The sequence below is a fragment of the Ursus arctos genome, chromosome X (genome assembly GCF_023065955.2).
Source record: "Ursus arctos isolate Adak ecotype North America chromosome X, UrsArc2.0, whole genome shotgun sequence".
Lineage (NCBI taxonomy): Eukaryota > Metazoa > Chordata > Mammalia > Carnivora > Ursidae > Ursus > Ursus arctos.
The window spans coordinates 42,912,062-42,973,009 of NC_079873.1; the positions used below are offsets into that span (position 1 = coordinate 42,912,062).

At 38.7% G+C, this 60,948-nt stretch overlaps 1 protein-coding gene and 1 pseudogene across 1 annotated transcript; both read right to left on the reverse strand.

Moving 5' to 3' along the window:
- Positions 1–16,919: 16,919 nt before the first annotated feature.
- GSPT2 (G1 to S phase transition 2) lies at positions 16,920–19,481 on the reverse strand. Its single transcript, XM_026490440.4, has 2 exons — positions 19,350–19,481; positions 16,920–19,242 (listed from the first exon to the last, which is right to left on the reverse strand). Exon 2 carries the CDS (start codon positions 19,229–19,231, stop codon positions 17,348–17,350), a length of 1,884 nt encoding a protein of 627 aa, XP_026346225.2. The 5' UTR covers positions 19,232–19,242; positions 19,350–19,481; the 3' UTR covers positions 16,920–17,347.
- A 2,166-nt stretch (positions 19,482–21,647) lies between these two features.
- LOC113248826 (pleckstrin homology domain-containing family A member 1-like) lies at positions 21,648–59,885 on the reverse strand (annotated as a pseudogene).
- Positions 59,886–60,948: the final 1,063 nt, after the last annotated feature.

Consider the following 60,948-nt stretch of genomic DNA (forward strand, 5'->3'; position numbering starts at 1 on the left):
ATTTTGGCACTCCCTGTTTATTCTCTTTTACAGTTTCCATCTACCTACCTCCATAACTTACCTATTGTTGCATGTTGTCTACTTTTCCCACTAGAAATCTTAACACATTTATCATAGTTGTTTTATCTTCCCTGTCTGATTACTCCAGCTGCTGTATCATATCTGAATTGGATGTACATTGCTTCGACTGTTTGTTCTTTCTGGAACTCAGGTGATTCCGATGTTAGCCCTTTGGCTTTTGTCCCACCACTTCCAAACCGTCTGTCCATGTTTGTTTGCTCATTGTACCATTTTCCTGAATAGTATATTCTGTTCATCTGTCCTCAGGTTCACTGATTTTGTCTTCTGTCATCTACATTCTACAATGGATCCCATCCAAAAGAAAGTTTTTAATTTTCTTTATTACATTTTTAAATATTTACTTTCCATTTGGTACGTTTTATATCATTTCTGTAACTTGGCAGGGGTTTGCTCTCTTTTTTTAATTTCACAGAGATCCATAATTGCTCCTTCAAGAATTTTTATATTGGCTACTTCAAAATCTTTGTAAACTAGTCCCAACATCTGATTCATCTCTGTTGTTGTCAGGGCTTGCCTTTTCTCATTTAAGTTTTGACTTCCCTGGCTCTACAGATGAAGAATGATTTTTTATCCTGGCCCGCATAGTTTGGATATTCTATGAAAAGACTCTTGATCGTTTCATAGTGAGTTGCCCTGTTTTAAGGTTTGGCCTGTCTGTTCTTTGGGGGGCTGTAGTTCCATAGTCACTTGGTTTCATGAGCTTTTGCAAAGCACTCCTGAACCACATTGTTCTGAGTCCACCTGATTTTCTGATGGGTAATGGCCAGAGATGCCCGTGGTACCAGAAAATGGTTCCATGGGCCGTGGGGTGTCATTAGGTGGGGGTGTGGGATTCGGGACCTAAAGGATGTAGAGCATTTTCCCCTGGCCTGTTTTTCAGTCACCCAGTACCACTGGCCTTCCTACTCTCTATCTGCCAGTATACTCAGGGGAGGGAGGCATCTACCATGACACCTGCTGCTGCTGGTAGGAGGGCTAGGGGGTGCAGGCCGGGGTATTTCTCCGCCACTGGGTGGAGTGTGGCGGCATCCCAAAACTAGTTCACCTTCTGGTGCAAATACCGGGCCTGGGTGCTTTCTGCCAATGAGTGGAGGGGCTGCAGGTGCCTGGCCTGGATGTTGTTTTGCTGGGCAGAATGCCATGAGCCACCACATCCAGCCGGAACCCTTCTGTTGACTGGAGTAGAGGGAGCAGCTGGCCTTGGATCACCTTCTGCCATTGAATGGACACCTAGGAGACATGAAGCCTACTGGAGTCGCCTGTGCAGGTGCCGAGGCACAACTGTGGTAGTCTCGAGAAGTTTGCAGGGTGGGCCAGGCTTCTGAGAATCAGCTATAGGTGCTGCTTTGGGAAAGTGGATCCTGATGTTTCCTACATTTTGGGGGGCAGAGTGGATGGACCTGCCCCGCAGGCCAGGACTAGCTCTTGTACATGCTGCAGGAAGTTCCTCTTGGTGCTTCTGTTGTGGGTCCATCTCTCCTTTATGTCACAGTTGAGCTTCCATTTTTCTTGATGTGCACCCATTGAAAGCAGGCCCTGGGTTTTTGTGTGTCTGTGTACATTACTTCTTTCTCCTTTCTTCCTTTGTTTTTCTGTGAGTATTGGCGTTTCTTTGTGGCCCATTGCTGGAACTCGATTCAAGACTAGAGAGTGGTAGGGGCTCAGGGGAGGCTCACATGATTAAATGTCTGCATTTGGCTTGGGTCATGATTTCTGGGTCTTGGGATGGAGCCTTGCCTTGGGCTCCCGGCTCAGCAGGGAGTCTGCTTCTCCCTCTCCCATTCCCCCTCTTTGTGTTCCCTCTCTCGCTGTCTCTCTCTGTCAAATAAATAAATAAAATCTTTTAAGAAAGAAAGAAAGAAAATCTCAGAGGCAGTGTTGCATTATTCTCTCAGGAGGCACATACTGCAGGGCTGCCCCTCTTTTGATAATGCCAGCATGGGGCACTGGCATCCCTTGAGGCTTAAAATGGAGATATTTTAATTCTATCTACCCTTCTTTATATATGAGATGGAACTCCTCTCTGCTGAGCAACTTCCCTCATCCACTCTTTGGGAACCAATGTTACAGTTCATAAGCCAAACACGGGATAACTGTTTCATTATTTGCCTCCGCTCACCCAATTTCAAAATAATGAATATATTTCCTAGCATTTAATAATGGTGACTACGAGGTCTTTGTCTCTTTAGAGTCGCTATGGGGACTCAATATTTAATCACAGTTGATGTGTTTAGGTCCGTCTTAGTTACGATTCTTAATGACGCTCAGTTTGTCCCTAAGTGGCGCAGACTCGGTCTCAATCTGCCTGTGCAATCCTGAGCTCTCAGCAGGTACGTAGTAAATGTGTGCTGAAAGTATGTCAAATAACTGAGTGAGGTGTATGGATACCACACTTGATTGTTTTGTCATAACATCATATTACTGCGCCCGCCCCTCCAACAAATGATTGAAACCGACATTACCCCTTTGCCCTCTCTGGTATTATTCAAGTAGTACTGCAGTGGGATCGGAAAATTTAACACTCACTCCCCTTCGTTGGATCTTTCTACATTAATGGGGGCGCGGTGGGAGACAAGTGACCTCAACGCATGGGTTTGATTATCTTTTGGCTTCCGAAATTCATTTCCTCTCATGACCATTAATTTGCACTCGCACTGTTTTCTCTGTGCTCATCTGTGCCATCACCTGCTATTGTTCTACCTCCCAGAACCTTGCAGAGCCCAAATTTCCTCTTTCCCTAACACAGCTCCTCCTTATCACTGTGCCAGCACTCCTATGGAGTAGTTTGTCAGCAAATCAACAAGTGTCTTTATTCTGCTTCTTCTTCTTAGTGGTTTTTCCAGTATGGCTGTGCATGTTGAAGGTCGAGTGTTTGACCTTGGTCACATCAAAGACCCTTTGGTGACCAGCCTCCGTTTCCTCAAACTTCAGTTTTCTGATTTCTAACGTTGGGGAAGAGCTACCTCTCCTGTATCGATGTGAAATGAGTTCCACAAAAGATTGTTAGAACATTATAAATCATACAACGTCCGGATGTGTAAAATTTTTGTACCCACAATTACTGGAAGACAGGCTGCTGTGGAAGAAGAGTTGGATTAAATGTGGGGGAATTAGACAACACTTTGAGCTTATCCCAGTACTCTTAGAGATGGCAGTAATAATTACACACGGATCACTGGATAATATGCAGGAGTTGGTTGGCTACTGTGTTAACATATAGGGATCCTTTTTTCTCCTTTTAACCCCCAGATTTGACTACTTTCTGGAAGGGCTACTGCAGCACTTGGCTATTGGGCAATTCAGTTCTAGCTGAGGATGCGTCACTTATTTTTTTGGTAGCAGTTGTGGGTGCTGATAGAAAATGAACAAGGCTGTGTTAAATTATCCTAAATTTTGGCGTTTTTCATATTACTTGTAATTGTGTAGAAATTTGACAGCAAGAGTATTGTAGTGTCAGTTTGGTTCTGTAGTTCTATCCTTACTGTACATTGGAAACTTTGGATGAGTAATTTCTGAGAGCGTGTTGTGGAAGTTGTAGGTAATGGGGACTGCCTTAGAATGGAGATACATTTTTTTTTCTTTTTAACTTAAAATTTTGCCTTTTTCTACTCCCATACTTGGCTATCCGGCATTTCAGCTCTGACTGAAAGTGCTCTCCCATACCTTACTGTAATAGTGGTGGGCAGTGGCATCTGAAAAAAGATGAAGCTGCTGAAATCCTTTATAATTCTTGCTTTTTTGGCTCTTTGTGGCCTCTCTGTATCCTCGCAACTAGGACCCCAGGGTGTAGCTATAGATGTGGACTCAAACAGGGCCTGACACAGAGTGAAAGCTTTTACTCAGACATTAGGCCCCCTCAATGCTGTTGCTATGGGAGATGATGCATCCTGATTGTGTTGTTGCCATGGTAACCATGCACTTGACCCAGTCTTGTTCAGACCTGACACACCAAAGGCAGATTTTCCTCAGCTGCCAGCACCATCTCCTTTGTCAGTTCAGAGTGAGAAAAATAGAGTCAACAGAATTATTTTCCCAATGATGTTCACTATTGTATAAGTAATTTGGTGTCATAATTGGACAAGATTGCTTCTGTAACTTTTACTATTATAGGCCGGGATGGGCACATATAGATCATTTGTACAATCTGAAATACTAGATAAAGCACACCAATTGCTTTCCAAAGTGTTGAAGGAGCACCCAGCTCATATATTATTCATGATTTTAATGAATTGAAATAAAGTTAACTTGTACTTATTGAGCATTTTCTATCTACGAAGCTCTACTCCTTATCCTCTAAAGGTAGCTTGATTAGCACCAGCTTACTAGTCAATGTATAATAAACCCAAAATAATATATGCATGAGATAATGGTACATGAATCATAACAGATAGGAACAGAGAACACACAACCTGATAGGTGAGAAATGGTTTTTCAAAGTAGTTTTAATTTACGTTCCTGTTGCTATCAGTAGATTTGACATCTTTTCATATATATAAGGGCCATTTATATTTCTTTTTCTAAAGTATTTGTTCTGGTTTTTTGGTCATTTTTGTGATGGATTATTGTCTTTTTTCTTTGACTTTAAAAAGTACATTTATTTGGAATATTAGCTCTTTATCTTTTATATATTTGGGGTAAAATATTTTCTCCCAGTTGATTATTCAATTCCTATTTGCTTGTCTTTTTATTAGTCTCCCTCATTGTTATTTTTTTCCATTGTGTATTGTAGCTATTCTTGCATGTTTATTTTTTCTCCAGTGAAACTTTAGAAAAAACTCATCTTTCTCTAGGAAACAACAACAATTTGCTGGTATATTTATATTGAGAATGCATTAAATTTGGACACTAATTATATTTTAGTGATGTGGAACCTTCCCATTCAAAAACAAAATAGAATTTTTCTACTTCTTATGGCTTTCAGGAGTCTAAACTTTTCCTCATATAGCTTTTCCATATTTCTTGTCAAGTTTATTTCTAAGAATGTTATCTAATTTGTTGCTATTATAAATGAGATTTTTGTCTTCCATTATATCTTGTTTCTGGTTATTGTTTATATGTATAAAAAGTCATTGATTTTTTATATTAATTTATATCTTCCTAAATTTACCAAATCTCTTATCATTTGTGTAGTTTTATCACTACATTTTTGACTTGTCCCAATACCATATAATCTGGAGTTTCAATTCTTTTTGTAATTCATATACCTATAATTGGTTTTTTAATTTTTATTTTTTTAGTGTTTGATTTTTAATTGTGGCTAGTAGCTCCACTGCAACTTTGAATAGTGAAAGCTGAAATGTTTGAAAAAGTGTGGACAACTTTTCCTTGTTCTTGACCTTAGCAGGAAGTTCTCTTGTGTTTCCCGTTATGAATTTTATTATTTACTGAGTATTGATATAAAATAGACACTTCCTTACAAATATATATTCTCTCTAGATAGATGATAGATGATAGATAGATAGATAGATAGATAGATGATAGATAGATAGATAGATAGATGATAGATAGATAGAAAGTACCTGTAATTTTCTATTTTGTTGAGTTTTTTTTAATTTAATTTTGTTTTGTTTTGATTTTATTAAAATAAGTGTTGGATTGCATTGGATTCTTTTTCAGAATTTCTGGAGATTTTTATATGATTTTTCTTCTTAGGCTTATCATAAGATGAAGTATATTAACATATTTCCTAACTATTGAATAACCCCTGATTGACTACACTAAATCCCACTTGTTCATGGTATAATATTTTCTTTTTTTAAAAGATTTTATTTATTTATTTGGGAGAGAGAGAAAGCAGGCAAGCAGGGTAGGGACAAAAGGAGAGGGAGAAAAGCAGATTCCCTGCTGAGCACAGAGCCCACCCGGGATTGGATCAGATGACCCTGAGATCATGACCCTAAGATCACAGCCCTGAGATCACGAGCTGAGCCATAGTCAAGAGTCAGACGTCCAACTGACTGAGCCACCCAGGTGCCCTTTTCATATATTATTTTCTTAACGTGGTGTTATATTCTGCCTACTGATATTAAATCTAGGAGATTTGCATCAATATTCATAATTGAAATTGTTCTCTAACTTACTATATATACTATCTTTTTCAGGTTTTGGTATCCAGGCTATTCTCATTTCATAAAAATAACTTGAATTTCTCTTACTTTTTTATGTTTGGAATATATTGTGCAGCATTGTGATTAGTTGGTGATTAAGTTTTTAGTAAAATTCTGTGAAAAATTTAAGGCCTGATGCTTTTCTGTGAGGCAATTCTTTAATATGTATCCCTATTTCTTCTATGGAAATTGGTTTTTTTTAGATCTCCATCTCAATTGGAGTTATTTTTGACAAATTATTTTTTCCTAGGACATCATACTTATCATTTAGGTTTTCAATTTATTGTGCAAAGAATTATTTTGTTGATCTTTTAAAATTTTTCTCTGTCTTACTGGTTATTTTCCTCTATTAATTTCTTATTTCATGTATTTGTATTTTCTACCTATTTATTTATTACATTAACTAGTGGTCGATTCCTTATTATTAATTTATTTTAAAAATTCAGTATTTTTATTTATTTAGTTGTACTAATTTTCTGTTTCCTGTATCTTTAGTGTTTTTTGTAATCTTTATCATTGTTTTCTTGTGCTTTCTTTTGGTTTACTTTGTTGTTTTTTGCCTAACTTAAGGAGTTGAAAATTCATTAATTTTATTTTAAAATTTTATTGATACAAATATTAAATTTCAATTAAATTTAAATATTAAATTTCTTCTATAACTGTTTAAATATTTCCCACATTTATAATATGTAGGCTTCCATTACCATTTTTTTTAATGCTGCAATTTTGGTTTGTATTTCTCCTTTCACTCAAGGCATTTAGTAGAGAGTTTTATGGGCCCAGCATGCTTCTGTTGTACAATTCTGCTGCCCTTGATAGAGTTTTAAAATTTTCTTATTTTTTTTTAAGTTTTTTTTTTTTAAGATTTTATTTATTCGACAGAGATAGAGACAGCCAGTGAGAGAGGGAACACAAGCAGGGGGAGTGGGAGAGGAAGAAGCAGGCTCATAGCGGAGGAGCCTGATGTGGGGCTCGATCCCATAATGCCGGGATCACGCCCTGAGCCGAAGGCAGACGCTTAACCGCTGTGCCACCCAGGCGCCCCATAGAGTTTTAAAATTTTCTGATGGAAAGACTTTTTTAAAAATTACCTTCACTGTATCATGATAAAAGAATGATGCTTGTGTTATTTCTACTTTATTGAGTTTGATGATACTTTCTTTGTGATATGGCATATAGTAAAATTTTATGAATCTCCCTGTATACTTGAGATGATATTTTTCTATTGTCTAGTTGTAAAGTTTGATATATATCCAGAAGATCTACTGTATTGATTATGTGGAATGAGGTTCAGTTTCTCCCAGGCAGACTTTGTGGACCACCTTAAAGGGATGGAAAGGGAAGAGTTTAGCACACAGAAATAAGGAAGGGTGCTTTGATCTGGGGACTGCTACATAGCCAGAGACATAAAATTCTCTTGCCAATCATAAGCATTCATTTAGTCAATAAATATTCAAAAATGCCTTCTATGACAAACCATCTTTCATTTAATTCAGGTTTCTGCTTAAAAGGCACGGGCAGATCTAACCACAGCAAAAATCCCTGTCAGTCTCATTGTTACACTGCTTTAATTTTCTTCTTACTGCTTAGTACTCCTCTGCTCATATTCAATTCTTATTTTGTTTAATATCTCCCACCCCACTAAAATATAAACTCCAAAGGAGCACAGACATTTACCTGTTTTGTTTTCTATGCTGTGTACACCACCCAGAATACTGCTGGTCACATGGTATACTCTAAATAAATGTTTGCTGCATGATGTATGAATAATACACACTCCATGCCTTCAGAGAATGAAACATCTGATATAGGGGCAGGTATAATAATATGCTTTTTTTAAAGCAATCACATATGATGTCACTATACTTCACTACTTCATTTACCATCCAACACATACTTAATAAGCACTTGCTTATTAAGTGCTAGCCACTGCGGATATAGGGATATATTCAGCACAGTCCTTGAATTAAATATCAAATCTAGTAGGAACATCTCAATGATGAATTGTGCACTAGATTGTTATGCATTTAGCTCCAATAACAATAACAACAAAAAATCAAACAACAACAAGAGTAAAAAACAACCAACAACGAATTAAGATAGTGGTTCTCCAACCCATCCAGAACCTCAGAATCACCTGGGACATTTTCTAAAAAGACAAACTCTTTGCAAAATGGTAAAATTTTTATGGAGGAGAATTTAGCAATATTTAGCATATACCTGTTGTCTCATAAATCCTAATTCTCAAAATCAAAGAAACATTGAGAAAATATGAAATTATTGTTGATTGTAGCAACATGTGTTATAACAAAAACTGGAATAATTAAATATCCATGAATAGAGGACTTGAAAAATAAAATAATTGAATATTTTGCAGCTATATAAAGAAATGATGACTATTTCTACATATTGATTTGGAAAACTCTCCAGGATATATTGATGAGTGAAAAAAATCAAGATGGGGAAAGCTGTATAGTATAGTTATCACTTATAACACACAATGGGTATGAATACATGTGGAATTATAATCAACAAACTAAAAAAATGTACATATGGGACAGAAGGCACAGACTGGAAAGAACAAGAAGACAAGCTGGGCTTTGCTAAAATATGTTCTTTAGTAGGTTTAACTTTGGCATTATGTAATTTTTGTACATATTTGTAGCAACTAATTGAATAAGATAAAAGCAATGAAAAGTACAATGAATCTAATAGACTTTATCATGAACCAAGTTGGTGGCACTACAATACAGAAACTATTTTTAATGATTGTAAAATACAGTCATTTGTCCTGTAAATTCCTAGTGGGATACAATATGAGAATCAAAAGAGTCAGATGAAAATTTGAAACTGTTTTCAGAATCACTATTTTTATTGGTGTTGTTAGTATGTTTTATTTCATTGTTGGTTGTGAATTGTGGGATAACAGTAATGAGTAATTTTGTTGATGTCATTGGGAGTCAGGACTGTGTCTTCAGAGAAAGGATATATTGATGAAAGATCAATGACATAAAGTATATACCCTGAAGCCATGAATTTGAATGAGAAGTATCAGTATAAACTCGTGTTATATTTTACTTCAAAAATATGTATTTCTTAGCTCTGCCAAGCGCTAGAAACTGTGATGAATCCGGTAACATGCAGCCATGCACCGTAATTTTGCTCTCTACCAAGCATTTTCCACTCAAAAATACATCAAGATTACATGTTGAATTAGCTAATTTTAGGAAATGTATAAGGTGAGCCAAGAACAACCTGACGTACCAGAAGGGAGGAAGGACTACTGTGATTGTGTAAAAAGTATTCGAGGGCTAATCTGAAAAGCCTAGATGCCTAAAAATGCAACAGTTTGAGCATCTGTAAGAAGAATAATTCAATTGATTTAAACACATTAAGTGCATTTAAATATTGCATTCATAATAATTCTGAAAATATACTCTGTGATAACCTTAAAAAGCACTAGAGAATAAATTCATAATTTGAAACTGGTAAATAGAAGGAAAAAAATCAAATAATGATTCTTCCATTTGTGTATCTACTGTGTTACCAAATAATTAATGTGGAGAAGATTCTCTTTAGAGAAATATTCTTGTAAATGAATGAGAAGGATAAATAAAATATCTTCATTCTACAATCTGTAATGAAATATTAAATCTAGATGATAATCATCAGTGTCTGCTAACATCATAAAAAAAGAGACAACCAGACATTATGTGTCTCCTACCTGTAAGGTATTCTTGCTAAAAGAAAAAAAAAAAGGAAGAAGAAAAAAAGCAACATGGGTCTAATAAAGGCCCTGTCTCTAACAACCAATTTATAGGTTAAGTCAGGAGACATATCGATATATGTTAAACAATGACAAAGGGAAGATGTCAGAAAAATCTATGAAACTCTAGAGAGTAAAGGACCCAAATTCTTCAAATAAATTGCAAGAAAAACAAAAGAAAGAAAGGAACAACCTATAGATTGAAAGTGACCTCATAGGCATATTAACAAATTATAATGCGTGAAGTAAACTGGATCCTGAGTTGAAATTAATATTTGTTTATTTTTAAGTAAATATATGAAATTTCATTTTCTTTTTTTATTTTTTAAATTTTAATTTCACTATTGTTAATATACAGGGTTAAATTAGTTTCAGGTGTACAATATAGTGATTCAACAATTCTATACATCACCTGGTGCTCACCAAGATAAATGTACTCTTTAATCCCCATCATCTATTTCACCCATCCCCCACCCCATGACCATCAGTTTGTTCTCTATAGCTAAGAGTTTGTCTTGGTTTATGTCTCTCTCCCCCCCCCTTTGTTCATTTGTTTTGTTTCTTAAATTTCACATGCGAGTGAAATCATATGGTATTTGTTATTCTCTCACTGACTTATGAAATCTGATTTTCAAATCAGAGACAGAGCCTTTGTTTGATTCAAGTTAGATTTTTCTCCTTCTTCTTTTTGACAAGAATATCTCATAGGTAGTGCTGTGTGCTTCTATATGGAGACACATAAATGTCTATTAATGGATGAATGGATAAAGATGTGGTATATATATATATACAAGGGAATATCACTCAGCCATAAAAAAAAGAATGAGATCTTGCCATTCATGACAACATGGATGGACCTAGAGAGTATAATGCTAAGTAAAATAAGTCAGACAGAGAAAGATGAATACCATATGACTTTACTTATATGTGAAATCTAAAAAACAAAACAAACAAAAAACATATATAGAAATCATAAATACAGAGAACAAACTGATGGTTGCCAGAAGGGAGGGAGCTGAAGGATGGATGAAAAAAGTGAAGGGGACCAAGAGGTACAAACTTTAGTTACAAAATTAGTAAGTCATGGAGATGAAAAGTACGGCATAGGGAAGAGAGTCAATATTGTAATAACATTGTATGGTGACAGATGGTGGCTACACTTATTGTGGTGAGCACTGAGTAAGGTACAGAATTGTTGAATCACTATGCTGTACACCTGAAACTAATATAACATTGAATGTCAGCCATACTTCAATAAAAAAATGTTTAAAAAAAGAAAAACTATGTATGAAACAATTGGAAAATGGTAAGCTAACGATGGATATTTGAAGATATTTAGCAATTATAACTAATTTTTAAACTGCAATGTTATTGTGCTTATATTTTCAAAGTGTCTATATTTTTAGAGATACATACTGAAATAATCTTCTATTAAGTGATATGATGTTTAGGATTAGCTTCAAAATAACCTGTGGATAGAGAGAAGAATGTGAGAGTATAGATCCAAGAATTCTTAATTGTTGAAGCTGTGTGAGACTTATGTGGTTTCTTTATATCTTGTCATGTATCTCACACTATTTATGAGAAAGCTTTTTTTAATGTCCAAAGCCACAATGTAGACAAATTTTTTAAAGATTTTATTTATTTGACAGAGAGAGAGCAAGAGAGTACAGGCAAGGGGAGTGGCAGAGAGAGAGAGGGAGAAGCAGGCTCCCCGCTGAGCAGGAAGCCCTATGCTGGGCTCGATCCCAGGACCCTGGGATCATGACCTGAGCCAAAGGCAGACGTTTAACTGACTGAGCCACCCCAATGTAGACCAATTAATCAGAATTTCTGGGTATGGTGCCAGGGCATAGGTATTTCTAAAACTATTTTCAGGGAATTTACTATGCAGCTAAAGTTTAGAGAAAATAGTATAAATAAGCAGGGCCTTACCTTCCCCACCCCCCACTCAGAATAAGAAGTACAGAAGTACACTTGCATTGGTTCAGCTGCTCAAAGATGCCACAAGGATACCAAAGCTTCTAACCTCCTTTTCAACCATTTTCAGCAGGTTAACTCCATGACCATATGCTGGTCACAACATGGCTTCAACAGCTCCAGGTATCTCTATCACATCCCAAGCACCATCATCTTTGCTCACATGTATTCTTTTTATTAAGAAACAGCCTTTTCTATATAAATACCCTACATATTCCCCATATACTTCATTGGGCAGTCCTGGACCACACGGCCACACTTAAATGTAAGGGAGGCTGGAAAGAACCATCACCTGACAAAGGGGAATAGGATAGCCATGATTGGATTGGAGAAATTTTGAGCCTCCCCCCCTGGACTGGACATACTGCTTCTTTAAAAAAATCAGTTTTTCTTACTACAGGGCATTGGTAGGAAAAGCCATTGGGTCAGTAATCAACAAATCCAGTGAGAAGGAGAAGCAGAGCTAGTTGGGTTGAAAACACAATCAAGGGCAAAGATCGAATATGCCCTGAGGGGAATAAACTCATAAGCATTGAACCACATACCATTTCTAGGACTTTGGTAACTCCTAACTTGTTCAGGCCTCACAATAATTCCATAACACAGGCACCCAGCATTATCTCCATGTTATGCATGAGGGACCAGAGATTCATAGAAGAGGGGGGAGGTGGGTTGTTTGGGGGTCCTATTAGTGCCTCCACAGCACATTACTTTACCCCTCTGCCATGGGCTACAGTTCCTTCTCTGGCTTACCAGGATCACTTTCTGAAACAAACAGATTTATTTTGATGCTGGCCACTTCTCTAATGATGGAGTCTTCTGCCGGAGATGGAGACACTAGGGTACGCTAAAGCAGAACTTGCCCTTCATGGTAGCTGTTAGCAGTCTGCACACTCAGGTCATATGTGTTATCTTGGATCCCACTAACTCAGTCAGGCATTGGTGGATAGCGTGGAGCCTGACACTTACACCTAGGGGTCTTGGCAATGTCACCATCCTCAGAGTTGGCTTTCTTGCTGCCAGTATTGCCAGCAGTTTTGACTTTTTTGTGTACAGAATAAATCTGATGTGCATTCAACACCCCCCCCCCCAACTACCTGCAGGCCCAGTTCAGATTCTGCTATGAAATTTCTCAGATTTCCCAGTTTCCCAACTTCCTCCAGGCCTTGAATACTGTGCCATCCATAGAGGCAAAAAGTTCTTCTTGAATTACATTAAGTTGTGGTCACTGCAATATTTTACTCACCACCAGGATCTTGTGAAGCCACCTCTCATCCATCCTGAATCACCGTGCTTTAAGGTTAGGGCCTCCTTAGATGTATCTCCTGCCCTTCAAACCCTCTGTGTGCCCTTCTTTTTTTAAAAAAGATTTTTACTTATTTATTTGTCAGAGAGGAGAGCATGTGCACAAGCAGGGGGAGTGGCAGGCAGAGGCAGAAGCAGGCTCCTTGCCAAGCAAAGAGCCTGATATGGGACTCTATCACAGAACTCTGGGATCATGGCCTGAGCCCAAGGTAGACGCTTAACCAACTGAGCCACCCAGGTGTCCCCTGTGTGCCCTTCTTAAATGTGTGAAATGCATAGTTGCAGCTCATCTACTATTTCAGAACACAGTTCTTTTTGGCTTAGCATGCACTGAGGAACATGGATGGGGATAGAGCATTCTGTCATTAGCACCACTCAGAGCTAAGCCTCTAGATGTTTAAAAAATGTATTAATACATTTTATTTCACCTATTCACATATACCCTACCAAACTGGCAAAAGAGGCTAAAACAGTTTAGAAAGCTAAATAATAAATGTTACATGAACATCAGTTAAAGCAACTTGCCAAAAGAAATACAAAGGTAGAAACCAAACACTAACCTTTAATCCAGGGACTGTCAGTTAAATCTACAGAAGCCATTTGGGGTCTGTCTTAATCACTTGCCAAGTGACAATGTATTCTGCGAATTTATTGGTGTGGCAAAAGGTCGCTGGTAGAGCTAGTAAAAGCAGTCTCTGGAGGAGATAATTCATCCAAGTCTCTGTTAGAGACTTTAGGAAGCCTTTTACTCAGTGTCCGAAATGTGAAAGAAGAGCTTTTAAGTGGATACATTTTGGATACATGTTGTAGCAAGTGAGAGATACAGTGATTCGATTGTGTACAGCAGCCTGACTATGGACAAGTCTTTTTGTTTTTGCCCTCTCATGCTAAAATTGGGGCACAGGTCTCAATATTCTCTGCTTAGACTTTTGAAGTTCAGCAATCAAAGAAATACCCTCATTAGATGGCTGAGAAATGTCTTCAAATTTTCTGTGTATGTAAATTCTGGTTGCTTAATATGAATCTGTAGAAAATAAGGGGTTTTGCTGAACTTTTTTTATTGATGGCTGATTCTTAGAGACTGAAACTTTCACCCACTAACTTATGAAAGAAACCATACAATATTTTTAAGGGTAAGTAAAGCAGATATTGTAACTGAAAACTAGAATAAATGGAAATATAGCAACAGTCTCAACAAAAAATATAAAAAGAACCCTGTTGAACATAAAATCTGGATCAATGTGAACATATTCAAATGCTCAGGTTTTGGCAGAACTTCCGTGGTCATTGGAGGGTTTCTTTTTTAATGGTCATGAAATGGTAACTAATCATCTCCCTGCTGCCAAACAGTCCATTTTAACTAAAATGAGTTGAATATTTGAACTGCAAAATGTTTATGAGTAAACTTTATAAAAAGCAGGTTCTTGCATTGTAGTAAACCAGAATCAAGATATTGTGAAAGGAGTGTCTATTTTGAGAAAGGATTTGTCTTTTGAAGACAGGAACAGTAACTGTAGTAAGTATTAAAAGCACTGGCAGTTTGTTCTGGGTACCAGAGAAAGATGCTCAAAGTGAGTAATGTGGGAGGTCTGCTAGCTTCTTCCCAGTCCAAACCTTCCCTTTTCTTTCCTTTTTGGGTCTCTGCTGAAATACAGAGTAAGTTGGCCCCTTTCCCTGAGTTTTAGATTTGTCCCATAATGACCAGAGAAATAAAGGAAGAGGCTTGGGAGAAAAGCTGCCAAGAGCCAATGGGTAGACATTTCTTGAGAAAGCCTTAAGCAGAAAGTTCATCATGTATTTACAGCACGCAGCCTGACTTGGGGAGATTCTATATTATCTTGGTTGCCAGACGAAGCTCTGAAGACAGTTAAGTTAAACTGGCCTGGAACGGAGGCAATAGGGGACCTCTGAAAGGACACTGCTCAGTATGCCCTAGGGAAAACTAGTGTTGTGTTTGTGAACAGCCCAAGTCTGTAGTATTGGAGACCACCATCAGACATTAAGAACCAGAAAGGGAGGTATTCAGGAAGTTAGAAAGAAATGTTACCATGAGTTTACATCCAGTTTCTAAAGAGCCAGTCTGGTGTCTCCAATCCCCTGGAAGATCTGTTTCTCACTGAAATGAAAAGTGTTAGTTTCTGAAATCTATTTCCAAAGGTTTATGCTGTGGTCTCTGAAGGTGTGTATACACACACACACACACACACACACACACACACACACACACAGAATTCAGAGCTCCTCATGGAGAAGTTGCTATTCAACTGGCTATTGAGAAAGACATTTAGGGGCCAGTTTTTGAGGGGAAATTATCCAAATTGGATGGAGAAAATCCTGCCTTGTGTCTTTGGCCTATTAGTGAAAGGTATCTACAATAATCCTATTGGTAAACTACTAAAATTGTGAAAAAATAAGGTTGATACAGAACCAGAAATCATTTTAAGTGGCTGCAGGGCATAACTTCTGGCAGACACTGAATTGGTTTGTATTTTGTACAAAATTCAGAGCACAGAGGCAAGAGAAGGAATCTAAAATAAAGATCAAACTCTTGCCACTGACATTCTATTATTAAAGGACTGGGTCCAAGACAATATGAGATGTATCCATGTGGATTAGGTTAGCTGACATAGGACAAAATCAAAATCCTTGTTTCCCATGTGGGTGCCCCTGAAGATCTATGATGGATGATTCACAGAACCATGCTATAGACGCTCTGATAAGACCTGTGGCTATCTCTGACAGGTCAGAAATCCTGGAGGTACATGGGTACACAAACCAAGGGACCATGAAGAAGGGGACACTGTCTTTGCCTAAGCATGGGCCCAGGTTGTTCGGCAGCCAGTCTCCACCCCTGTGCAACCAGCCCATGAGGGTGAGGAACTGGCCCTGCCCTCCCAATTGGGCAGGTGTTTACATTGGGTCACTACCCACTTACCAATACTGAAAGCTCTTGCAGCTGTTGTTATGCAGGTTATAAAGCCACTGTCCCACAATCAAAGTAGCCACCTCGGGATGGAGAGTTGGGTGTTTTCCTCGATACACTGTTCAGAGACCAGTCCACTATCTCTGACTCAAAAGTGGGTTGTGATCTGATCGTAAAAATGAACTTCCACTTTTCCTACCAATTCCAGGCACGGAAGAATTACAAAGGAGGAATGGGCTCATTTCCCAGCTCGGGGCCCATACTAACCCCTATTTTTCAGTAGATGACTTGCAGCCTTATTGCAAGCATGTCTCTTCTCTACAGTCATGCCCTTTATTGTGTTGTATCCCACATCACAAGTCTCATGGTGAACAAAACAAAGGGGTATACTCAGATGATGGGGTATGGATAAGAGTTTAGTCAACATATGGTCTGAATCCCCAGGTATATTTGTAATGTGGCAATGCTTTCTTCTACAAATCACAAGTGGGGAGACAAAAGAGCTCCTTTATTGATTCGAATTGGACAGAGAAAACAAAGTTCACTGGGAAGAGCCCTCAAATAGATTTTTTTCTGAATGAAAAATCTTCTTTTAATACAAACCTGTGCATTGTTTGTAAATGCCTCATTTAAAACAGTGAGCGGAGGACAGTTTTTAAAAGCCCAAGTAATAAAATGTGTTATGACTTGAGAAAGTGAAAAAGCTAATTGAAAACTATTATGTACAAATTTTTAAAAATATTCAAAAGCACTTCAGTAAGAGTTTCAAATGGAATATTTTATTGACATGTTAGTTGTCTTTTTAACATGTACACACACACTGACACACTCTGATTGATCTGCGTGGAACAAGGGTTGTCTAAATACCCTAGGGGAAAATGAAAAATTAAAAAATATATTAATTTTTCATTGTTATAGACAATTACACCCACATCACTTACAAAGCTATCACTGGTTCTGTCCAAGGAAGCAAAACAGCATAGGAGGAGGAACGCTGTGGGTAAATTCAACAGTGACATAACTGAGATCTCAACATGAGAAAGCTGACAAAACACGGATTTTTGCTGTGAATTTTCTCTTTGCAAAATATGAAGAAAAGTCTGTCAATGGGCAGTAAATAAGAGAAGGTGGTGAACTTCCGTAGTCAATTCTCACAGTATTGTGCAGGGGCATCGAGAAAACTGCTTAGTCCTTCTCTGGGACCAGTTTCAGAACTTTTCCAATTGCAATGGTCTTACCCTCATCTCTTAAAGTAAAACGACCCATCTGAGGAAAATCTTTGAATGTTTCAAGGCAGATAGTCCCTGCTGTCCTTAAACGGGCAATGCACACTTGATCTTGTTTTACGAAGCGGGGCCGTGTCTTACTTTTCTCTCCTGACTTTTTGTCTACCAAGGAGATTAAGGCTGTTATCTCAACTTCCTCAATACAAGTATGAATGTGCAGCACCGCATTATAGCCCGGGCAGATGATGGACTTGTGCTCGATAATCACTATCTGAACGTCAAAGGTGCGTCCAGAATGGCACAGATTATTTGGGTCACAAAGTATGAATCCTGGAAGAATCTCTTCTTCTTCAATTCCCTTCAGTCTGATTTTAAGGTTTTCACCTGGGGCTACATAATCAGTTTCAGCATCATCAGAAAGAATTCCAAGAACTTCCACATTGTGCTTGTTTGGCATCATCACAAGCTGCTGGCCCTTAAAAATGGATCCCGATTCCAGCTTTCCCAGGACCACAGTGCCCATATCCTTGTACTTATCCACAATTGGCAGCCTAATTGGTCCATCAATTGATCTGTTGAAGTTTGGCATATTATCCAGATACGGAATAAATGGTAATCCAGTGTACCAAGGGCAAAAATCTGATTGCTCTTTAATATTTGCCCCCGTCAGCCCTGAGCAGGGCATAAAGTGAATGTCTTTTTTGGGACTAAAGCCGACTTTTTTCAAAAAGGGCACCAGTTTTTCTTTACATTCTTCATATCTCTCGCTGCTCCAATTAACTGTGGGATCATCCATCTTATTAATAAGTACTACTAAATGTTTTACCCCCGCTGTTTTTGCCAACATCGCATGTTCTCTTGTCTGTCCACCTTTCTCAAATCCAGTTTCAAATTCTCCTTTCCTGGCAGAGATTACCAGTACAGCCAGATCAGCTTGAGAAGCACCACCAATCATATTTGGGACAAAACTCTTGTGGCCAGGAGCATCTAAAATGGTGAAATGTTTCTTTTCTGTTTCAAAATAGGCACGACCCACTTCTACTGTTTTACCCTTGTCTCGTTCTTCCTGATTTGTATCTAAGGCCCAGGACAAATACCAAGTTTCTCTGTTTTTTTCTTTAGCTTCTCTCTCATATTTCTCAAGTGTCCTTTTGTCAACCATTCCTGTCAAAAACATTATTTGTCCTCCAATGGTTGACTTTCCAGCATCTACATGCCCAATGAATACCACATTTACGTGTTCTTTTTTAGGAGCACCTGAGGGCACGAACACAGATTTAGATTTTCTCATTTCCTCCTTCTCCATCACTTCCTGGCCACTTTCTTCTGGGGGCCCTGAATCTCCCAAGGAACTACCCCCTGGTTCAGCTTCACTTACTTCTTTATTATGCTCCCATGACTCTTCTAGGATCATCTCCACCTCTCCATTTTCTACAACAGGTTCTGAAAGTTCCATGGTAACGGCTGAACTGGAACCTTCATGCAACACTAACTGCTCCTCTTTGGAATGTTCCACAGGTGCCCCCCGTCCCAGCCTTTTACCTTGAGGGTCGCCCGCGCCGGTGCAGGTTTCATCGATGCTGGTGATGTCGGCCGGGGGTGTCTGCGGCTGGGCCGGGCCCCGCAGAAAGGACGGCACGAACTCCGCGGCGTGTACGTTAGGCACGAAGGGTTTGGCATTGACGTTGAGCTGACGGCTGAAGGCCAAGCTGAGTTGTTCCTGCTGGGCCTCGGCAACCGCCGAGGAGGCTCGGTCTCCGCTCGGGGCCGAACCTGGGACTTCCATGTCCACCTGGTCCCAGCAGTCGGGCGCCGAGTCGCTGCTGCTGCTGCCGGGATCCATGGTCTGAGGACCTGGTGGGTGGCGGGGAGGGAGCGGGGTTAACACGCCAGAAAGAGCGGGCTATGCCGCCAAGGGGTAAGGCTGCAGAAGCGAAGTGCCAAGGGGGAGCGACACGAACCTAAGCGGCAGCGCGGCGGCAGCCAAGTCCCAACACTGCATTCGCAACTGCGGCAGCAGCAGCAGATATGGCGGCTCAACCCTCTCCTCTTGTGTATGAGCGGATCTCCTCCCCCAAACCCCAACCACTTCCGACTCCTCCACTGCCGACCCAGCGCGGGGCGTGGATTGACCCCTCGCTGCCATCCGTACGCTCGGCCTCCTTAGTTCTCAGCCATGGGCTAAGTCCAAAAGTAGGATTTGTAAAACGAAATTTTCCATTCATTTTTGTCCACACGATCTGGGAGAGCAATTTGACAGTGTAATGATTAAACCTAGACCGGCACACCTGATTTACAATTCTACTCAAAGATCCAAGTAAAAACGAGAATTGCTATTGAACAAATGGAGGCAGGAGATGGGTTAACTACCCAGAAACCCAGAAACCCAGCAATCAAAGGAAGAAATTAGTGACTAGAGAGGCACTCACGAAATACATGAAGATGTTAGCTGAACCTAGGAAATGCGACTTAAGATCATTCATTAATTTGAAACCCAGAGGCTTTTTTATTTTCCTTCTTCCAGAGGGCCCCCGTAAGCCTGTAACTCTTGCTGATGGCTTCTGTGGTGTAAGGATGGGGTTTTAACTTGTTTTCATGTTATAAGCACTGTGCTGCGTGTGTGGAAGGAATGCCGAAGCAGAACCTTGTCCCAGTGAGGCTGCCCAACTTAACAGCTTTTGTGCAGGTGCCTGAACAATGGCTACCCTGAAATGCCGTCGTGGATCACACAGGCAAGCACTGGACTCAGATCACTCGTACTCTAACCAACTGTATCCTGCCCCACTCACCAGCACCTCCCCAGAGTACACCCTGCCTGGGTCCACAGACTTTCTTGCCCCATTCTGGAGGCTTGGAACCCTACTCACTGCTCATATTGCTGGTACCGGGTTTGTCTAAGAACAAATCAGTGTCATGTTGGAAGCTTCCTCAGTTAGTGGTAATGACATGAGGCTGTGGATGTCAGCCTAATTAAATTGATTAAGATCTCTGAGATGAACAAAGTCCATAGACACTAATCAATAGAATCTCACCCTCAGAAAGAGTTTGTAACATTTGCGCCAAAGCCTAGAAAAGCTGGTCTGTAAATTATCTTAATTTAGATAAAACTGAAATAGAAAAAAAAAGATCTTGAGAAAATATAATTTGCTAGTACAAGATAAGGTCATAAAGTTGGATATTAAATAAATCCAACAAGTCAAAATACTTTAAAAATCGGTGACTGATTTATAACTTAACAATTTTGTTCTCCAGACTTTAGGAGTAGAAAAAATTGTTCTATTTCTAACAGACCTGGACCCTTGATGGTTTTGGTCTGAGGCTCTCACTTGTTTACTAGTTCTGTGCTGTTCCAAAGCCATTAGATATCAAACCCTTTCATTCTTTTTGCCTCTGGTAATGGTTTAATTATTTGTTGTCACATAAAGAGAGCGTGCACGCTTATACACAATGAACGGGAAGAACTGAGAGGTTGAATGTGCAGAGACCCTTGGACAATACTCCACACATGTGCTGGAGCCTTTCTTGGACATTCTGTAAACCTAGGATAGACTTAATGAGATGTCTCTGGGAGAACTTGTCAAGCAAGGTTTAGGCAGCTGTGTTCACATAAGGTTAATACTAGGAAGAAAACAGGACAGACCTGGGATGTTTTCTTCACCTGGGTCAATTGCATTGATCATGAAAATGTTAACATGGCTACTACTTAGTAATATCTCTGTTAGAGAACAGAGGATGCTTCACTTCTAAAACTTTAAAGAAAAAATGAGAAATAGTGAGAGGATGTCCTCACAAGCCATCATCCTTGGGGCTCAGGGCTGGGGCAGGTCCACCCATGAGAGACAAACATTGACAGGGCTATTTACATGGAAACTAACCTTGGACAAAACTCATTTGATTTGTGAGATTGGGTGAGTGTCTCAAGTTTATCTGCCTAGAACTTTGAAAGAGTTCATCAATAAGTGAGAGAATTGTCTGTGAATATACTAACGAGCTGTATTCCACTTAATAAAGAAAGGACAGAAGTATAATATCATAATTTTGCAACCCCTAATGATATAATGTTTCTACACAATCATCATTAATTTCTGCTAACTGTAAAATGAGTCACAACCTGATTTTATGTCTTTTTATGGAAATACTCAAAATGCTAAAAATTGCACCTATATTTGGTCAAGCTCATAGATCCGATTGTGTCTTTTTATGGAAATACTCAAATTGTTAAAAATTGCAGCTATATCTGGTCAAGCTCATAGATCCTATTATTGATATACAGGAAATAGAGAAAAAAATGTGGGATATTCTACAGACGTGCTTAATGCCGGTGAGCTGTGCACTCGAGACTCATTAGGATCACACGTTCGTGTTGTCTGCGTTTCACCACAAACGTTTGTAAACATTTTTAACGGCTCTGGAAGAGCTGGCTGGGTTCTCCCGCCCTCGACCATGTGGGTGCTCCCTGCCGTCCCAGTGAAGGGCCCGGGGGTCGCTGGCGGCAGGGACGCTGATGAGGGGCTGCCTCCGTCACCGCAGTCGATTTGGAACACGATTATCCCCTGCAAGAGGAACGCGACAGGGTTCAGCCGCCACCTCGCCAGCCTCCCAGCCCCTAGTCCTTTAGTCTCCCCGGGTTCTCCTTTCTGGACTTCCCTCTGAATAGGATCACATAAATATGTAGACTTTTATACCTAACCTCTTGTCCTGAGTGACAAATAAGGATATTTCAAAAGAATAATTATGAATTATTGGATTTACATATATTTGATGTGTTTAAAACAATTTTCCTTACTATACTTATTGGTTTATTTATTATCTGGTATGACAAAATGTACCAGACCAATTTTATACGTTTCTATTAAATCAAGAATCCTGGTTGTCAATGATAACAGGGATAATAAAATTAGGAAATAAAATACTCATTTGACTTATTGCATTTTTACACAAGTAGTCTCAGGTACTACCAACATCAATATGATTAGAGAAGATAGATTTTTTTTTTCACAAGCTCTCCATGTTCTCATCCAGTACATTACGGTTAAACTACATCTACCTGATGATAACTCACTTTGTTGAGTTTTTTAGTAGCAGGTCATATTTCAATTATTTTCTATGGATTCTCTCATTTCGTTTTCCCTACCATTCTGTGAAGAAGGTAATCTTAAATCACTCTTTTACAGATTAGAAATGGATGTTTAGAGAGACTGATTTAATTATCCAAGGTTACGTAGCTAGTAAATAGTGGACTCGGTGTTCGAACACAGACAAAAAGATTCATATATCAAGAAAGGAATCAGGAGATTTGGTGAGTATAAATCACAAATGGAGGAAGAGGATAAAGTCTTAGGTTATCTGCAGAGAATGGAAATATGGATGAATTTAAGAGAGAGAGGGTAATTCAGTTGAGTTCTTTATGAGGACTTATGTTTTCTTCCTGAAGTGAGAGATAACCCTGTGGAGATTCCAACAAGAAAAATGAGGAATGGGGGAAGATATAGAATAGACTTTTGGGGTATAGGTAAGGTGGCTGACTTGGGAGTAGTAAAATTATTTTTTTTTAGAATTCCAATTAAACAAAAGCATAATACATAAATACATAAAAAAAACATAATACAGAGTACTCCAGGTTTGGAGATTTCCCTTTTTCCCCAACATACACCTAACATTGAGCAGCCTAGAGCACAAGTCGAGTTTTAAGTTTCATCCAGGATTGAGGAATAATAGTATTAGATGGACTAAAAGGAGAATAGGAAAATATCAAGGGGATAGGGTTAAGAAGACTGTGTTGGATGCCTTATATTTGTTCTCTCAGTATATCTTTGAGCTCTGTTCATAAATTTGCCTCTCTATATTAAAGAAGATGGAAAGCATAAGTCTCCATTCCCTAGAGTTTTTGCTCCTAAGGTTCCTGATGCATTTTACCTTCTGTCAATCTCATGCACATTGATCAGATTTACTTTAGAGCCAGTTTAAATGTAGTGAGATGTGGAGTAAGGCAGGCTTGATTTGGAGCTATGAATCCAGCTGAGGAAGTATCACTGAGATAACAACTCTGGTAGATTCTCCTGCTTCCAGGTAGGCAACTAGGGCACCCTTTGCCTGAAAACCGGTTACACTGAAAATACACTGATTTCCCCACTCCTCAACTGTGGCAGCAGTGACAGCTCCCCTTGTGGGCCAATTCTGATTTATGTGATAATCATTCTGAGAGGCCATGAATAGACTTACATCTCTAGGCTTTACAAGGACAATATTTAAAAGCCTCTAACTCCCCAATTAATCCCTGTGCTATTAACATAGTGTTTTCTATTAACAGCAACCAAACACTAACGAGTAGAAGTGCCGAAAAAGCTGGGGTTCAAATTCAAGGCCTGGCATTTCAAACTATTTCCTTTGTTAAATTTCTTTAACCACTCTGTGCCTCAGTTTCCTTAGATAAGTGGAGATGACTCCATATTCATACATACATCTTGAGGTGCAAGGTGCAAGAAGACATGGAGGGTACAAAGAACCACAGAGGCTGAAATTACAAGATACTTCAGCAGTTTCATTATTGCTCAGATACCACTACTATAGTAAAGTGTGGGACAACAACATCAATCACAGCTGAAATGCCCGATAGACAAGCCAGGGCATATGCACAGGGAAAATAGCCTCATTTGAGTTTAAAGTGGGGGAAATGTATTGCCATTCTAAGACAGTCCCTATTTCCTACAGTGTCCACACCACACACACTGGGAAGTTATTCATCCAAAGTTCCAAATACTAGGTGAGAACAGAACTACAAAACCAAAACGGATGAGGCAATCCTATAAATTTCAAAAAAATTTACACATAATTAAGGGGAATATGAAGAGCACTGAACCCTCAGCATTGATCATTTTCAACCAGAACCAAAAATGGCTACAGCAAAATTCAAGGAGGCATACAAATCATAATTATAGTTATGTGACATCATGGAGATATTAGTTAATACTAGGAGTATATTATCTGTGTGTATATATATCTACACACACACACACACACACACACATAAAACAAAATATACCAAACATGCCCACGTTATATTTACACAAAATAACATGTCAATTATATCACAATAAGAAACAAAAATTAAAATAAAATTTGGGTCATCAACTTCCACTAGAATTGAATTGCCCAATAGCCAAGTGCTGCAGTAGCCCTTCCAGAAAGTAGTCAAATCTGGGGGTTAAAAGGAGAAAAAAGGATCCCTATATGTTAACACAGTAGCCAACCAACTCCTGCATATTATCCAGTGATCCGTGTGTAATTATTACTGCCATCTCTAAGAGTACTGGGATAAGCTCAAAGTGTTGTCTAATTCCCCCACATTTTTTTTTAAAGATTTTATTTATTTATTTGACAGAGATAGAGACAGCCAGCGAGAGAGAGAACACAAGCAGGGGGAGTGGGAGAGGAAGAAGCAGGCTCATAGCGGAGGAGCCTGATGTGGGGCTCGATCCCATAACGCCGGGATCACGCCCTGAGCCGAAGGCAGACGCTTAACCGCTGTGCCACCCAGGCGCCCCTAATTCCCCCACATTTAATCCAACTCTTCTTCCACAGCAGCCTGTCTTCCAGTAATTGTGGGTACAAAAATTTTACACATCCGGACGTTGTATGATTTATAATGTTCTAACAATCTTTTGTGGAACTCATTTCACATCGATACAGGAGAGGTAGCTCTTCCCCAACGTTAGAAATCAGAAAACTGAAGTTTGAGGAAACGGAGGCTGGTCACCAAAGGGTCTTTGATGTGACCAAGGTCAAACACTCGACCTTCAACATGCACAGCCATACTGGAAAAACCACTAAGAAGAAGAAGCAGAATAAAGACACTTGTTGATTTGCTGACAAACTACTCCATAGGAGTGCTGGCACAGTGATAAGGAGGAGCTGTGTTAGGGAAAGAGGAAATTTGGGCTCTGCAAGGTTCTGGGAGGTAGAACAATAGCAGGTGATGGCACAGATGAGCACAGAGAAAACAGTGCGAGTGCAAATTAATGGTCATGAGAGGAAATGAATTTCGGAAGCCAAAAGATAATCAAACCCATGCGTTGAGGTCACTTGTCTCCCACCGCGCCCCCATTAATGTAGAAAGATCCAACGAAGGGGAGTGAGTGTTAAATTTTCCGATCCCACTGCAGTACTACTTGAATAATACCAGAGAGGGCAAAGGGGTAATGTCGGTTTCAATCATTTGTTGGAGGGGCGGGCGCAGTAATATGATGTTATGACAAAACAATCAAGTGTGGTATCCATACACCTCACTCAGTTATTTGACATACTTTCAGCACACATTTACTACGTACCTGCTGAGAGCTCAGGATTGCACAGGCAGATTGAGACCGAGTCTGCGCCACTTAGGGACAAACTGAGCGTCATTAAGAATCGTAACTAAGACGGACCTAAACACATCAACTGTGATTAAATATTGAGTCCCCATAGCGACTCTAAAGAGACAAAGACCTCGTAGTCACCATTATTAAATGCTAGGAAATATATTCATTATTTTGAAATTGGGTGAGCGGAGGCAAATAATGAAACAGTTATCCCGTGTTTGGCTTATGAACTGTAACATTGGTTCCCAAAGAGTGGATGAGGGAAGTTGCTCAGCAGAGAGGAGTTCCATCTCATATATAAAGAAGGGTAGATAGAATTAAAATATCTCCATTTTAAGCCTCAAGGGATGCCAGTGCCCCATGCTGGCATTATCAAAAGAGGGGCAGCCCTGCAGTATGTGCCTCCTGAGAGAATAATGCAACACTGCCTCTGAGATTTTCTTTCTTTCTTTCTTAAAAGATTTTATTTATTTATTTGACAGAGAGAGACAGCGAGAGAGGGAACACAAAGAGGGGGAATGGGAGAGGGAGAAGCAGACTCCCTGCTGAGCCGGGAGCCCAAGGCAAGGCTCCATCCCAAGACCCAGAAATCATGACCCAAGCCAAATGCAGACATTTAATCATGTGAGCCTCCCCTGAGCCCCTACCACTCTCTAGTCTTGAATCGAGTTCCAGCAATGGGCCACAAAGAAACGCCAATACTCACAGAAAAACAAAGGAAGAAAGGAGAAAGAAGTAATGTACACAGACACACAAAAACCCAGGGCCTGCTTTCAATGGGTGCACATCAAGAAAAATGGAAGCTCAACTGTGACATAAAGGAGAGATGGACCCACAACAGAAGCACCAAGAGGAACTTCCTGCAGCATGTACAAGAGCTAGTCCTGGCCTGCGGGGCAGGTCCATCCACTCTGCCCCCCAAAATGTAGGAAACATCAGGATCCACTTTCCCAAAGCAGCACCTATAGCTGATTCTCAGAAGCCTGGCCCACCCTGCAAACTTCTCGAGACTACCACAGTTGTGCCTCGGCACCTGCACAGGCGACTCCAGTAGGCTTCATGTCTCCTAGGTGTCCATTCAATGGCAGAAGGTGATCCAAGGCCAGCTGCTCCCTCTACTCCAGTCAACAGAAGGGTTCCGGCTGGATGTGGTGGCTCATGGCATTCTGCCCAGCAAAACAACATCCAGGCCAGGCACCTGCAGCCCCTCCACTCATTGGCAGAAAGCACCCAGGCCCGGTATTTGCACCAGAAGGTGAACTAGTTTTGGGATGCCGCCACACTCCACCCAGTGGCGGAGAAATACCCCGGCCTGCACCCCCTAGCCCTCCTACCAGCAGCAGCAGGTGTCATGGTAGATGCCTCCCTCCCCTGAGTATACTGGCAGATAGAGAGTAGGAAGGCCAGTGGTACTGGGTGACTGAAAAACAGGCCAGGGGAAAATGCTCTACATCCTTTAGGTCCCGAATCCCACACCCCCACCTAATGACACCCCACGGCCCATGGAACCATTTTCTGGTACCACGGGCATCTCTGGCCATTACCCATCAGAAAATCAGGTGGACTCAGAACAATGTGGTTCAGGAGTGCTTTGCAAAAGCTCATGAAACCAAGTGACTATGGAACTACAGCCCCCCAAAGAACAGACAGGCCAAACCTTAAAACAGGGCAACTCACTATGAAACGATCAAGAGTCTTTTCATAGAATATCCAAACTATGCGGGCCAGGATAAAAAATCATTCTTCATCTGTAGAGCCAGGGAAGTCAAAACTTAAATGAGAAAAGGCAAGCCCTGACAACAACAGAGATGAATCAGATGTTGGGACTAGTTTACAAAGATTTTGAAGTAGCCAATATAAAAATTCTTGAAGGAGCAATTATGGATCTCTGTGAAATTAAAAAAAGAGAGCAAACCCCTGCCAAGTTACAGAAATGATATAAAACGTACCAAATGGAAAGTAAATATTTAAAAATGTAATAAAGAAAATTAAAAACTTTCTTTTGGATGGGATCCATTGTAGAATGTAGATGACAGAAGACAAAATCAGTGAACCTGAGGACAGATGAACAGAATATACTATTCAGGAAAATGGTACAATGAGCAAACAAACATGGACAGACGGTTTGGAAGTGGTGGGACAAAAGCCAAAGGGCTAACATCGGAATCACCTGAGTTCCAGAAAGAACAAACAGTCGAAGCAATGTACATCCAATTCAGATATGATACAGCAGCTGGAGTAATCAGACAGGGAAGATAAAACAACTATGATAAATGTGTTAAGATTTCTAGTGGGAAAAGTAGACAACATGCAACAATAGGTAAGTTATGGAGGTAGGTAGATGGAAACTGTAAAAGAGAATAAACAGGGAGTGCCAAAATTCACACTAGTGCAATAGCTGTGAAAAATGTCTTTGCTGGGGTCCTCAGGAGTTGTGACCTGCCCAGGTAAAGAATCAGTGACCTTGAGGAATGGCCAACAAGGACTTCCCAAAGTGAACTGCAAATAGAAAAAAGATGAAAAAATGTGGAGTAGAACATCCAAAAACTGTGGAACAATTTCAAAATAGATGACATACACATACTTGGAATACCAAAAGTGGAAGTAAGAGAAAAAAGAGCAGAAAAAAATATTTGAAAAATGATGACAGTGAAATTTCCAAATTACTGATAGGCACTGAATCAGATACCCAGAAAGCTCACAGGACAGCAAGCTACCTTGTTGAAGAAAGCCAGACCAAGACACACACACACACACACACACACACACACACACACACACACACACCAAGAACAACACGAACAAAACCTCCTTACCTACCCATAGAGGAACAAGGGGAAAATTACAGTGAAGTCCTGTGAGCGACCATGCAAGCAAGAAGAGAGTTAGGGAACATTTTTAGTGTACCAAAAGAAAAATAATTCACCAACCTAGGATCCTTCTGTATCTAGTAAAAACTGTGCGGTAAAAAAGACAGAGTAAATAGAGACGTTTCCTCTCAGACAAAGAAAAATGAAGGGAATTGTCACCATTAGACCTATCCTGCAAAGAAGTGGAAAGGATTTTATTCAGGAAGAAGAGAAATGATAAAGGTCAGAAATTTGGATTTACATAAAAAAGGAAGTACATCAGGGAAGAAACACATCAAGGTAAATAAAGTTAATTTTTCTTGTTCTTAAGAGATCAAAAAGTAACTTGTTTATTCGTGTTTTTAAAGACTTTATTTATTTATTTGCAAGAGAGAGAGAGAGACAGAGATAGCGAGAGAGAGAGAGAGAGAGCACACAAGCTGGGAGGAGAAGGAGAAACAGATTCCCCACTGAGCAGGGAGTCTGATGTGGGACTGGACCCCAGGACTCCGGGGTCATGATCTGAGCCAAAGGCAGACGCTTAACCAACTGAGCCACCCAGGTGCCCAAAAAGTAACTTGTTTAAATAATAAAATTTATGTTATTCTTGATAAATGGCAAATGAATGTTTAAATAATGGGAGTCATAATGTAGCCGGTGAGTATAGCATATGAGTAAGTGAAAAGCATGGCAGTCGTGGAGAAATGGGCAGAAATATTGTAAGCTAGCGCTTGATTTGTCAATAGTGTCACTTGAAGGTGGCCTTACATTAGTTTAAAATGTATATGTAACCTCCAAGGAAAGATCTAAAATGTTTTTAAGCACCTGTAGTTGGTACACTACGAGGTCAACCAAAAAACTGCCTTTATGTAAAATGTTCAATTAAAACCAGAGAAGGCAGGAAAGTAAGCCTCTTCTGATGAATAGAAAACAGCTACAAACATGGTTGATATCAACGCAAGTGTTTCAGGAACCACTTTCAATAGGAATGGTCTATAAATAGCAATCAAAAGTCAGAGTGAATTTTAAAACTTCAGCAGTGTATATTGTCTGCAAGCCCCTATTTTCAATAGAGTGATTCCGATGGGCTAAAGTAAAGGGATGGAGAAAGACATACCATGCTAACAGTAAGCTAAAGAACTCTGGAGTATCGATACTAATTTCAATCTGTCAGGGGGCATAAAACCCACAGAAATCAACAGAACTGTCATAGCCACGAGAAGCCTAAGAAGATACTGAGAGTACTAAATATGAGTTCGTATCCTGCATTGGATCTTGGAAGACAAAAACAACACTAGAGAAAAGCCAAGAAAGTCTGAATAAAGTATAGTCTTTGGTTAATGATAACATCTCAATATTGGTTCATTAATGTTACAAATGTGCCACATTGACATAAAATGATAATAATAGGGGAATGTGCTTGTGGGGTATATGGGAACCTTCTTTACTCTCTTCATTGTAATTCTGTAAGGCTGAAACTGTTTCAAAATATAAGTTTACTTTCAAAAAGCACATTGCTACTATGTGGCAGGAGTTGCAGTTATCTTGAGGCTGTCTGGACAGATATTTTGAAAGACGTAAAATGTCAATTTTCCCAGCACCATTTATTGAAGAGACCGTCTTTTTTTCACTGGATGCTTTTTCCTGCTTTGTCAAAGATTAGTTGCCCAAAGAGCTGAGGGTCCATTTCTGGGTTCTCTATTCTGTTCCATTGGTCTATGTGTCTGTTTTTGTGCCAGTACCATGCTGTCTTTGTGATCACAGCTTTGTAGTATAGCTCGAAATCTGGCAACGTGATGCCCCCAGCTTTGTTTTTCCTTTTCAACAGTTCCTTGGAAATTCGGGGCCTTTCCTGGTTCCATGCAAATTTAAGGGCTGTTTGTTCCAGCTCTTTGTGGATCTAGATATCTCTTTCCATCCCCAGATTAGGGAAGTTTTCAGCTATTATTTCCTCAAATAAGTATTCTGCTCCCCTTTGCTCTCTTCTTCTTCTGGGACTTCTATAATGTAAATGTTATTAAGTTTGATGGAGTCACTGAGTTCCTTATGTCTATTCTCATATTCCATGATTTCTCTCTCACTTTTGTTCAGCTTCATCATTTTGTCTTCTATATCACTTATTTGTTCCTCTGCTTCTTCCACCCTGCTGTTCATTGCATCAAGCCTGTTTTCAAACTCAGTTACTGTACTCTTCATTTCTGACTAATTCTTTTTTAACTCCTTTATCTCTGTGGTAAAGGTATCACTGATATCTTCCATTCTTTTCTCAAGCTCAGTGAGTATCCTTATGACTGTTGCTTTAAATTTTCCATTAGGCATGTTACTTATATCCGCTTCTCTTAGATCTCTGGCCTGGCCTTATCTTGGTCTTTCACTTGGAATGAATTCCTCCATTTTGGTACTTTGTCCAAGTCTTTGCCTTTTTGGGTATGTTTGAAAAAGCTAGGTATGTTTACTGCTCCTGAGAATAATGGCTTTCTGAAGAAGTGATCATATGCATCCAGGACCTGGGGCTTCAGGGAGCATCTCCAATGTGTGCTGCTTGCTCTCTGCTGTTGTGTTTAGGCTGCTCTGTTCTTCAGGCCTATCATCTGCAGAGCCTCTACTTGCCTGTAGCATGAAGTGTTTTGTCCTTGGTCAGAATGTAGGGAGTTTTAACTAGGTTTGCTCTGGTCCGCTTGTTAAATGAGATCTGAAGCCCTAGGTCTAGAACTGAAAAGCCCTGCAGAACTCTCTGGTTGGGAGACATGGTGTTGGCAGGGGTTTCTGTTGGTCTTCTGTGGCAGGGGCCCACCTCTCTGGTACTGAGTCAAGATTGACTGAAAAGGACAGTCTTGCCAGAGCACAAGGTTGTAGGACTTGGTATAAGCAAGTTAGTCAGCCAGTGTTGGAGTTGTGCCGCTTACTGCAGGTGGCTCTGTGTTTGTGCTAAAGGGCAAGTGAGGGAAATGACACCAGCCAGCTCTTTTATCCCCAGAGAGGCATCTCCAAGAATGCTGCCTCTCAGGGAAGCAATCTAGGAAGATTGAATATTCTCCCACTGTGCGTCCCAGTTGTTCTTCAGGTTCCTGTTTCCATACTGTCTGCCTTCAGGTTGTTTGCCTGCCTTCTCTCCAAGAGCAACATAGTGCCCTGTGTGCTCTATTTCAGCCAAGCCTGCTGACGTTTAAAACTCTAGGGTTTAGGGACACGGTGTGGGCTGGGACTGGGGCTGGTCTTCTGGGGGAGGGGCCTGCCTCACTAGACTGAGGCAAGCTTGACCAAGAAGGGCAGTTGAGCCAGAGTGCAGGGATATGGGCTTTGGTATTAGAACAGCCAGTGTCAGCGAGCCAGTTCCTTTTAAGCAATCTCATTCTGTTTCTTGGAGAACACTTACAAATATACTCTGTAATATCATTTTTGCACTCCTAACTTCATGTCAGCATCTGTTTTCTGAAAATCTCAATCTGTGACCAAGATTAATATTGCAGGAGATGAGAATTGGACAGATTCAGGATACATTTTGAAGGTAGAGTTGACAGAGTTGGCCAATGGGTCATATATACCATGTGAGGCAAATACTTATTAATATTTATTTTAATCAAATATGCAGTAAATATTACTACTCTTTATCAATTTTAAATACGAGAAATGCTGTGCAACAGGAAGTGTCACATTTCCTCGCTCTCTTGAAGTTAGGTATAGCTATGTCCCTTTCTCTGATAAATAAAATATAAAAGGAAGTAAAAAGTGTCACTTATTTTGGGAGCAATTAAGAACTGATGAATGTTTCTCCATGCTTCCTTCTCTCTTCTTCTATAATTGGTGAGGATTTAGAGGTTGTAGCCTCCATTATCGTATGTCCCCAGGTAAGGATAATATAGAGAAAATACCCCTTCTGATCCATGAAAAGCATGTACAATGAACACGAAATAAATGTCAACCCACTGAGATTTTGCTGTATTTTATTACAACAACCAAATCTTGCTTAGCCTGACTGAAATAGCTACTGGTACTGGAAGTGGAATGTTCCAGAAACAAAACCCATGAAAGCCTAAAATATATGGCATTGACTTAGCAGTCAGATTGTAGATGGTGAGAAAAAGTTCTTTGGAAGCTCAAAGAAGTTAAAAAATTTGTTTCTACTCACACATTTGACAAATAGCAAAGCTGAATTTGAATGCAATTTTATTTGACTCCAAAATCTATGCCATTTATCATTTTGTATAGCCTTTGATTTAGGGCTCAGGTGGTTGGATAGTGGTAGCTTGTCTTTTTTTTTATTATAATAATTTTTTTATTATATTATGTTAGTCACCATACAGTACATCCCTAGTTTTTGATTCAAAAGTCAATGATTCATTACTTGCGAATAACACCCAGTGCACCATGCAATAGTGCCCTCCTTACTACCCATCACCAGCCTATCCCATTCCCCCATCCCCCCTCCCCTCTGAAGCCCTCAGTTTGTTTCCTAGAGTCCATAGTCTCTCATGGTTCATTCCCCCTTCTGTTTACCCCCCTTTCTTCTTCCCTTTCTTCAAATTTTCTTCTTAATGTACCATTTTCTGGACTCTATACTGACAGCCCACTCCCTCTTTTTTTTTAAAGCTTTGTTTATTTATTTGCCAGACAGAGAGAGAGAGCACAAGCAGGGGGAGCAGCAGCAGAGGGAGAAACAGGCTCCCCACCGAGCAGGAAACCTGACGTGGGACTTAATCTCAGAACCATGAGATCGTGACCTGAACGGAAGGCAGACGCTCAATTGACTGAGCCACCCAGGCATCCCCCACTCCCATTTGTTTATTAATTTCTCTACGGTCTGTGCCCAATGTAGTCTTTTAGGTTTCAAGTTTCTTGGATTTTATCCTCCTCTTTTAATATTTCACTCTCATTATTTATATAGACTATGTATTGCTAAATTACCTCAGATACAAATTTGGAAACACGAGTGCAATATAGTATACATGATAAACCATGGTATGCTATGTAAGAGCATCTTATATCTGAATGATACATAATAAAATTGTTAAAGTGAACTTAACATATGTTAGGGGCATTATAAATTGACTTTATAAGTTTAGAAAGAGATAGAACTAAATTATCTGTGTTCTTATGATCATTAATTTAAAATATTATATAACATGTTAAAGCCATTAAAATGTATACAGAGGGCTTGCCATCCAGTGCCACCTATATCTGGAGCACTGGCCCTATCAGCACTGAGAAATGGACCAATTTCTACAAAATGTAGTGCTACAGTGTGCCTGATGGGATATGTTCAATCATGGCATCCAAACTTTCCAGAAAACCTTGCTCAGAAGCTTCCAAACCCTGTGGAACTATACCTTCACTCAAATGACATAGTTGTAGTTCCAAAATCCACTGGGTCCCTTGTAAAACTCTAATGTTTGGGACTTCATGACAACACCTTAGAAATTATTTGCCCAGAATTTGATTATCCGAGAGAATTATGTCATCTTCAATTAGCTAATAACCAACTACCTACCTACCTACCTACCTACCTACCTACCTACCTGCAATTCCTACCTCCAGTACATCACTGTGTACCAATATCATCTATGATATGTGCTGCACTATCTCTGCCAGCTTCCCACCCTCAATGAGCTCTCCATGGCTGGAAACCATCTTTCATTTTTGCCGCTTGGCAAGGACAACAGAACAAAAATAAACAAATGGGACTACATCAAACAAAAAAGATTTTTCAGAGTGAAGAAAACCATCAACAAAACAAAAAAAGCAACCGACTGAATGGGAAAAGATATTTGCAAATGATATAGCCGATAAAGGGTTAACATCCAAAATATATAAAGAACTCATAAAACTCAATATCAAAAAAATAAACTGATTAAAAAATGGACAGAGGACCTGAATAGATATTTTTCTGAAGAAAACATACAGGTAGTCAACAGGCACATGAAGAGATGCTCAACATCACTAACCATCAGGGAAATACAAATCAAAACCACAATTTGATATTTCAACTCACACCTGTCAGAATAGCTATTATCGAAAAAGCAAGAAATAACGAGTGTTCAGGAGGATGTGGAGAAAAGGGAGCATTTATATACTGTTGGTGGGACTGTAAATTTGTGCAGTCACTGTGAAAAACAGTATGGTGGTTCCTCAAAATATTTACAATAGAACTACATTACAATCCAGCAATTTCACTTCTAGGTATTTACCCAATGAAAGTGAAAACACTAATTTGAAAAGACTTATGTACCCCTATATTCATTACAGCATTATTTACAACAGTTAAGGTATGAGAGCCACCTAAATGTCCATTGATAGATGAATGGATGAGAAAGATGTCATATATACATACAATATAATATTAGTCATAAAAAAGAATGAAATCTTCCTATTTGTGACAACATGAATGGACCTAGAGGGTATTATGCTAAGTGAAATAAATCAGACAGACAAAGACAAATACTGTATGACTTAACTTATATGAGGAATCTAAAATACAAGACAAACTAACAATCTAACAAATTTACCAACTATCTATGAGTTTTGTTCATAGATACAGGGAACATAGATAGCTACAGAAAACAAACTAATGGATGCCAGAGTAGAGGAGGTGGAGGGATAGATCAAATAGGTGACGGGGATTAAGGGGTATGGTTTTCCAGTTATTTTTTTTAAAGATTTTACTTACTTATTTGACAAAAAGAGAGAGAGCAAGAGAGAGAGAGAGAGCACAAGCAGGGGGAGCAGCAGTCAGAGGGAGAGAGAGAAGCAGGCTCCCTGCTTGAGCAAGGAGCCTGACGTGGAGCTCAATTCCAGGACCCTGGGATCATGACTTGAACCAAAGACAGATTTTTAACCAACTGAGCTATCCAGGTGCCCCTGGTTTTCCAGTTATAAAATAAATAACACACAGTAATGTAATGTACAGCACAGAGAACATAGTAAAAAAAAAGGTACAGATATGAAATTTAGAAAAATAAGTAGTATGAGGGCTAGATCTTTGAGGAGAATCTTTGCCAGCAAAGTTTTTGTTAATTTGGTTTTGAAACTCAGAGTTTTTAAAACAGTGACAAGAATGTGCAGTACCAGGAAAATCTGGAAGATGTTGTCAGTTTACTTTAAAGCAAAAATCGAGAGTTTCTATCAGTCATTGTTTTCAATAAAGTCCTTCAGTTTGGGGGAGGGAGAAAAAAATCAGGTGCAAGTCCAGCTAGGCAACAGCTCAAGATGAAATGCAGAATGAAGTTGTGCTCTCCACATTGCTGCCATGGGACTGGAAGATATGCTGGTATAATTCCTGAGTCTGTGTTGGAGAAACAGCATGAAGTCTCCTTCTCGAGGGTCTTCTCTGAGGGAATTTTTGGTATTTCTTGAAGTTACTGTTGTAAATCTGTAAGTCAGAACTACCTCACCAGGTTTTGATCTTTTAAAGGAAGCGTAGGGATATTTTGCTCATCACGTGTCTCCTTGACAATGTCTCCTGACATCATACCTGGATGCTTGGGCACAGTGCCTGTCCCCTGGCACCCACAGCATCTATGCAGTTTGCTAGGTAGTATCACCTCCTACATTATGTGGGAGTTCCCTGCTTATATGGAAATGATGTATTTTGGGAGGCTGTCTAACTAACATCATGGTGAACCAGGCTGATATCCTTTTAAATTCCAGTTTTGCTATTTAATAGCTGGGTGAACGTGGGCTTAGAAAAGCTTTTTAATTTGTGTCAGAAACAGGGTAAAATTAATACCTACTTCATAGCATCATTGTGAAAATTAAATAAGATCCATTTAAAATACTTCTGTCTCTCATAAATTCTACATAATCATGTAGCCAATGTGAACTATTTCTATTGTTTCACCAGACTGTTAGAAAAAGTTGGGACTGTGTGTGTCTTCACTTTTGTACCCCAAGCATCTAGCGCAATGTCTAGCCCATTGCTTATAATAATTTCTTCCTTACCTGAACTACACAACAGAAAAAAAAGATGCTGATGCTTGAATATTTAAACCAACAGAAAAGGAAGCTTTCATTCAAATTCATTGAAATAAATTTAATTTTTTAAAAATGTATACAGAGTCATACAATGTAGCCCATGCACCCACCATCCAGCCTAATAAATTAAACTATGCTTATGCTAAAGTTTTGTGTTTTGGATCATTATTACGGTTCATATTATGGCAAATTTTTTTAGTAACTCAGTGTGAGACTTTATTCTCTGAAAAACAAACAAAACACACACACAGAGCAGAAGGATGAGCCATGCGGCATACATGCACAAGTTCTTTCCTAAAGCAATGCATTTTAATTTCATCGTTTTTTAATTTTTTTGAGTACAGTTGACGCACATTACATTAGTTTTAAGTGTACAACATAGTGATTCAAAAAGTTTATGCATCATGCTATGCTCACCACAACACTATTACAATATCATCAACTATATTCCTTAGGCTGTACCTCGTATTTCCATGACTTATTCATTCCATAACTAGAAATATTTATCTTCCACTACCCTTCACCCATTTTGCCCATTCCCCTCACCCCCCTCCACCCTGGCAACCATTACTTTGCTCTCTGTATTTATAGGTCTGATTCTGCTTTCTGTTTCTTTACTCATTTGTTCTTTTTAGATTCCTCATATGAGTGAAATCATATGGTATTTGTCTTTCCCAATCCAAGACAATGCATTTTTAGAAGTGAGTTTAAAGCAATGACACTTAACAATCATTTCCACGAAGAAACCATTTCCCCTGTCACCAAAGCCGAATTTGGCAGCTTTACCACCTGAAGATTCAGTCAGCCTAAACTAGAATGCAGTGTTCCAGTTGCAACTAAACTGTGTTTAAAAGGAAGCTTACTAATTTTATCCTTTTATTTCAGTGTATATTCTCAATGAACACTAGGAATTATCCCACATATTTTAGGACAAAAAAACGAAAATGCAGAAAACAAAAACAAAAGGTCATGTTTCTTTATATTTCTTTAATTAGCAGAGCTCAACATTTTTCACACTTATTATTTTGTCTGGCAGTCTGACAAATTTAGTTTTCTTCCCCGAATTTTACTGTAACCAATAACAGCGTAGTCTTTTCACCTTTCATTTAATTGTATTTGTTTAGTGTTGAATATGTAACACATTAATACAACTTAAGATTTTAAATGTAACAAAGAGTACATATTTAATCATTTATTAAAACTTCTGTGAAAAAACTGTAGTGAAATAATTATTAGTTGTAAATATTAATTTCAATTTGCTTCCACCTAAATAAAATCTAAATATATCCTTAAATATGACCATTCCAAATGCACTACCATACAGTCCTTAGTATATCGTGTTTATTTATGACGCTGGTGACTTTGAAAACAAAGTGGTACAAATTAACAAAACACTATAGTTTCCTATGAGGTGGCTAAATTTCACCTGATATTTAAAATTCCATGCAAATTATAGTAATGTAGAGTTTATCCAATGCATATAAATGTATGAGTTTGCATGTACTTTTAGAACAAAGATGCATTTCAAATGGTGTGGTATAAAAAATTTCAAAATGCATAAAACATAGAAATTGAAACTCTAGGGCCAATTCAGTAAATTAATTTTAGGAAGAAAACTTAATGTGATTTTTTCAATTAGTAAAGTTCCTTTTTTTAATAATTTACCATTAAAAAATATACATATACAACCTGAGGACTGTAGAGAAAGTTCGCATTAGTGTTGACAAAGTCAGTTACCATAACTGTAAAAGGCAATTTGGTTAACTCAACTTTCTATGATCAGTTGTATAAGTCCTGGGACTTGCTTTTTTTGTGTAAATCCCAGAGATTGCTTTAATCCAGGTGTGCATCTCTTCAGGGCTATCAGCCTGCATATAGAAAGTTCAAAACAATGTTACACTTTCAAAGAGATTGTCCCTCATCATTACATTGCTGTGTCTACATTCCTGTACTTCATAATCTTCTTTAAGTGGTATTATCTGGAGAGCTTCCTTCTCCAGTTTAGATTTGAAGTAGCCTATTGTGTTTTCATCCAACTGAAAAAAAATCTTCTCTTCCAGTTGCTTCATCACCACTCCTTGCTTAACACAATATCCAGCTTTGATAACTGCACTATCTGAAGGAGGTTTAGGAGTAAAGAAGACGGCCTCATGACCACTTCAAATTATTTGTCAATACTTTCACCATATTTATTTACTTCTTACTGAGTTGGAGTAATGATGGGTATACCACCAACGCCAGTTTTCTAAGATGCTTGCTTCTTCCCACATTCACCCCGGTGACTTAGGTTATCAGAATGATGTGAATCTGACTGCTTTGTACTGTAGTTTTTATATTAGTTTAACACATTTACTTATTCTACTAGATACTGCTGATCATTAGCTTGTAAGGAGATACTTCCTTATCCCTGCATTCATGACAAAAAAAGAATTCATCCTTTGGTCTTAGCTTACTTGCAATGCTACTTTTGAAATGTAGGTAAGATTAATGGCTCCAACGTATGATGATCCAGAAGGAAAGTTCTGTGGATTACCCATGTACCACACAAAACAATCTTCTCGGGACAGAGGAAGATGGTGGTGGAGTAGGAGGTCACCTCATCCCACAAACACAGCTAGATAACTATCAAATCATCCTAAGTACCCCAGAAATCAACCTGAAAACTGACAGAAAAAATTCCACACCTAAAGGGAGAGAAGAGTCCACATCAAAGAAGGTAGGAACTTTGGAGACCTGATTTAGGGGAGAAATGTAATTGTGGGCGCTGCAGAGAGGAGGGAGCCCTAGTCGTGGAGAGGGCAAGAGAGAGAGGAGCACATGGGACAACAGACAAAGAGAACGTTTCTCCAAAGTCATTGCCTTGGAAAACAAGAAGGGCTGAATTTCATGAGTTCTTACAACCAGCAGGGCTTAAAGCCTGGAGTTTTGCTTAGGTTTTTTTTTTTTTTTCAAAGATTTTATTTATTTATTTGAGAGAGAGGGGGGGAAAGAGAGCAAGAGCACACAAGCAGGGGCAGAGGGAGAGGGAGAAACAGACTCCCCATTGAGCAGGGAGCCCCATGCAGAGCTTGATCCCAGGATCCCGAGATCATGATCTGAGCCAAAGACAGAGACTTAACCGACTGAGCCGCCCAGGTGCCCCTAAAGCCTGGAGGTCAGTGAACTTGTCTAGGATACAGCCTGAGGGCACAGTGCTGCTCCTGGAGAGAAGGCAGGCAAACAACACAGGGTCAGACAGCATGGAAAAAGTAATTTGAAGAATGCCTGGGACACATCACGGGGAGATTATTTGCTCTTCTCACAGTGTGTCCCTGAGAGGTAGCATTCATGGAGACACATCTCCAGGAAGAAAAGAGTTGTCTGGCACCATTTTCCTACCCTATCCCTCAGCATAAACACAGAGCCATCTGTGGGAAGCAGTGTAGCACCAGCACTGGATGCCAAACTTGCTTACACCAAGCCCTACCACCCTACACTCTGGTGGTACTACCTTCCTCAGTCACACATACCTCACTCCCTCCCCAGAAGACCAGCACAAATCAATGCCCACACCACATCCCCAAACAGAGAGTTCTGCAGGGCCTCAGTTCTGGTGAAGTTAGTGTCAGGTCTCATTTCACAAACAGTCCAGAACACATGTAGTTAAAAAATCACCACACTCTGGCCAATGACCAACCACCACCTACAGCAAGCAAGGACAGCCTCTGCAGATGACTGGCCGGAAGGATAGAGCAGCAACAACACAACAGCAGAGTATACACAGCACACACCAGAGACATTCTCTGAGGTGGCAAGCCCTGGGCACTACATGACCTCTTCTTCAGAGGCCATTACTTTCAGGAGCTGGAAACATGACTGCCTTTTCTAACACAGAGAAGAAGGCAGAGACCTAGATAAAATGCAAAGATGGAGGAATTTATCCCATATGAAAGAGCAAGATAAGGTCATGTTTAGAGATCTAAGTGAAACCCATATAAACAGAATGCCTGATGGAGAATTTAAAGCGACAATCATAAGGATACTCACTGGGCTTGAGAAAAGAATAGAAGACATCGGGGAGACCCTTACTACAAAGATAAAATGTTAAAAAAGATTTATCAGAGATGACAAGTGCAATAAATGAGATTGGAAACAGGTTTGATGCAATGAACAGCAGGCTGGAAGAAGCAGAGGAACACATAAGTGATATAGAAGACAAAATAATGGAAAATATTATAGCTCAACAAAGAAAGAAAGAAGAATTATGGAACATGAGAATAGACATAAGGAACTCAGTAACTCCATCAAACTTAATAACATTCATATTATAGGAGTCCCAGAAAAAGAAGAAGAGAGAAAAAGGGGGGGGGCAAAAAATTTATTTGAAGAAAAAATAGCTGAAAACTTCCCTAATCTGGGGATGGAAACAGACATCCAGATAAAGGATGAACACAGACCCCCCCCCCCAAACAAAATCAACAAAAGCAGGCCAACATCAACACATATTGTAATTAAATTTGCAAAATATAGTGATAAAGAAAAATCTTAAAAGTAGCGGGACAAAAGAAGTCCTTAACTTACAAGGGAAGACCCAAAGGTTAGCTTCAGATCTCTCCACAGAATCTTGGCAAGCCAGAAGAGACTGGCATGATATATTCAAAGTGCTGAATGGGAAAAATCTGCAGACCAGAACACTCTATCCAGCAGGGTTATCATTCAGAATAGAAGGAGAGAGAAAGAGTTTCCCAGACAAACAAAAATGAAAGGAGTTCATCACCACTAAGCCAGCCTTGCAAGGAATATTAAAGGGGACTCTTTGAGTAGGAAAGACCAGACCAAAAGGACAAAAACAAGAAATGATCAGAGAAATCTCAGGAAACAAAGACAAAACAAGTAATAAAATGGCACTAAATACATATTACTTTGAAAGCAAATGAACTAAATGACCCAATGAAAAGACACAGAGTATCAGAATGGATTAAAAAGAAAAACAAGACCCATCTATATGCTGCCTTCAAGAGACTCATTTTAGACCTAAATACATGTGCAGATTGAAAGTGAGGGAATGAGGAAACACTTACCAAACAAATGGATGTCAAAAGAAAGCCAGAGTAGCAAAACTTTTTTTTCAGAAAAAGTAGACTTTAAAACAAAGCTTAACAGGAGACAAAGAAGGAAATATAAATCATAAAGGGGACAATGCAATAAGAAGATGTAATAATTGTAAATATTTATGCACCTAACATGTGAGCACCCAAATATATAAAACAATTAAAGACAAACATAAAGGAACTAATTGATAATAATACAATAATAGTAGGGGACACCTCACTTACATCAATGGACAGATCATTGTAACACATCAACAAGGAAACGATAGCTTTGAATGACACACTTGACCAGATTGACTTAGATATATTCAGAACATTCCATCCTAAAGTATCAGAGCACACATTCTTTTCTTTTTTTTAATTTTTTATTATGTTATGTTAGTCACCATAAAGTACATCATTAGTTTTTGATGTAGTGTTCCATGATTCATTGTTTGCGTATAACACCCAGTGCTCCATGCAATACGTGCCCTCCTTAATACCCATCACTGGCCTAGCCCAATCCCTCACACCCCCTCCCCTATGAAACCCTCAGTTTGTTTCCCAGAGTCCATAGTCTCTCGTGGTTCATTCACCTTCTGCTTACCCCCCACTTCATTTTTCCCTTCCTTCTCCTACCCATCTCCCTGCTATTTCTTGTGTTCCATAAATGAGTGAAACCATATAATTGTCTTTCTCTGCTTGACTTATTACACTTAGCATTATCTCCTCCAGTCCCATCCATGTTACTGCAAATGTTGGGTAATCCTTCTTTCTGATGGCTGAGTAATATTTCATTGTATATATGGACCACATCTTCTTTATCCATTCATCTGTTGAAGGGCATCTCGGCTCCTTCCACAATTTAGCTATTGTGGACAATGCTACTATGAACATTGGGGTACATATGGCCCTTCTCTTCACTACGTCTGTATCTTTGGGGTAAATACCCAGTAGTGCAATTGCTGGGTCATAGGGTAGCTTTATTTTTAACTTTTTAAGGGACCTCCACACTGTTTTCCATAGTGGCTATACCAACTTGCATTCCCACGAACAGTGTAAGAGGGATCCCCTTTCTCCACATCCTCTCCAACATTTGTTGTTTCTTGCCTTGTCAATTTTTGCCATTCTAACTAGCGTAAGGTGGTATCTCAAGGTGGTTTTGATTTGAATTTCCCTGATGGCTAATAGTCATGAAGAGATTAAAGCAGTGATCAAAAACCTTCCCAAAAACAAGAGTCCAGGGCCTGACAGATTCCCCTGACTATTATTGTATTATTATCAATTAGTTCCTTTATGTTTGTCTTTAATTGTTTTATATATTTGGGTGCTCACTTGTTAGGTGCATAAATATTTACAATTATTGAATTTTACCAAACATTCAAAGAAGAAATAATACCTATTCTCCTGAAGCTGTTTCAAAAACTAGAAACAGAAGGAAAACTGCCAAACTCATTCTATGAGGCCAGTATTACCTTGATCCCCAAACCAGGCAAAGACCCCATCAAAAAGGAGAATTGCAGACTGATATCCCTGATGAATATGGGTGCCAAAATTCTCAACAAGATCCTAGCTAATAGGATCCAACAGTACATTAAAAGGATTATCCATCATGACCAAGTGGGATTCATCCCTGGGATGCAAGGGTGGTTTAACATTCGCAAATTGATCAGTGTGATAAATCACATTGATAAAAGAAGAGACAAGAACCATATGATCCTCTCAGTTGATGCAGGAAAAGCACTGACAAAATACAGCATCCTTTCCTGATTAAAACCCTTCAGAGTGTAGGGATAAAAGGTATATTCCTCAATTTCATAAAAACCATCTATGAAGGGGCGCCTGGGTGGCGCAGTCGTTAAGTGTCTGCCTTCAGCTCAGGGCGTGATCCCAGAGTCCTGGGATCGAGCCCCACGTCAGGCTCCTCTGCTGGGAGCCTGCTTCTTCCTCTCCACTCCTCCTGCTTGTGTTCCCTCTCTCACTGGCTGTCTCTATCTGTCAAATAAATAAATAAAATCTTTAAAAAAAAAGAAACCATCTATGAAAAGCCTAAAGCAAATATCATTCTCAATGGGGAAAAGCTGAAGCCTTTCCCTTAAGATCAGGAACACGACAAGGATGCCCACTCTCACCATTATTGTTCAACATAGTACTAGAGGTCCTTGCAACAGCAATCAGACAACAAAAAAGAATAAAAGGCATTCAAATTGACAAAGAAGTCAAACACACATTCTTTTCAAGTGCACATGGGATATTCTCCAGAATAGGTCACATACTAGGTCATAAAACAGGTCTCAACAAATACAAAGAGATTGACATCACACCATTCAACTTTTCTAACCACAACATTTTGAAACTAGAAGTCAACCCAAAGAAAAATTTTAGAAAGACCACAAATACATGGAGGTTAAACAACATGTTACCAAACAATGAATGGGCCAACCAGGAAATCAAAGAAGAAATAAAAAATACATGAAAACAAATGAAAATTAAAACACAATGGTCCAAAACCATTTGGATGCAGCAAAAGTGGTCCTAAGAGGGAAGTATATAGAAATAAAGGCCTACCTGAAGAAGCAAGTAAAATCTCAAACAACTTACACCTAAAGAAGCTAGAAAAAGAACAACAAAGCCTAAAGCCAGCAGAGGGAAGGAAGTATTAAAGATCAGAACACAAATAAATGATTTAGAAGCTAAAAAAACAATAGTACAGGTCAATGAAACTAGTAGCTGGTTCTTTGAAAAAACGTAATAACATTGATAAACCTCTAGTCAGACTTATCCAAAAGAAAAGAGAAAAGACTCAAATAAATAAAATCACAGATAAGCTAGGAGAAATAACCAGAAATACAAACAATTATAAGAGAATATTATGAAAAACTGTATGCCAACAAATTGGACAACCTGGAAGAAATGGACAAATTTTTAAACACATATAAACTACCAAAACTGAAGCAGGAGGAAAGAGAAAACTTGAACAGACTGATAACCAGCAAGGAAATGTAATCAGTTATGAAAATCTCCCAATAAACAAAAGTCTAGGGCCAGATGGCTTCACAGGCAAATTCTACCAAACATTTAAAGAAGAGTTAATACCTTTTCTTATGAAACTATTCCAAAAAATAGAAGAGGAAGGAAAACTTCCAAATGCATTCTATGAGGTCAGCATTACCCCAATACCAAAACCAGATAAAGCCTCCACTAAAAAAGAGAATTACAGGCCAACATTCCTGATGAATATGGATGCAAAAATTCTCAATAAAATACTAGCAAACTAAATGCAACAGCACATTAAAAGAATCATTCACCACAATCAAGGGGCATTTATTCCTGGGTTGCAAGTGTATTTCAGTATTTGCAAGTCAATCAATGTGATATACAACATTAATAAAAGAAGGGATAAGAACTATATGAGCCTTTCAATAGATGCAGAAAAATCATTTCACAAAGTACAGCACCCATTTGTGATAAAAACCCCTCAACAAAGTGTGGTTAGAGGGAACATACCTCAACATACTGGAGGACGTATATGAAAAACCCACAGTGAATATCATAAATGTGGAAAAACTGAGAGCTCTTCCTCTAAGGTCAGGAATATGACAGGGATGTCCATTCTCACTACTATTATTTAACATAGTACTGGAAGTCCTAGCCAGAACAATCACACAAGAAAAAAATAAAAGACATCCAAATCGGCAAGGAAGAAGTAAAGTTGTCATGATTTACAGATTACATGATACTCTATGTAGAAAACCCTAAAGACTCCACCACAACCTGCTAGAAGTGATACACGAATTCAGTAAATTTGCAGGATACAAGATCAATGTACAAAAACCTGTTGCTTTTGCAAATATCTTCTCCCATTCCGTGGGCTGCCTCTTAGTTTTTCTGACTGTTTCCTTGGCTGTGCAGAAACATTTAATCTTGAGGAAGTCCCATAAATTCATTTTATCTTTTGTTTCTCTTGCCTTTGGGGATGTATCATGAAAAAGGTTGCTTTGGCCGATGTCGTAGAGGTTGCTGCCTATGTTCTCCTCTAGAATTTTGATGGATTCCTGTCTCACATCAAGGTCTTTCATCCATTTGGAGTTTATTTTTGTGTATGGTGTGAGATAGTGGTCAAGTTTCATTCTTTTGCATGTAGCTGTCCAATTTTCCCAGCACCATTTATTGAAGAGACTGTCTTTTTCCCACCGGATGTTTTTTCCTGCTTTATCAAATATTAGTTGCCCAAAGAGCTGAGGGTCCATTTCTGGGCTCTCTATTCTGTTCCATTGGTCTATGTGAAGATATTTGCAAATGACACTACAGATAAAGGACTGGTATCCAAGATCTACAAAGAACTTCTCAAACTCAATACACGAGAAACAAATAAACAAATCAAAAAATGGGCAGAAGATATGAACAGACACTTTTCCAATGAAGACATACAAATGGCTAACAGACACATGAAAAAATGTTCAAAATCATTAGCCATCAAGGAAATTCAAATCAAAACCACACTGAGATACCACCTTACGCCAGTTAGAATGGCAAAAATAGACAAGGCAAGAAACAACAATTGTTGGAGAGGATGTGGAGAAAGGGGATCCCTCCTACATTGTTGGTGGGAATGCAAGTTGGTACAGCCACTCTGGAAAACAGTGTGGAGGTCCCTTAAAAAGTTAAAAATTGAGCTACCCTATGATCCAGCCATTGCACTACTGGGTGTTTACCCCAAAGATACAGACGTAGTGAAGAGAAGGGCCATATGCACCCCAATGTTCATAGCAGCAATGTCCACAATAGCTAAATCGTGGAAGGAGCTGAGATGCCCTGCAACAGATGACTGGATTAAGAAGTTGTGGTCCATATATACAATGGAATATTACTCAGCAATCAGAAAGAACGAGTTCTCAACATTTGCTACAACATGGACGGCACTGGAGGAGATAATGCTTAGTGAAATAAGTCAAGCAGAGAAAGACAACTATCATATGATTTCTCTCATCTATGGAACATAAGAACTAGAATGATCAGTAGGGGAAGAAAGGGATAAAGAAAGGGGGGGTAATCAGAAGGGGGAATGAAACATGAGAGACTATGGACTATGAGAAACAAACTGAGGGCTACAGAGGGGAGGGGGGTGGGGGATTGGGATAGACCGGTGATGGATAGTAAGGAGGGCACATATTGCATGGTGCACTGGGTGTTATACACAACTAATGAATCATTGAGCCTTACATCGAAAACCGGGGATGTACTGTATGGTGACTAACATAATATAATAAAAAATCATTATTAAAAAAAAAACCTGTTGCATTTCTATACACCAATAATAAAGCAGCAGAAAGAGAAATCAAGGAATCAACCCCATTTACAATTGTACCCCAAACCATAAAATACTTAGGAATAAACCTAACCAAAGAGGTGAAAAGACCTGTATCCTGAAAACTATAAAATACTGATGAAAGGAACTAAAGAGGACACAAAGAAATGGAAAGACATTCCATGCTTATGGATTGGAAGAACAACTTATATTAAAATGTCTGTACTGCCCAAAGCAATCTACACATTCAATGCACTCCCTATCAAAATACCAACAGCATTTTTCACAGAGCTAGAACAAACAATCCTAAAGTTTGTATGGAACCAAAAAAGACACCGAATAGCCAAAGCAACCTCGAAAAAGAAAAGAAAAGCTGGAATCATCACAATTCTGGATTTTGACATATATTACAATGCTGTAGTCATCAAAACAGTGTGTGCTGGCACAAAAATAAACAAATTGGTCAATAGAACAGAATAGAAAACCCAGAAATAAACCCACAACTATATAGGTCAATTGATCTTCAGTAAAGAAGGAAAGATTATCCAAAAGGAAAAGGACAATCTCTTGAACAAATGGTGTTCAGAAAACTGGACAACACCATGCAACTTTCTTACACCATGCAGAAAAATAAATTCAAACTGGATTAAGACCTAAATGTGAGACCTGAAACCATGAAAATTTTAGAGAAGAACATAGGCAGTGACCTCTTTGACATTGTCCATAGCTACTTCTTCCTAGATATATCTCCTGAGGCAAGGGAAACAAAAGCAAAACTAAATTATTGGGACTTCATAAAAATAAAAAATGTCTGTATAGCGAAGGAAACAACTAAGAAAACTGAAAGGTAATGTATGGAATGGGTGAAGATACTTGAAAAAGACATTTCCAATATAGGATTAGTATCCAAAATACATAAGGAACTTATAAAACTCAACACTCAAAAAACAATAATCCATGGGACACCTGGGTGGCTCAGTTATTAAGCGTCTGCCTTCGGCTCAGGTCATGATCCCAGCGTTCTAGGATCGAGCCCCGCATTGGGCTCCCTGCTCAGTGGGAAGCCTGCTTCTCCCTCTCCCACTCTCCCTCCTTGTGTTCCCTCTCTCACTGCCTCTTTCTCTGTCAAATAAAGAAATAAAATCTTAAAAATAAAACAAAAAACAAATAATCCAATTAAAAATGGGCAGAAGACATGAAAAGACATTTTTCCAAGGAAGACATACAGATGGCCAACAAACACATGAAACGATGTTCAACATCACTGATCATTAGGAAAATACAAATCAAAACTATAATGAGATATCACCTCACACCTGCCAGAATAGCTAAAATCAACAACACAAGAAACAACATGTGTTGGTGAAGATGTGCATAAAGGAGAACCCTCTCGCACTGTTGGTGGAAATGCAAATTGGTGCTCCCACTGTGGAAAACAGTATGGAGATTTCTCAGAAAGTTAAAAATAGAAGTATCCTATAATCCAGCAATCTCACTACTGGGTATTTACCCAATGAATACAAAAATACTAATTCAAATGGATACATGTATTCCTATGTTTATAGCAGCATTACTTTCAATAGTCCAATTATGGAAACAGCCCAAGTGTCCATTGACTGATGAATGGATAAGGAAGCTGTGGTACATACATACAATAGAATATTACTCAGCCATGAAAATGAGTGAAATCTTGCTATTTGCAATAATGTGAATGGAGCTAGAGAGTATTATGTTAAGTGAAATAAGTCAGTCAGAGAAAGACAAATACCAAATGATTTCACTCATATGTGGGACTTAAGAAACAAAAGAAATGAGCAAAAGCAAACAAAGAGAGAGAGGCAAACCAAGACGTTGACTCTTAACTATAGTGAACAAACTGCTGGTTACCAGAGGGGAGGGGGTGGGGGGGGATGGGTTAAATAGGTGGTGGGAATTAAGGAGCGGACTCATGGTGAGCACCAGGTATTGTATGGAAGTGTTGAATCACTCTATTTGATCCTGAAACTACTACACTCTATGTTAACTAACTAGAATTTAAATAAAAACTTAAAAAGTAACTATCTTCTCTTGTATCCAATATGAAGTACCTTCGAAGACATTTCCCAGTGTTTTCATTTTCCTTGATGTCTTATAAAATCACAAATGTGACTGTGATGTTTCACACAGGTATTCCTGAGCTTGAACATTACACTGGGTGACCTTGGGCAAGTTACTTTCAACTCTGGCACCAGTCATCTGCAACGTCAAGGTGTGAATGTAAAGCATGATTCTATGGCACAGGGCAGAATTCACTTCAGACTCAGGGAGTCCAGTGCTTGCCAACCCTTCAGCAGACCAGCAGTTGCCTCACACCTTGCTCAGCTGCTCTTCAAGCCAAACTGCACCACAGTCCTCTACCCATCCACGGCCCTCCACACATGCAGCCCCCATGCCATTGTGGCTTATGCTTTCATAGGCATGAACTGCTGCCACTCTGCACGTGTTCCTGTGCTGTCTCAGCCTCCACATGGTGGCAGAGATTCTGGAGCCCACACTCCCAGTCCATGGGGACTCATGGTTCTGCAAATTTTGAGTACAGCATAAGGATTATGGATATTGATGTCAGGCCTAGGTTCTAGTCCAAGTTTTAATTGACCCAGCAGTCATTTAACCTCTTTGAGACTCAGTTTCCTCATCTGTAATACTGTGGTAAAGATAGGGCCCATTGATCAAGGTAGTTGTGATACTTAACAGATCATTTTGTTAATTAAGATGCTTTATCACAGTGCTCGGCACCCAATAAATGTGGTTTCTGTAGTCATTTTTGTGTCATTCCAAGCAGTGTAAGGGGTACAGAAGTGAGTAAGCCATGGTTTTTGTTTTTGAGGAGCTTGTGATGAGCACTGGGTGTTATAAGCAACTAATGAATTGTTGAACACTACCTCAAAAACTAATGATGTACTATATGTTGGCTAATTGGACACAATAATAAAAAAGTAAGGATATAATGGATATGCAAATAGCTACTATAAGAGCTATAGCTCTTATAAGATAAATGCCACAGAGGTAGGGTTACCAAATGCTGTGAGTTCAAAACCTTGAATTGTGGTAACTGATGTCAAAATTTTGTATCTAACTGTTACATGTGTGATTTTGTTAACCCTGATGTCTGGGAACACAGTGTTAAAGCTAGGAGGGCGAGTATGCTGACATCCTCTTTCCTATATCCATTGACAGACACTACTACATGATCTCAGATATGGCCTTAAAATTTTTTACTACTGCTTCAGGCATCATTACTATCAATTGGATTTGTCCTTGAAATAAAGTATACCTGAAGTATGATGCTCCTGGGAGAACATCAAGAAGAAGGGGACATAGGCTAACAGTACCAAGTAGTAGAGGTAAAAGAGATAGAAAGGTATCAATTTTGAAGAAAATTATCACTGGTGAATATTGAGAGACAAATTATATCAAGTTGTAATGTATGATCCATAGTAAAAGCCATAGAGTTGGAGCTTAAAGTGGATAGAATTAATAGCTGTTGGAGTTGTGGGCATCAAGGAGCTTTGAAGATAACTTGGATGGACAGTCTAAAGAAATCTTGAAGTTGCCCATAATGGTGGTAGAAATTGCGGTGGAAAACAAGAACTGACTATATGCCAAAGAGCAATGACTTAGGACACAGTAGATTATAACAAGGAAGATTTGTTAACATGTTCACTCCCTTTACTAGATAGTGGCATGTAAAACCCAAGCAATTATATCTTATTTTCTTTGAATCCCAGGATTTAAATGCAGAGTACAAAACATTGAATGAATTGGTGATCATCAAGCAAATGAATGCTGACAACTTATTTGAGCACAAGTTGAAAAATGACCCTAATAGAGATTAGTTTGGGACTAAAGAGAAGTAACGAAAACTGAGTTTCCCTTGAGCGAATCGTATCCTCCTTTTCCTGGGTATTCAAAAGGTAATTTGTCCTACTAAGAATTCATTCTTATATCAGTCTATGCCAAAGATACTTTATCTGCAAGTTAGAAACACCTACATACCTTTTTAAAAATCCAATTGCTCCAGCTGCTCCTCAGACAAATCAAATTAGAATCTCTGGAGGTGTGATCTAGTCTTCAGTATTTCCTACACTTTTTTTTAAAGGTTTATATTTCTAAGTAATCTCTATACCAAGTGTGGCGCTTGAATTTACAACCCTGAGATCAAGAGTGGCATACTCTACTGACTGAGCCAGTCAGGCATGCCTAGTCTTTCATATTTTTAAAAGCTCCCCAGGTCAGGGCACTTGATATAATGAATACTGAGTTTTATACACAACTGATGGATCACTAAATTCTGCCTCTGAAACTAATAATACATATATGTTAATTAATTGAATTTAAATAAATAAATAGATAAATAAATAAATGCTCCCCAGGTAATTTATGCTGCCAAGATTCAGAACGATGGGATTGAGGCTAGATAAAACAAGATGCAAGTGTACTAAATTATCTAATTACACAAAAATTCAACATTACAGTTAGAATTAATTTTTAGCAATTTTCTGTAAGAAATGAAGTATCTCAGTTCTCAACTTCTACTTAAAATGTTTATCCCATAATTACATAGTACCTGGAAGCCTACAGATGGGTTGTGTTTGGCCCTCATAATGCTGAAACTTTTTGAATTGATGGCCAACATTTAAAAATCAGATTTCACATAAAAATGAGAACTTGCAACTTCTCTTCACAATTAGAAGCACCAGTAACATGATGTTTGCATTCCCTAGTGGAAGAAGTCAAAACTCAGTAGATGCTGCCCCATTTAGATAGAAATGGTCATTGAATTTTCTTTTTTTCACTTTGATTAGAAATTTATCAATTTTATTGATCTCATAGAACCAGATTTTGGGTTCATTGATCTTCCATTGTTTTAATTTTTTCTCTTTCATCAGTTTCTACTTTGATCTTAATTATTCCCTTTCTTCTGCTTACTTTGGGGTTAATTCTCTCTCTGTGCCACCCAGGCACCTCTACTGGGACTTGTTTTTATTCCACAGACTATGATTCATTTGTTAAGTGTTCCATGTGTACTTGAGAAGAATGTATATTCTACTGTTGCTCAGTAGAGTGTTCTATAAATGTCAGTCAAGTCTAGCTGGTTGATTGTGTTGTTCAAGTCTGCTTCATATCCTTGATAATTTTCTGCTTATATTTTCTATCAGATATGAGAGAAGAGTATTGAAGTCCTTGACTATAATTGTGGATTTGAATATTTCACTTTGCAGTTGTGAGATAATAGAAAAAATATATATTGTCTCAGCCCCGAGTTTCTGGCACAGAGTTCCTAAAACCTTGTAAATTCCTAAATGTTAAGAGTACCAGGAGCATCTTTTGTTATGATATTTGCTCTTTGACCCTCGTTCCCGACACAGGGCTCCTGAAACCCTTGCGAATTCTCAAGTGATAAAAGGACTAGTGATGTGGGAAACAAAGGCGAAAGAAATGTAGCTTAAATTAAAATCTCCTGGGGCGCCTGGGTGGCTCAGTGGTTGAGCGTCTGCTTTCGGCTCAGGGCGTGATCCCAGGATCCTGGGATCAAGCACCATGTAGGGCTCCTCCTCTGGGAGCCTGCTTCTTGCTCTCCCACTCCCCCTGCTTGTGTTCCCTCTCTCACTGGCTGTCTCTCTCTCTGTCAATAAATAAATAAAATCTTAAAAAAAAAAATCTCCTTACAGCTTGCAGCCCACTGATAGATACCTGAAACATACAGAGCGTGACCTTCCTCAAGGAACTCATGGCTGCCCTAGTGCCTTAATGTTTAAAAGGAACCTGATCTTGGCAGCAGCTGGCCCCTCAAGGTCCTGAAGCCTTGCTTCCAGATTCTTGGAGACTTGCACTATCCCTAACTCCCACAAATTAAAAACCATACAATCCATCACTCCTCACAATCCCAGTATAGCCCTTTCTGCCCACAGGTCCTGTCCCATGAATAGGGAAGGGGTTAAGGTATAGGCAGAAGAAAGAGGAGGCCCCTGACTACTCTGACTGGGCTCTGAAACTATTCCTGGCAGGAATAGTCCCCAAGACGGGACAAGAATCTCATGGCCGCAAGCTTTCCAGTCAGTTCTCAATAAAGACTGCCGCTAAAGGCCCTCAGTGGTAACCCATTTGGGACCCCTCTCACTCTAGAGAGCTTTTTTCTTTCCTTTCTGCTCTCACCGTCACTTAATAAACTTACACTTCACTTCACCCTTTTGTGTCCATGAGATTCATTCTTGGACTCCGTGAGACAAGAACCCTGCAATCCGGCAACACTAGGAGCATCTTTTGTTCCAGTGAGGTGACTCTAGGTGGGATCTTGGATAGGTGATTGGTCACCAGAAAGTCCAAGCTAAGATTAGAAGCTTGGAGTTTTCAGCACTATCCACCTCATTCCCATCCTCCAGAAAGGGGCAAGGGCTGGGAATTGAGTTAATAATTGACTATGCCTATGTGAGAAAGTCCCCATAAAATCCCAGTAAGTATGAGATTCAAAGAGCTTCTAGGTTGGTGAACACACCCACATACCAAGAGGGTGATGCACCCCAACTCCATGGGGATAGACATCCTGGTGCTCAGGACCATCTCAGACCTCATCTTATGTATCTCTTCATCTGACTGTTCCTCTCTTTCTTCAATCATATCCTTAATAAACCAGCAAATGGGGGCACCAGGGTGGCTCAGTTAGTTAAGTGGCTGCCTTTGGCTCAGGTCATGATCTCAGGGTCAGGGAATTGAGCCCCATGTCTGGCTCCCTGCTCAGTGGGGAGTCTGCTTTTCCCTCTGCCCCTCCCCACCCCCTGCTCATGCTCTCTCTCTCTCTCTCAAATAAATAAATAAATTTTTAAAAAAATAAGTAAGCTGGTAAACATAAGTGTTTCCCTGAGTCTTACGAGTCACTATAGCAAATTAATCATATTTAAAGATGAGGTTGTGGGAGCCTCAGAATTATAACCCATTAGTGAGAAGCACAGGTCTTGTGGGCCTGAGTTCTTAACCTGTGGACCTGATGCTATCTTCAGGTAGATAGTTTCAGAACTGAATTGAACTGAGTTAAATTGTAGGACACCAAGTTGGTGTAGCAGAATTGCTTGATTGGGAAAACCCCACACACATATCTGGTGTCAGAAGTGTTATAAGTGTGGCAGTACTGTGAGAATAAAGGAAAAACACTGGAGGAGAACTGGATTTTATCCTAACACAACAGTACTATCAGGTTTTTCTCCATGTATTTTGATGCTCTCTTATTAGGTAGATAGACATAATTGTTATATCCTCTTACCTAATTGACTAATTTATCATTATTAAATACCCTTGTTTTAATGTGGTAATACTCTTTGCCCTAAAATCTGCTTTGTCTCTTCTTTACACTAGCGTTAACATGGTATATTTTTATCAAACTTTATATTTTTTTTTCTATTTGTGTCTTTAAAAGTAAAGTGTACCTCTTACTGGGCAGCAGATAGTTGTTTCATTTTTATCCAATCTGCCAAGCTATGACATTAAACTGGAATGTCCAGACCAGTTATATTTTGTCATTATTGATATGGTTTGGTTTGAGTTTAGTATTTTTCTATCTTTTATTTGTCTTATTTGTTCTCTGTTCCTTTTTCTCTCATTTTCTGCCTTCTTTCCCATTAGTCAAGTATTTTTCTGAATCCATTTTATCCCTGTTATCAGCTTATTACTTATAACTTTTTAATTTTTTTATTTTAGTCATCAGTCTTGGATTTATGACATGCATCTTTAACTTACTGTAGTCTACCTTCAAGTAATATTACACCAGTTTGGGTACAATATAAAATCTTTAAAATAGCTTGCCCATTCTTGCCTCTTGACCTTTATTCCATTATTATATATATTTTACTTTTACATATGTTATAAAACGTACAATACATATTATTATTATTTTTGTTTAAACAGTCAATTTTCTTTTCAAAAGTTTTAAATAAGAAAAACACTTCCTTATCCATTTTGTTACCATTTCTAGAGGAAAAACACCCTTCTGTGTGTCTCCTCCACTCTCAATACTCTACTACAATACTACTTCACTTCTAACACCAGAGGTGTGTGTGTGTGTGTGGTGTGTGTAGAGAGCCATTCCCCCATACCAAACAATTCTTCATCAGTTGAGTTTCCTACAATTTAATTTCACAGGTTAAAGGCTCAGCGCCACAAAACTGCCCCCCATAACTTCAGACACCAATTGCAAGTCCAAGTTGTTACCTATGCTTCTGACCTACTGACTATGAATCAGAGTTTCACATGACCCCCCCCTTCCTGAGTTTGATTAATTTGCTAAAGAAGCTCACATAACTTAGGAAAATATTTACTTAGTAGATTACTGGTTTATTATAAAAGGATATAATTGATGAACAGCCAGATGGAAGAGATACATAGGAGAGAGTTTCCATGCTCTCTCAGGGCACACAATTCTCCTCACATCTCCAAATATTCACCAACCTGGAAGTTCTCTGAACCCATCCATTTAGGTTTTCATCGAGGCTTTATTACAAAGGAGTGATGGATTAAATCTTTGGCTGTAAGTGATTGAACTCAATCTCCAGCCCTCCCCCTTTCCTACAGGTTGGGGAGGGTAGATAGAACTGAAAGTTCCAACCTTGTTATCAGGTTTGGTTCCCCTGGCAACCAGTCCCCATCCTGAAAGGCATTCCAAAAGTCACCTCATTAACATAATCTCAGGTGTTGTTGAAAGGGGTTTGTTATGAATAACAAAAGACATCCACTTCACCTTTATGCTCTGAAACTATTTCAGGAACTGAGAACAAAGACCAAATAGTATAACAAAAGATGTCCTTATGGCTCTTAAGAAATTATAAGGATTTTAGGAAATACTTGCCAGGAGTAGTGAACAAAGATCAAATATGTATTTATTATAAATAGTAATATCACACCATTTCTGGCCCTCTTCATTCCTTTCTATAGATGCATATTTTTACTGCTCTCGTTTTCCTTCTGCAAGAAGCACTTTCTTTAACATTTCTTATAGTACGGGCCTGCCAGTAATAAATTATTTCAGCTTTTGTAAGTCTGAAAAAATGTCTTTATTTTATCTTCACTTTCAAAAGATATTCTTGTCAGATACAGAATTTTACCTTGACTTTTTTTTTTCTTTCGGTATGTTAAAAATGCTTCTTCACTGTCTTGTGTGCATTGTTTCCAAGGAGAAGTAAGACGTCATCGTTATTTTTGTTCCTCCAGACATAACATGGCTTTATCTCTGGATGTTTTAAAGATTTTCTCTTCTTCACTGGTTTTAAGCAATTTGATCATAATATACACAAGTGTAGTTTTCTTCATTTTTCTTGTGCTTGAAATTTATCTTCCTGTTTCTTTATGTTTATAGTTTTCATCATTAGAAATTTGCGGCTATTATTTCTTTAGTTTTTTTCTCTTTCCTCTCCTCTTTGAGACACTCCAATTATCCATCCATTAGTCATTTGGTAAATTGTCCTGCAACTCACTGACCTCACTGATACTCTGTTCATTTTGTAGAATTCATTTTTTCCTCTGTGTCTTATTTTGGATAGTTTATGCCATCAACTACGTTAATCTTTTTTTTCCTGCAGTGTCCAATCTGCCATTAATTCTATCCATCATATTTTACATCGAACAAATTTTTGTTTTCATCTCCAGAATGTCTATTTGGGTCTTCTTATATATATTCCGTGTCTCTACTTAATTTTCTGAACAGATGAAATATAGTTATAATGTCTATTTAAATGTCTATGGCTCCTAATTATAACATCTCTATCAGCCTTGGATCAGTTCCAATTGTTTTAATTTTCTCCTCAATATAATTTATATTTTTATGCATTCTTTTCAGTCTTTGTAACGTTCCATTGGATATTAGCCAGACATTGTAGATTTTACCTTGTTAATACTGAATATGTCTGTATTCTTTCAAATATTCTTGACATAGTTCTGGGACATGTTAAGGTACCTGAAAATACTTTGATCCTATAGGTCATGCTTTTAAGTTTTGTTACAGGACTGGAATGGTGTTCAATATAGGCCTAATTATTCCCCTACCAAAGCTACCCTTCTGTGTACTCTACCCAATGCCCAATGAATTTTGAGGTTTTCTAGTGTGACTGGTGGGAACAGGCATTGTTTCTGGCCCTGCATTCACTCCAGACACTGTTAGCTCTAATCCTTTTGGGTGATTCTCTACCTGACCTTGAGGGTACTTTCCTCAAATGCGTGTTCTGATCAGTCCTCAGCTGAATGCGAAAGGGGACTCTTTGTAGATATCTGGGGTTTTATCCTTGTGCAGTTTCTCCTCTTCAGTTCTCTCTCCTGAAAATTCTAGCCATCTAGGTCTTTCTGGACATTCAGTTCTATCTTCTCAATGCAGGGAGTCCATCAGTCTTTTCTTCAATTCTCCTTCCCTGCACCATAGCCCAGAAAAATCTCTTAAGGCAATAAACTGGGGAAATCTTTGAGCTCACCTCATTTGTTTCCATATTTGACTCTCTGGATCTCCAGTGTCTTGAAAACTGATGTTTCATATGATTTGAAACATTTTTTGTTGTCTCAGCTATGAGGGTAAATCTGATCTTTTTTACTCCATATTGCCCATAAGCAAAAGCATCTGTTCTTTTTTTAAATATCTTTTAAATTGAGGTATTTTACAAGCAGTAATATGCACTACTCGTGTGTGCACAGCTCAATTATTTATATATCTGTGTAATCACCATCAAGATATTTAAAATTTCAAGGACTTCTAGAAGGCTCCCTCATCCCTCTCCATTGCTGTTTTATTGGAAGCTAACCACCTTGTTCTTTCACTTTGACCTTGAGGAAACTTACACTACAGTCGGGATAAAGCCATGTCATTTTATTGCTGCTGCACTTCAACTATAAATCCCTGTCTTCTAGAAGTAGTCTCATTTCATATATTCTCTATTTTTTTTAAAGATGGCCATTACAAAATAGAGTGAATTTTTTGCTTTATTTTTTTATTGAGGTGTAATTGACATATAACATTATATTATTTTCAGCCGTATAGCATAGTGATTCAGTACACATATATATTGTGAAATGATCACCACAAGTCTAGTTAATATCCATCATTATACATAGTTACAAAAAATTTTTTTCTTGTGATGAGGACTTTTAAGATTTACTCCCTTAGCAACTTTCAATGCAATGCAGTATTATTAACTATAGTCACCATGCTTACATTACATCGCATAACATATTTATTTTATAACTGGAAATTTATGCCTTTTGACCCCCTTCACTCATTTTGCCCATCCCCTACTCTCTGCCTCTGGCAACCAGTTTGTTCTCTGTATCTGTGAGCTTGGTTTTTGTTTTGTTTTGTTTTAAATTCCACTGTAAGTAGGATCATACAGTATTTGTCTTTCTCTGTCTAACTTATTTCATTTAGCATTAATGCCCTCATGGTTCATACATGTTGTTGCAAATGGCAAGATTTCCTTCTTTTTTATGGCTGAATAGTATTCCTGTGTGTGTGTGTGTGTGTGTGTGTGCAACACATCTTCTTTATCCATTTTTCCATTGATAGACAGACACTTAAATTGCTTGCATATCTTGGCTATTGTAAATAGTCCTGAGATGAACATGGGGGTGCATAGATCTTTTCAAATTAGTGATTTGGTTTTGCTTTCTTTTTTTAAAATAATTTTTATTTTGTTATATTAGTCACCATACAGTACATCCCCAGGTTTTGATACAATGTTCCATGATTCATTATTTGCATGTAACACCCAGTGCTCCATGCAATATGTGCCCTCCTTAATACCCATCACTGGCCTAGCCCAATACCCCTCTCCCCCGACACCCTCAGTTTGTTTCCTTCAAAAAAAAAGATGGTGGAGGAGTAGGGGGACCCTATTTCAGCCAGTCCCCTGAATTGAGCTGTGTATCTACCAGACCATTCTGAACACCCACGAAATCAGCCTGAGAAGTAAGAAGATATACCTGGATCTCTACAAATGAACATCTCCAGTGCTGGGTATCGAGGTACAAAGCGGTGATTTCTTTTTCTTTGGATAAATACCCACAAGTAGAATTGCTGGATCATATGGTAGTTCTATTTTTAATATTCAAGGAAACTTCATACTATTTCCTATAGTTGTGGAACCAATTTACATTCCCACTAACAGTGCAAGAGGGTTCCCTTTTCTCCACATTCTCGCCAATACTTTTTTCCCAAAATACTCAGCCTACTTAAATATACAGATTTTCCAAGTTTTATACTATAACCCACCCCAATCTCACTATTATCAGTTGTTTATCATTCACACAGTTGAATATTAAAAGACAGTAGCAAAGCTGAGGGGTGCTAATGGAATTATGATTATGACTTTGCTCAGAAATAAATAGTGATTTCCTCTTTTTCATTATTTTTTGCCTACACAGTAAGTCAAAAACTCTATTTTAAATACATGATATGCTTTTCTAAGTTTATGATTTTTTTGTCTGCCAATTACCAATATTTCACATTTCCCAGACCTCAGCAACCAAGAAATAAAGTAATAATTAAAGAGGAATATTCCTTTAATTCTGCTCTCACTTAGTGTTTAGAAACTTCAATCCTTGCCAAATTCTACCTAAATGGCTTTGAATGAAACTAAGGAGGTTTCTTATGCCCCCAGGTTTTCTCACCTTGATCATTATCAAAATCATCTCAGAACTATCTCAGATCCCATACTCAAGGAACTGTTACAGTTCCTTTTATTTTGTATTCTGCTTTTATTACCATAATCTTTCCCTAAAACTCAATCTTTGGGTCCCTGAGGCAGGACTGGTGGACAGTCTGAATGACTGACTAGGTTATATTTATCATTCTTCTCTTCATGGCTTTGACATGCATTTTCCTGATGGCTAATGATGTTGAGCGTCTTTTCATGAACTCACTGGCCGTTTGAGTAATGTCCATTTAGATCCATTGCCCATTTTTAAGTTGGGTTATTTGTCTTTGTTTTTGAGTTGTACAAATTCTTTATATATTACATATACAAGTCCTTTATCAAATATATTATTTACAAACATTTTCTCCCATTTTGAGTGGTTTCTTTTCACCTTCTTGATGGTATCCATTGAAGCATGAAAGGTTTTAATTTTGATAAGTCCAAATTTACCTATTAGCTTTTTATTTTGTTATTTGGACATTTGTAGCATATCTAAGAGGGCTTTGCCTAACTTGTAGTCATGAAGACTTACTACTATATTTTTTTCTAAGATTTGTGCTTCAGCACTTATAGTTAGGTTTATAATCTACTTTTTGCTAATATTTGTATGTAGTATGAGGTAGGGTCAGGAGGCTTCATTCTATTCCTAGTCTGATGTTTTGTTTTGTTTTTTAATCATGAAAGGGTGTTGGATTTTGTCAAATACTTTTTCTGTGTCTGTCCAAATGATTATTTGGTTTTTGTCCTTTATTTTATTGATATGGTGTTGTACTTTAATAGATTTTCAGATGTTATACTAACTTTGCATTCTTTGAATATATTTCACTTGATCATGGAGTATAATTATGTATGTCAGTGAGTTTGGTTTGATAGTATTTTACTGAGGATTTTGGCATAAAGGTGTGTGGTTTTCTTTTCTTGTCATGCTTTTGCCTACCTTTGTTAGCAGGAAAATGCCAGCCTTATAGAATTTGGAAAATGTTTCTCTTCTATTTTCTGTAACAATTTATAGAAAATTGGTATTGATTGTAATTAAGTTATTTAAAAGTTTGGTAGAATTTATCAGTGAATTTGGACATGGACTTTCTCTTGTGGGAAGTTTTTTAAATTACAAATTCAATCTCTAGAGTTGTTATGGGTCTACTTTGATTTTCTATTTCTTGAATTTGTTTCAGTAGTTTCTTTCTAAGAATACGTATATTTCACCTAATCTATCTAATTTATTGGCAAACAGTTATTCATAATATTCTCTTATATTCTTTCTTTTTCCTTAATGTCTGTAGTAACAACTGCTGTCTCATTACTCCTTTT

Coding starts and splice junctions, on each gene's coding strand:
- GSPT2 (XM_026490440.4), bottom strand. CDS start 19,231: ATGGATCCCGGCAGCAGCAGCAGCGACTCGGCGCCCGACTGCTGGGAC.